Here is a 72,089-nt window from a genome sequence, read left to right on the forward strand (position 1 = left end):
ACCACACGGAAAAGTGAAGACAAGGGCTCCCATGGCATACACATAATCACGACCAAGGAGAAGACTGAAGTCTAAAGAACCTTGGCTAACTGAGACGTCTATATAGACAGTCTTGCCCCCCAAAGTAATAGGAAACTTTGGGAGGATCCCTAATGGCTGACTCGTTCCTCCGTCAAATGCGGTGAGATGCGGCGTGACAGGTACAAGCGATGGGGAACCCAAAGCTCGCCAAGTAGTAACGGGCATAAGACTAACCGATGCTCCTTCATCTAACACAGTGCCAGGCAGTGCCTTATTGCAAACATAGGCGGTGATCCAGAAAGGCACATGGGATGGAAGGGGAGGGCTAGTCAAACGACTCCAATCAAAGGAAATGACCGAACTACTTGGTGGGGGAACCATATGGTTGCCCCCCTACTCGGAAAGAACCGACTCTGAATCCTCTGGAGAGGTTGGGGTGGGAACACCATTATCAGGCTCCGGAGGATTTGACGAGACGAGAAGAACATGAGAATTTTGCTCTTCCGAAACAGAGTGCTCGAGAGGAGGTGAACTCGAGTCAACACCCTTTCCGACCAACGGCGGGTCTGGAATAGGCTGGGGAGAACTAGGTTCAGGAAGAGGGGCCTGGACAAGAGAGGAATCTGAAGCAATCTCTTTGCCAGCAGGGACACGATCTGCAGTTGTAGAAAGGTGTTGATAACCAGCGGGAAATTGGTTTAAAGGAGTTGTAAGACTTTCCAAAACAACGGAGGCTTCATCCATGAGTGGACAAAGGTGAAGGGGATGATTGCCTTCACAAAGTTTACAGGGGATTCGAATCTTCCCTTTCTCCTTACCATTCCCAGCTGATGAGGTAGCATCGCCATGATGTTCAGCGGGCAATGAGGGGCGGGCCGAATTGTGAGACTAGACTTCTAATACCCTGGGAATGCCAGGACAATCGTGAAGAAGATGGTCTTCCTTGAATAATCGACAAGGAAACTTAACCTTCCGCAGGGGAGCAGAAGGTGGCCCTACCTCAGGTGTAGTGGAGGGGATAGCTGGATTTGAGGGGGGGACAGTGCGTGTAAGCTCTCCCTTAGGGGACTTCATCTTCTTGGTCTTCCTCTTCTTCTTCTTAGCCACCTGGTTACTTGCATCGAGAGTTTCACCAGGCGAAGTACAAGAGGAAGACGTAGAAGTAGGCATCGAAGGGGAGAGATCCACCTTAGGATCAACATGACGTTGTTCAGGTGGAGGGACTGATGGACTAACAGCCGATACGGGAGGAACCAGAGAGGTTGAAAACAACCAAACAGGCAACCCAACAGTTAACCATGGAAGGGACAACGTTGCCATATACGGAGCACCAACATTCCCAAGAGGAGGGAAGTGACCTGGATTCCCATCAGGAGGGGAACCTTGGTTAGTGAACCCCGGAAAAGCTGCCATCGCAGACGAAAAGAAACCTACTCAAACTAATGCACACGAGATCTAACCAGGGAATGTTATCATAGCCAAATGAATTTTAAGACGCACAGACACAACTTGACCTTTTCATGTTTTAAGAGTCAAGAAAAGGACAAAAGATGACTCTAGCCTCCTTCGAATATTTAATGAGCACGAAGTGACAAGACGCTCACTGGAACCTTTTCATTTAGGGAGTCCGAAAAGGATCAAAAGTGACTAGTCTGGAGATTTCTAGGCAAAAGGTTTACCAAGCAACCCGTAAAACCGCTTATACACCTTGGCAATCATATGAGAACCAAGGACTTTACGTAATGCAGTCAATCTTCCCGAATGCTGTGTTCGGTGCATTACGGTTCACAAGGCGGCAGACTCGGCTTCCTATGGATCAAGGATAAAAGCCTAGTGGGGTCCCCCTATATACGCGACGGTACGTGGGAGCACAGTCCGTGTTAGACCACTATCGAGTCACAGAAGGAGGAATCACCCAACTGTAATGTGAAACAATAGTGACTATGTTTAAAGACGCCAGAACACGTCTCTAGCCTAGACCTCTAGATGTTTGCGTTATGTTCCAATGCATTTTTATGTTCATTCAGTTCATTTTATGGTTGATCTTGAGTTAAGTTTCGATTTCAAGTCCTACCGTATGATCTCTCACAATTACCTAAATGAAAACTACATGCCAAAGGACATCATTTCGTTCGATGAATTCTAACTATGAGAAGGTTAAGATTTTTCAATCAAACAAAACGAATACAATCAAACGAGCAACCTAATGCAGCTAATGGCAATGAAATAAAACTTTTTCTTTTGAGAACATAAATCAATGAAATGCTCTTTTTCCAATTAACTATTTGAACGCAAAAGATACTAGTTTGATTTCTTTTCCAATGGCACTATGCAATTTAAAATGAATTTTGAGAGACAGCAACACCGAGCAAACAAAAGTAAAATCACTCAATGCACATCACAAAACAAGCTGGTTGAACCCAAGCAATTGTGATCTATGTCTGGGTGGTGAGGAGTGACCGAAACAACCGAAGGACTGGTTCGAGGAAAACCACCTAAACAACCAAGCAAAGAAAGCAAAAAGGAAGGTTGCGCGTCGTAGCAAAGGCAAGCAGCAACGAACTTTTGCGGACAAGTGAACAAGTGAACAAGACAAGGTCGGTCCAGTGGAAACTGGGTGATGGCACTAGGTCACGGGTCACAAAAATGAAATCCGCTCGACAAGGCTTCGCAAGCAAGTGTGCAACAGTTCAAACAATGAATATCAAGCCACAAACCAAGTAGAAAGAGCTGGAGAAAGTCAAACCCACAGGCTCAGGAGGTAAAACTGAGACAATTTCAATTTTACAGGATCAGCGCGGGTAGCGTTCAGCAACTGTGCGCTGAAACTAGGTCACGCGTAGCAACTTGGCGCTGTCAGCGCGGAAGGACATGGATAAAGCGCGCTGGTTCGATTTCAGAACCGTCGCGACTGTTATACGTACAAGCGCGATGACAACAGGTTTAAAGAAACAAGTATGCGCTGTCAGCGCAACTGTTTTGATATAAACCGCGCTGAGGGTAAAAAAGAGGCAAAAACAAGCCAAAGACTCCCAAACCAAGGCCAGAACTCTTTAAACAATTCATACACCTCCCAGACTGAACCAGGAAGTCTAAAAAGCAGAGAACCAAACCCCAATCTCGAAAAGAGAGAACAACCAAATTCAAACACAAAAATGGACACAAGAGACAAAAGGCTGAACTCCCCAGCGGAGTCGCCAAATTGTTGGAGAGGTAAATCCCCTCTACGGATAGAGGCGATCCCTACTAGCCCAGAATGGGTCTAGCAACAATCAGTCAATGCTACTATGCAAGTTCCTAATTGCAATTAAAAGGGTAGGCAAAGGACACCTACTTGGATTCCAGCGCTGTTGTTTAATGAAGAGATGCCACCTTCGCTCCTTCGCTCTGGCTGGTCACGATCCTCCGCGATCTCCGCGAATAGATACCTGCACACACGAAGAGAAGACAAATACAAGCGTGAAATCTAATAAAAGCAACTATACATCAGTCAGAAAAGATGTAATTCACATTAACCATTGTAGAGACGAATGAGAATGGAACCATAATAGTAGTCATCTATTATTAAATCAATAACAGAGAAGATTACAACCAAGTGTTCTGACGTCGATATCCTTCTCAGGAGGGGCCAGTTAGCAAGTCTCTAAAGCATTTGCCTTTGGAAATGATTCTCCCAAGACAAGAAACTCTCTCTCTCACACAAGAAATAGAACACAACCTTCCCTAATCTATCAAACACTTCCACACTTATCACACCAACTACCTATAGTAGCAGCAATCAGAGCACTATAAGCTCCACACAATCCAAGCTATTCCAAACTATATCCAACTAGCTGCTCATGGTAATGGTAGAGGTTTATATAGGAGAAGGAGTCTCCTTGAATGGTGGAAGGATGAGCTTATCTCCAAAGGAAGTGGTTGCAAAGGGTCGAACAGACATGCCATAGAAGGGAGGCGACATTCACAAGGCCAACAACCAAGCCTGTAGTTATCTGGAAGGCTGGCTGTTGGAACAAATTCGCCCAAACTGGATCAGCGCGGGTGCATAACTGGGCTGGCGCGCTGACATCGCAAGGTAATAACGGTCAAGCTGTGGTCAGCGCGGGTTGATACAAACATAGGCTGCGCTGGTCATGAAATTCGATCAGCGCGGAAAAGCCGTGTGCTTCCGCGCTGGCAGCGCGCGCGGTTTGTTATGAAGCGCCAGTCAGCGCGGGTATTTTAGAAACAGATGCGCTGATGAGGAAAACTATGGAAAAAGTGGGTTTTTGACCAGTTCAGAAGGCATGAACTTGATTGTTGTGAGTTCTTGACACAGTAGGGTGACTGACAGGGAGACAGTGACAAATTACTGTGTAACAGATGCCCCCTAAAGCATGAAGACCGAGAGAGTGGGAGGGGTGAAATGCTTTACAAAACTCGCTGAACTGGAACACCACCGGGAAGGACCGAAGTTCTCTGATAATCAAGTACATGTAGTCTAGGCATGGGTGCAGCCATCCAAAAGACATGCGAAGAAGGTCTGTGGAATGGACGCAACCACCCAGCTAAAGAGACCAAAGTCATGATAAGGTATGGTCGCAGCCATCCATGAAGACTTAGGTATGGGCGCAGCCATCCATCAATGAGTCATGTAATGATCATCCACAAAATCGCAACTTGGACCATAACAGACAGAGATCCAGGGTCTTGCGCTCCGTCTCGACCCGAACAAAGTACAAGTCCAAGCATGTGAATACATGAGCTGAAGTCGAACATGCGTGAACATCGTCTGATTACCAGTCAATGATGAAAACTGTTAACAGACGCGAGAGGTACCACCAATAATGACAATGGCCCTCAAGGTACTATAGGTACAATCCGCGGCGTGTGAATCAATGAGCTGGTGTCGAACACCCACGGAATCATTCGATCGGAGGCCAATGATGTAAACCTCACGTCGAACACGAAGAACCTGCCATTAAGGCATGCAGGCTCCAAGGCACCTGAAGGGAGTCTCTAAGTCGCCTTCCTGGATAATGAGCAGAAGTCGACAGGAAGTGACCTTGATCGAAGGTGGGCCATAATGTTTCCCACATCATCGACACGAGACAGAGGTAAAATAATTTGTGTGAGATATAAGCGAAGGTTGTACAAATGCAGAGGTCAACTTCTCTTGAACATATCGGCAGCACGACAGTGGATTTGGCAGTATTTGACATCAAATGAGCAGAGGTCATGGTGACAGGGCAATGAGTAGATGAGAGGTCAAACAGGATAACCCGAACCCACTGAGGCTAATGTGAAACGAGATGAGATATCCCCACCCAGACACGAATGCAGACAAGTGCCATGTTCAAGAGCGACATACTGCCGACACGACAATTATTACGGTTCCATTTTCCCCACCATTTCTGGCAGGTACCCCGATTATTTTTGGATGACAAGCTTGACGGGGATAGCATATGCTTGGAGAGCATCACCTCGACAATGCCCGATGTCATTAAGTTTTAACGAGTCTGACAAAGGAAGAACTCGGCGCCTTTTCATGTTTACAGAGTTTGAAAAGACAGCGGAAAAGGAAACTCCAGGGGGGTCCTTTTTCGTAGAGTTGTGTCTCTCGAGCCCGAAAAAGTATAAAACAATACTCGAAAGAACCGCCCGACCATTACGATCGAGGAGTACTTTTCGTAAATAGTGACTTCGACCCGAAAAAGTAAAAAAGCGGTCAGAAGTACGTCGTATTGGAACCAATAACGAGTGCGAAACGACAAACACTCGGCAATCCTTTTAAGTTAAACAATCGGAAAAAGAGCTTTAAAAGTGACCGCCTTCCGTTCCTTTTAACTAGCGGGAAGGAGGCTCGGCTATCTTTTCGTCTTTAAACGGTCGGAAAAGAGCTGAAAGCAGACCTCCATTTTTATTCTCTTTAACGAGTCAAAAAGGGAAAAGTACTCGGCAATCTTTTCATATTTTACGAGTCAGAAAAGAGCTTAAAGGTGACTCGTCCTAGAGGAACGAGTGGTATAAAGGGTAGCAACTGGTTCCGACAATGGTCGAACTGCTCAAAACATGTAATGGTCAAGAGGCTGGCTAACAAAACCACTCATAAATGCGGTCCCTCAGGAAAGGTAAAACAACCAAGTGAAAGCATATGATCGGCCAAAGAGATGGTGGCGATGGAATGAAAACAACCAAGGCTCATCTAGCAGAATTTAGCAGATAAAGATAGCAATCACGAGATGTAAATTAGGTATGGGTTCATTTTTACACAAGCTTGAACCATGGAGAACTTTGCTTGGATTCAGTTTCATGTTTACACAAGCCTGAAACGAAAAACTATGCTTGTTATAAGTTTGCATGCCCCCTAGCATAATGACGCAAATCGAGGTACATGCCCCCCAAGCTTCATTGCATTCAACAAAGTGGATGGAATGAAGGTTCACTCTCGAGATCTATGAAAGACTCGACTTGGATTTTACGAGATCTTAATCAAAAGACTCGATTTGGAAAGGGAGGTGTTTCATTTTTTAATGAGGTTGACACAGTAAAAGAACTATCCTCTTAATTAAAAAAATGAAACACCTCCCTTTCCAAATCGAGTCTCTTGATTAAGATCTCGTAAAATCCGAGTCGAGTCTTTCATAGATCTCGAGAGTGAACCTTCATTCCATCCACTTTGTTGAATGCAATGAAGCTTGGGGGGCATGTACCTCGATTTGCGTCATTATGCAGAATTTAGCAGATAAAGATAGCAATTTAGCAGAATTTGGCTGATCATATGCTTTCACTTGGTTGTTTTACCTTTCCTGAGGGACCGCATTTATGAGTGGTTTTGTTAGCCATCCTCTTGACCATTACATGTTTTGAGCAGTTCCACCATTGCCGGAACCAGTTGCTACCCTTTATACCACTCGTTCCTCTAGGACGAGTCGCCTTTAAGCTCTTTTCTGACTTGTAAAATATGAAAAGATTGCCCAGTACTTTTCCCTTTTTGACTCGTTAAAGAGAATAAAAATGGAGGTCTGCTTTCAGCTCTTTTTCAACCGTTTAAAGACGAAAAGATAGCCGAGCCTCCTTCCCGCTCGTTAAAAGGAACGGAAGGCGGTCACTTTTAAAGGTAAAACAACCAAGTGAAAGCATATGATCGGCCAAAGAGATGGTGGCGATGGAATGAAAACAACCAAGGCTCATCTAGCAGAATTTAGCAGATAAAGATAGCAATCACGAGATGTAAATTAGGTATGGGTTCATTTTTACACAAGCTTGAACCATGGAGAACTTTGCTTGGATTCATTTTCATGTTTACACAAGCTTGAAACGAAAAACTATGCTTGTTATAAGTTCGCATGCCCCCTAGCATAATGACGCAAATCGAGGTACATGGGGGCCTCCACTTCCCGTTCATTATGATGAAGTCTGGATGGAGCATAGTTCCTTTCCGGTGTCAAGCTCCTTAAAAAATGAAACTAGGTCTGGATGGAGCATAGTTCCTTTCCGGTGTCAAGCTCCTTAAAAAATGAAACAAGGCATCTCGACGATAGTTCTGATCTTGTGTCAGCCTCGTTAAAAAACGAAACAAGGAGTCGGAGCATAGTTCCTGATCTTGTGTCAAGCTCATTCAAAAATGAAACAAGGGTTATGAGGATAGTTCTTTTACTGTGTCAACCTCATTAAAAAAATGAAACACCTCCCTTTCCAAATCGAGTCTTTTGATTAAGATCTTGTAAAATCCAAGTCGAGTCTTTCATAGATCTCGAGAGTGAACCTTCATTCCATCCACTTTGTTGAATGCAATGAAGCTTGGGGGGCATGTACCTCGATTTGCGTCATTATGCAGAATTTAGCAGATAAAGATAGCAATTTAGCAGAATTTGGCCGATCATATGCTTTCACTTGGTTGTTTTACCTTTCCTGAGGGACCGCATTTATGAGTGGTTTTGTTAGCCAGCCTCTTGACCATTACATGTTTTGAGCAGTTCCACCATTGCCGGAACCAGTTTCTACCCTTTATACCACTCGTTCCTCTAGGACGAGTCGCCTTTAAGCTCTTTTCTGACTCGTAAAATATGAAAAGATTGGCGAGTACTTTTCCCTTTTTGACTCGTTAAAGAGAATAAAAATGGAGGTCTGCTTTCAGCTCTTTTCCGACCGTTTAAAGACAAAAAGATAGCCGAGCCTCCTTCCCGCTCGTTAAAAGGAACGGAAGGCGGTCACTTTTAAAGGTAAAACAACCAAGTGAAAGCATATGATCGGCTAAAGAGATGGTGGCGATGGAATGAAAACAACCAAGGCTCATCTAGCAGAATTTAGCAGATAAAGATAGCAATCACAAGATGTAAATTAGGTATGGGTTCATTTTTACACAAGCTTGAACCATGGAGAACTTTGCTTGGATTCAGTTTCATGTTTACACAAGCTTGAAACGAAAAACTATGCTTGTTATAAGTTCGCATGCCCCCTAGCATAATGACGCAAATCGAGGTACATGCGGGCCTCCACTTCCCGTTCATTATCATGAAGTCTGGATGGAGCATAGTTCCTTTCCGGTGTCAAGCTCCTTAAAAAATGAAACTAGGTCTGGATGGAGCATAGTTCCTTTCCGGTGTCAAGCTCCTTAAAAAATGAAACAAGGCGTCTCGAGGATAGTTCTGATCTTGTGTCGGCCTCGTTAAAAAACGAAACAAGGAGTTGGAGCATAGTTCCTGATCTTGTGTCAAGCTCGTTCAAAAATGAAACAAGGGTTATGAGGATAGTTCTTTTACTGTGTCAACCTCATTAAAAAAATGAAACACCTCCCTTTCAAAATCGAGTCTTTTGATTAAGATCTCGTAAAATCCAAGTCGAGTCTTTCATAGATCTCGAGAGTGAACCTTCATTCCATCCACTTTGTTGAATGCAATGAAGCTTGGGGGGCATGTACCTCGATTTGCGTCATTATGCAAAATTTAGCAGAATTTAGCAGATAAAGATAGCAATCACGAGATGTAAATTAGGTATGGGTTCATTTTTACACAAGCTTGAACCATGGAGAACTTCGCTTGGATTCAGTTTCATGTTTACACAAGCTTGAAACGAAAAACTATGCTTGTTATAAGTTTGCATGCCCCCTAGCATAATGACGCAAATCGAGGTACATAGGGGCCTCCACTTCCCGTTCATTATGATGAAGTCTGGATGGAGCATAGTTCCTTTCCGGTGTCAAGCTCCTTAAAAAATGAAACTAGGTCTGGATGGAGCATAGTTCCTTTCCGGTGTCAAGCTCCTTAAAAAATGAAACAAGGAGTCTCGAGGATAGTTCTGATCTTGTGTCGGCCTCGTTAAAAAACGAAACAAGGAGTCGGAGCATAGTTCCTGATCTTGTGTCAAGCTCGTTCAAAAATGAAACAAGGGTTATGAGGATAGTTCTTTTACTATGTCAACCTCATTAAAAAAATGAAACACCTCCCTTTCCAAATCGAGTCTTTTGATTAAGATCTCGTAAAATCCAAGTCGAGTCTTTCATAGATCTCGAGAGTGAACCTTCATTCCATCCACTTTGTTGAATGCAATGAAGCTTGGGGGGCATGTACCTCGATTTGCGTCATTATGCTAGGGGGCATGCGAACTTATAACAAGCATAGTTTTTCGTTTCAGGCTTGTGTAAACATGAAACTGAATCCAAGCAAAGTTCTCCATGGTTCAAGCTTGTGTAAAAATGAACCCATACCTAATTTACATCTCGTGATTTCTATCTTTATCTGCTAAATTCTGCTAGATGAGCCTTGGTTGTTTTCATTCCATCGCCACCATCTCTTTGGCCGATCATATGCTTTCACTTGGTTGTTTTACCTTTCCTGAGGGACCGCATTTATGAGTGGTTTTGTTAGCCAGCCTCTTGACCATTACATGTTTTGAGCAGTTCCACCATTGCCGGAACCAGTTGCTACCCTTTATACCACTCGTTCCTCTAGGACGAGTCGCCTTTAAGCTCTTTTCTGACTCGTAAAATATGAAAAGATTGCCGAGTACTTTTCCCTTTTTGACTCGTTAAAGAGAATAAAAATGGAGGTCTGCTTTCAGCTCTTTTCCGACCGTTTAAAGACGAAAAGATAGCCGAGCCTCCTTCCCGCTCGTTAAAAGGAACGGAAGGCGGTCACTTTTAAAGCTCTTTTTCTGACCGTTTAACTTAAAACGATTGCCGAGTGTTTGTCGTTTCGCACTCGTTATTGGTTCCAAAACGACGTACTTCTGACCGCTTTTTTACTTTTTCGGGTCGAAGTCACTATTTACGAAAAGTACTCTTCGATCGTAATGGTCGGGCGGTTCTTTCGAGTATTGTTTTATACTTTTTCGGGCTCGAGAGACACAACTCTACGAAAAAGGACCCCCCTGGAGTTTCCTTTTCCGCTGTCTTTTCAAACTCTCTAAACATGAAAAGGCGCCGAGTTCTTCCTTTGTCAGACTCGTTAAAACTTAATGACATCGGGCATTGTCGAGGTGACGCTCTCCAAGCATATGCTATCCCCGTCAAGCTTGTCATCCAAAAATAATCGGGGTACCTGCCAGAAATGGTGGGGAAAATGGAACCGTAATAATTGTCGTGTCGGCAGTATGTCGCTCTTGAACATGGCACTTGTCTGCATTCGTGTCTGGGTGGGGATATCTCATCTCGTTTCACATTAGCCTCAGTGGGTTCGGGTTATCCTGTTTGACCTCTCATCTGCTCATTGCCCTGTCACCATGACCTCTGCTCATTTGATGTCAAATACTGCCAAATCCACTGTCGTGCCGCCGATATGTTCAAGAGAAGTTGACCTCTGCATTTGTACAACCTTCGCTTATATCTCACACAAATTATTTTACCTCTCTCTCGTGTCGATGATGTGGGAAACATTATGGCCCACCTTCGATCAAGGTCACTTCCTGTCGACTTCAGCTCATTATCCAGGAAGGCAACTTAGAGACTCCCTTCAGGTGCCTTGGAGCCTGCATGCCTTAATGGTAGGTTCTTCGTGTTCGACGCGAGGTTTACATCATTGGCCTCCGATCGAATGATTCCGTGGGTGTTCGACACCAGCTCATTGATTCACATGCCACGGATTGTACCTATAGTACCTTGAGGGCCATTGTCATTATTGGTGGTACCTCTCGCGTCTGTTAACAGTTTTCATCATTGACTGGTAATCAGATGATGTTCACGCATGTTCGACTTCAGCTCATGTATTCACATGCTTGGACTTGTACTTTGTTCGGGTCAGGACGGATTGCAAGACCCTGGATCTCTGTCTGTTATGGTCCAGGTTGCGATTTTGTGGATGATCATTACATGACTCATTGATGGATGGCTGCGCCCATACCTGAGTCTTCATGGATGGCTGCGACCATACCTTATCATGACTTTGGTCTCTTTAGCTGGGTGGCTGCGTCCATTCCACAGACCTTCTTCGCATGTCTTTTGGATGGCTGCGCCCATGCCTAGACTGCATGTACTTGATTATCAGAGAACTTCGGTCCTTCCCGGTGGTGTTCCAGTTTGGCGAGTTTTGTAAAGCATTTCACCCCTCCCACTCTCTCGGTCTTCATGCTTTAGGGGGCATCTGTTACACAGTAATTTGTCACTGTCTCCCTGTCAGTCACCCTACTATGTCAAGAACTCACAATAATCAAGTTCATGCCTTCTGAACTGGTCAAAAAACCACTTTTTCCATAGTTTTCCTCATCAGCGCATCTATTTCTAAAATACCCGCGCTGACTGGCGCTCCATAACAAACTGCGCGCGCTGCCAGCGCGGAAGCACACGGCTTTTCCGCACTGATCGAATTTCATGACCAGCGCAGCCTATGTTTGTATCAACCCGCACTGACCACAGCTTGACCGTTATTACCTTGCGATGTCAGCGCGCCAGCCCAGTTATGCACCCACGCTGATCCAGTTTGGGCGAATTTGTTCCAACAACCAGACTTCCAGATAACTATAGGCTTGGTTGTTGGCCTTGTGAATGTCGCCTCCCTTCTATGGCATGTCTGTTCGACCCTTTGCAACCACTTCCTTTGGAGATAAGCTCATCCTTCCACCATTCAAGGAGACTCCTTCTCCTATATAAACCTCTACCATTACCATGAGCAGCTAGTTGGATATAGTTTGGAATAGCTTGGATTGTGTGGAGCTTATAGTGCTCTGATTGCTGCTACTATAGGTAGTTGGTGTGATAAGTGTGGAAGTGCTTGATAGCTTAGGGAAGGTTGTGTTTTGTTGCTTGTGTGAGAGAGAGAGTTTCTTGTCTTGGGAGAATCATTTCCAAAGGTGAATGCTTAAGAGACTTGCTGACTGGCCCCTCCTGAGAAGGATATCGATGTCAGAACACTTGGTTGTAATCTTCTCTGTTATTGATTTAATAATAGATGACTACTATTATGGTTCCATTCTCATTCGTCTCTACAATGGTTAATGTGAATTACATCTTTTCTGACTGATGTATAGTTGCTTTTATTAGATTTCACGCTTGTGTTTGTCTTCTCTTCGTGTGTGCAGGTACCTATTCGCGAAGATCGCGGAGGATCGTGACCAGCCAGAGCGAAGGAGCGAAGGTGGCATCTCTTCATCAAACAACAACGCTGGAATCCAAGTAGGTGTCCTTTGCCTACCCTTTTAATTGCAATTAGGAACTTGCATAGTAGCATTGACTGATTGTTGCTAGACCCATTCTGGGCTAGTAGGGATCGCCTCTATCTGTAGAGGGGATTTACCTCTCCAACAAAGACCGAGGGCCGAACAGCGACCATTAAATGTTGATTTAACACACAGCACATCAGGGCAGCAGCCCAGTTTATTGTCAAAGAGTATCAGAGGAAGAAGAAGACGTCAAAGAGTACCAGTTAAGATTTTTAGGGGCTCGAAGCAGCTAAACATTGATGAGCCCCCTCAGCAAAGTCAAATCAATAAGTGTAAGCCCATCCCTGCCTTCAAATCAGAGCTAAAACATTTAAGGTAGCCGAACAGCAAAGAATAGAAACCCATGCACAGTTATTGCAGGGGCGACTGCACCAAGCCACTGAGGACAAGCACATTCACTTCATTTTGATACGGCAGCCCTCAGCGCAGCCAAAGATATTTTCATGCATTTATTTCAGATAGGATGAGGTCAGATTAAGTATTCTTTAGGACTTGTTTAGCTCAAGATGTAATAAACAAATTGTAGAGAGTTTTCCCTATATATACCGCCCTCAGCATTGTTTCAAGGGTTGGTAAATTGGTATTTTTCACTAGAGACTCGCATTGTATACTTGAAGATTGTTTCTGTAATCAAAGATTGTCGAAAGTTCTGAGAAGAGACTGTTTGATGTGTTGTTAATGTTTTTTTCTGGAGACTGAAGATGGAATTCTTGTGTTGCAATCTGATACAATAAGTGCTTCTTACCTCTGTTTACTGTTTACCATTATCTAAATAGCAGAAAGAAAGATTAGCTTAGAATTTGTTTAAATACACTCTATGCTCAATTTTTGTTGTTTCTTTATGTTTTCCTCTGAATGAATTGGTAATGAATATGAATTCCTTCTGGCTCATATTTACCCCGATTCACCTGTGTGTGCCGATTATCTAGGGATTCTTTACTGCCCCTAGGTAGAGCCCTGTTATCTTCCCCTGTTAAGCTGATTGAGGGATTCTTAACTGCCCCTCATTACTTAGCATTCATCCCATCCTTTAAACCTGAAACATTGTTTCATTTGCAGCTACCTTGCTCCATTTTCTCTCGTGGGACCAAGAAAACGGACCAGCAGTCCTCCTTTTCGACTCCACGCCCAATGGTTTGAAATCTTCAAACTATGCTCTGCCTCTCTACCTGAGAGCATCAATTTTCCCACCAAAATCAGAACAAAAACCCCTGAACTGAATAACTAGCCTAAGATCCTTTTCAACAAAGCTAAATCTGAAAGAGAGAGCCCTCTCTGATTGCAGGTGGGCTAGAACCTGCAATCCAAAGTTGGTCTGTGGTTACCTCGGCCGTATCCTTTTCCGGAGCTTAAGAACAACCTGAGTGATAACACAATGCAGACACCATCAATTGGTGGTAGTCACTATGTATTGACCTTCATAGATGACTACACAAGGAAGACATGGGTCCTTCTCCTAAAACAGAAAAGTGAAATGTTTGAGCGCTTTCGTTAATCCAAGGCTCTTTTTGAAAAGCAAAGTGCATACTACATCAAAGTCCTTAGGACTAACAGAGGTGACGAATATATCTCAAATGATTTCCTTCAATTTTGTAGGGAGCATGGAATTAACAAGCAATTTACAACAAGGTATACACCTCAGCAAAATGGTGTGGCAGAAAGGAAGAATATGACCATTATGGATATGGCAAGGAGTATGTTGAAGGCAAAGAATTTGCCAAATGACTATTGGGTTGAAGTTGTCGTTTGTGCAGCATATATCTTGAATAGATGTCCAACCAAAAGCATCTAGAACATTGTTCTTGAAGAGGCATGGAGTGGAAAATAGAAAAATGTCACTCACATTAGAGTTTTTGGATGCGTGGCGTATGCACATGTCCCAGATGATTTAAGGAAGAAGTTGGACAAAAAGGGGGAGAAATGTATATTTGTTGGATACAGTGATGAATCCAAGGCATACAAACTCTACAATCCATCAACCAAGAAGGTCATAATCCACAGAAATGTGCAGTTCATAAAAGGGGAAGCATGGGATGGAATTTTAGAGAAGACAGTCAATGTCAAAGCATATATATGACATGAGGACAGAGAGGAATTAACAGCATCAAGTAATTCCTCAACAGGACTCCCTCTACTCCTATTCAAGCGCAGCCAAGAAAGTGCTTCTCCAAGCACACCGCAAAGCACAATTGTTCAAAATAGCAACAAGAAATGCTAAATATAGAAGTGCTAAAAATAACATTGCTATAAATAGAATTTCGGGATACATTCCAATTTTAGTTATTCCCTGAACTAAAATTGAGAATTAAAATTCGAATTTGATCTAAGAAGTTGTTTGTAAAATAATTAATTCATTCATCTTGAGTTAATTAGTTGGAGAAAATAAAACATGAAGTCTATGTGAAGACATGCAACAGTTATCCCTTTGATTGAGGAAGTTATCCTTTAATTAAGGAGATCAGGATGAGTTGTACTTTGAGTTGTAATTAGTTAGCTCGATTAACTAAGTTAAGTCCAGTTAGATTAGTTCCAACAGTTTGTGAAATTGATTGTGAGTTCAATTAGTTAATACATGCATGCATGTAATTAGTTTACTTCAGATAACTAAATATTCTCTCATAAATAACTCATGCATGTCTGTTCAGTCAAAGACCCAGTTGAGATCAAAGGATGGGACAATATACTATTAGTTGCAGGAATATTCCATTGAAGCTATCTCTTGCATGCAGAAGGAATTCATTCCTTGAGGATTGCACTGCTATTTCTGAGTTTGGGAGTTGTGTTAGAGGTAAATTCACACAGGTGGTAGCCAGAGGACCCAGGAGAAACTACGCAAGGAAATAGGAGGCTTGGAGGACTGAAGGAAGGCATATGTTGTGTCCATTCTATCTATGAGCAACATTGAGGGATTCTACTAAGAGCTGGATAGCTTGTGAGCTAAAGCTTTGTGTAATCTGGAGATATTTCCACTTGTATGATAATACAAATAGCAAGGTTTTCAGCTGTGGCTTTCCCCAGAGTATTCTTATGTGTTCATGTGTGATTGATTTCTCATTCTCTGTTATGTGTTCTATTTGATCTTACTCAAAATCAATTAAGCTTCTGCAAGTTTATTAGTAGAAGTAGATCAAGTATTTTGCTTTAGTATATTGCATTATCAGGTGATCTACAATGAGAATTTCTACATGGTATTAGAGTAAAGGTGATCAAATCGGAGAACAATATACAAAGAAGGGAGAGGTTCGAAGTTTGAAGTTTCTGATTATAGAAATCAAATTCTTATCACATTTCAAATTTCACCAATGGCGTTCAACGGTTTGAGACTCAAGTATGCCCTGGATGGCAGCTAAATTTATATAGCCTGGAAGGATCGGATGGAAACGGTATTAGAGGACAATGGTTTGAAGGACTTCATTGATTAATAATTCCCCAAGCTGGCAGCGGCTAGTGCCCAAGAATTGGTGGAATGGAAGAAATGTGCGGCTAGAGAGAGGAGGATCCTTCTGGAGGGAGTTTGAGACCATATTGTCTCGAGTTTCCATGGGAAGGAGACACCATTTTCAATGTGGAAACGTTGAGGGATCTATATCAGAACAACAACGATCAAAGGAAGTTGGTGCTGAAAGACAAGCTTTGGAAAATCAAGTGTGAAAAGGGCGACACGGTCTCTACATATCTGAACATGCTCACCACCTACAAGGATGAGCTTGGAAGTGTAGGAATCACGACAGTCGATGATGACATGGTGAGTCTTGCTCTCCTTAGTCTTCCTAAGAGATGCATAGCTACCAAGAATCAGTAAATGGAAGAGAGAAACTGCCAAATTGGGAATGACTGTGGTTGGATCTGATGCAGGAAGAGATAAGGAGAAGTACCAGAGATGGTTCTTCATCAAAGCATGATGATGAAGAAAATCTAGCCTTAGCGAGTAAGGCGACGAAAGGGAAGGGGAAGGCTTCCCATTCCAAATCGAGTTCTTCCCATGGTGGGAAGAAGATTGAAAAATCAAAAGTGCGATGCTTTCATTGTCATGAGGTGGGCCATTATGCTACGAATTGTCCACAGAAGAAATCCATGAAGGGATCCTCGAAAGGATCAGATGGTGAGGCACTGGCCTCACAATTCGAATTGGATTTCACCCTCATCGCGTGCATGGTTTCATTGATGGTGGATTGTGTTTGGTACCTGGACAGTGGAGCCTCATTCCACATGACCGACGACAAGAGTTTATTAAATACCTTGGAGGAGAAGGACCTCCAAATGCGCATAGAGATGGGCGATGATGGAAAGTACTATGTTTCAAGTGGAGTTACGGTTGTGATTCAGAGGGAGCATGGAGCTCCTCTCACCTTGACTGATGTAAAGTATGTGCTTGGACTGAAGAAGAACCTGGTGTTCGTCACTATGTTGGAAGACAAAGGCTATAATGTAGTCTTTAGTAAAGGAGAGGCATTCCTGAGGCACATTGGCATAGGACAGACCAAGAGGATTGGGATTTGAGTAAAGAATCTCTACAAGCTGGAGGTAGATGATTGTGCTGCATTGAGTTCCAAAGTAGATTTGGTGCAAAGCCAAGATGTTGGCGAGCTATGGCATAGAAGATTGGGCCACTTGCACCATGGGGCCCTAAAGATCATGCAGCAGATTCTTACCGGACTTTCCAAGGGTAAACTGGAGCAAGCAGATACATGCAAAGGTTGTACCTAGGGTAAGTATACAAAATCTTCCTTTCAGGATCGAGACAGTCGACCTAGAGCAATCTTGGAGCAAGTTCATACAGATGTGTGTGGACCATTCTCGACAGCCTCCACCACTAAACAAAGGTACTATGTTATTTTCATTGATGATTTTTCTCGTAGATGTTGGATCTACTTCATGCAGAAGAAGGATCAAACCTTCTCAAGGTTTTGTGAGTTCAAAGCCTTGGTTGAGAAAGAATCTAGAAAGAAAATAAGGGCGTTGCGAAGCGACAATGGTGGAGAGTATGTCTCTCAATAGTTTAAAAACTTATATGCAGCAGAAGGAACTAAATGGGAGTTGATGGCACCCCATAACCCACAGCAGAATGGGGTGGCCGAAAGGAAGAATAGAACGATTGTGGGAGCAGCTCGGGCGATGCTGCATGGCCAAGGCCTACCACTTCATTTATGGGCTGAGGCATGCAATACAACAGTATACTTGTAGAAGAGAAGCCTAGATCGTATACTGGGAATGAAGACACCAGAGGAGGATTTTTCCGGGAAGAGACCAGATGTGAGTCACTTGAAGATTTTTGTCTCAACAGTGTTTTTCCATGTGACCAAAGATGTCTGGAAGAAGCTAGAGCCAACAACTGAGTTGGGGATACTTGTGGGGTACACTGATACACCCCACAACTATCAGGTGTTCTTTCCTACCAGTGAGAGGATAGTGGTATGCAGAGATCTGAAGTTCGACAAGCAGAAAGCCATGTGAGTTTCCCTTGAGAGGGAGCTCAAGTTGCATGCAGAGGAGGAACTTTTGGTTCCTCAAGAGGAGGAAACTCAGACTGATGCGGAGTAGCCACATGCAGAGAATCTAGGAGTGGAGACATCCATTCATGCAGAGTCTTCCAGAGATGGGTGGAAATGCTTAAGAGAAGCTGACAGATTGATGATGGATGTGAGAGAGAATGTGGGACAGCCATTTTCTTAGCGCAGACAGAGGAGGTCACTTGAGCGGTACATTGGTTACATGGCCCTGGTTGGGGAATGTATAGAGAACGAACCATCTTTCTTTGAGGAAGCAGTGCAACAGCCAGTCTGGGTTGATGCTATGGTGGTGGAGTATGAATCCATAGTTCGTAACAGTGTTTGGGATGTTGTTCCAAGACCAAAGGACAAGTCAGTGGTGACTTCTCGATGGCTTTACAAGGTAAAGCAAGCAGCTGATGGTAGTGTTGAGAAACATAAGGCAAGGTTTGTTGCCCGTGGTTTCTCACAGGTTGAGGGGATCAACTATGATGATACTTTTACTCCTATAGCAGGGTACTCATCTATTAGATCGATGTTGGCACTATCAGTACATATGGGTTGGAAGATCCATCAGATGGATGTGAAGATTGCATTCCTTAATGGCAAGATTGAGGAAGAGGTGTACATACAGCAGCCGGAAGGATTTGAGACCTTCGATCGTGAGTCGCATGTGTGCTAACTCAAGAGAGCTTTGTACGGGCTGAAGCAAGCACCTCGTGCTTGGTACACTAGGATCGACAACTATTTCATCGGGTTTGGCTTCACAAAGAGTGGAGCAGATGCGAACCTTTACCACATCATGGTAGAAGGTAAGCCATTGATCATTGTTCTTTATGTTGATGATCTGATATTGACAGGTGATGATCAATTGATCAAGTCTTGTAAGGAAGACCTTGCAAGAGAGTTCGAGATGAAATACATGGGTCTCATGCACTACTTTCTAGGCATGGAAGTGTGGTAGAAGGATGGGGAAGTGTTTGTGTCTCAAGGCAAGTATGCTAATGAGATACTCAGGAGATTCCACATGAAGTGCAAGCTCATGCAGACTCCTCTAGCAGGTAACTGAAGGAAGGAGGATGCTACTTCAGGTGAGGTAGTAGCTACTACTGTTTATCGACAACTTGTGGGTTCATTGATGTATTTAGTGAACACACGACCAGATATGTGCTTTGCAGTGAACCAACTGAGTCAAGCTATGGTTCAGCCTACCAAGCTATTTTGGAAGGCAGCAAAGCATGTGCTGAGATACCTCAGAGGCACATCTCAGTATGGATTATGGTACAGACGGACAGAGGGAGTGAAGCTTCAAGGCTTCACAAATGCATATTGGGCAGGGAGTCCATCAAGTTGGAATAGCACTTCAGGAAGAATTTTCAACCTTGGTTTAGTTACAGCTTCTTGGTACAACAGGAAATAGAGGTTAGTTGCACTTAGCTCAGCAGAGGCCGAATACATGGTTTCTATTCAGGCAGCATGCGAGGCCATTTAGATGTGGAGAATTCTAGTTGGATTGTTTGATTAGAGGTTGGATCCAACTGTGATCTATTACGATAATCAGAGTTGTATCAAACTCTCTGAGAATCCAGTATTTCATGACAGGTTCAAGCACATCGATATTCGGTATCATCATCTTCGAGACTGTGTGATGAAGAGGATCATGTTGTTGCAGTATGTTTCGACCGAGAAGCAGGATGTAGATATTTTGACTAAGGCATTGTCAAAATGAAAATTCGAGTTCCACAGAGATAGGATTTAGGTGACAGATAATCCCTTTCTTGTTGAGAGTGAGTGTTGAAAATAGCAACAATAAATGCTAAATATAGAAGTGTTAAAAATAGCATTGCTATAAATAGCATTTCGGGATACATTCCAATTTTAGTTAGTCCTTGAACTAAAATTGAGAATTAAAATTCAAATTTGATCTTAGCAGCTGTTTGTAAAATAATTAATTAATTCATCTTGAGTTAATTAGTTGGAGAAAATCAAACATGAAGTCTATGTGAATACATGCAACAATTATCCATTTGATTGAGGAAGTTATCCCTTAATTAAGGAGATCAGGATGAGTTGTACTTTGAGTTGTAATTAGTTAGCTTGGTTAACTAAGTTAAGTCCAGTTAGATTAGTTCCAACAGTTTGTGGAACTGATTGTGAATTCAGTTAGTTAATGCATGCATACATGTAACTAGTGTACTTCAGATAACTGAATATTCTCTCATAAATAACTCATGCATGTCAGTTTAGTCAGAGACCCAATTGAGATCAAAGGATGGGACAATATACTATCAGTTGCAGGAATATTCCATTGAGGATATTTCTTGCATGCAGAAGGAATTCATTCCTTGAGGATTGTGCAGTTATTTCTGAGTTTGGGAGTTGTGTGAGAGGTAAATTCACACAAGTGGCAGCCAGAGGACCCAGGAGAAACTGCGCAAGGAAATAGGAGGCTTGGAGGACTGAAGGAAGGCATATGTTGTGTCTATTTTGTCTATGAGAAACATTGAGGGATTGTATTGAGAGCTGGATAGCTTGTGAGCTAAAGCTTTGTGTAATCTGAAGATATTTCCACTTGTATGATAATACAGATAGCAGGGTTTTCAGCTGTGGCTTTCCTCAGAGTATTCTTCTGTGTTCATGTGTGATTGATTTCTCATTCTTTGTTATATGTGTTCTATTTGATCTTGCTCAAAATCGATTAAGCTTCCGCAAGTTTGTTTGTAGAAGTAGATCAAGTATTTTGCTTTAGTATATTGCATTATCAGGTGATCTACAGTGAGAATTTCTACAACACCAGCAAGTGACATGTCAAGGTCACAACTCCAAGTAATTATTTACTTTAACATTTAAAATATTTTCTTGCCTTCAACCTAATAAGTTCAGATAAGCACAAATACAAAAAAAAATTGGTTTATTTCTCTTCTAGATTTGTTTCTTCAATCAATCACAAGCACAAGCACATCTTAGTATGTTACATGTATCATATTAATGTTAACTATCCACATTTGTTTCTTCAATTAACCATAGAACTTAGCCCTGCAATTGGGTCTTTGACATGCTCTCTTCACATACAGAATTGAGCATTTCTCACTTGAAAATATTGAATAACGATATTCCCACATAGCCAAAGTTGAGGAAGGATATTTGTTTGACGTTATGCAAATATTCCCACGGAACCAAAGTCGAGGGGAAATAGTTATTTGACCTTACATATACTTCTAATTCTAGATTTCATCTAACTCCATTCCCTTAAAAAGTATAATATTGTTATTTAAACATAAGATTAATCTTTCTTCTCCTCATTAGAGGACCCTTAATTATTCCCATTGTTCTCTATGATTTAATTCTAATATGGAGCATTCAAGAGAATGATACCCATGACGATATGGCAGATGTGTCCAAAGGGAAGGAATTGTGCAGGAATTGTGCATCTAAAACATAGAAGAAAATGAGTAGGGCATAAAAATGTTTTTATTTTTTGGTTTAGCCTAGAGAAACCCTGGGTTGAAAACTACCTCCATGCTTGTTAGGACCCTGCATAGGCACCTACATTCTCCCTGTGGATTGGGAGGTCAAAAACCAATCCCTTATAAATATTTTAGTTATAATGGTATAATGACTTATGATTTCTTTAATAAAAATTTTGGTGCTTCAGGGAAATCTGAGTTAAAATGCCCCTGAAAGGATGCAACCAAACAACTCTAAGAAAAAGGTAGTAATCAAGTGATGAGGCTAGATTGGAGGCAGGGTTGATTTGTTGTTGAAAGAACATTTAGATGAAAGGTAATTGTTAGAAAATTTTTATGGGGCAAAGGAGAGGAGTCTCACTGAGAATTTGGTTGCGGCAAGGAAATCGCAACTAATCTTAGGTTGTGTTTTGGAAATCGCAACTACACATAGGCTTAATAAAACACATAATTAATAAAACAAAGTAAAACATAAAAGGTTGTGGTAAATCTACTTGTCAAAGATTAATACCATAACGTGACAAGCCACACTTTATATTATATGCCAAAACATAAGGAAATACATTAGTGACAAATGGAGGTTGCATCTCCAAGTGAAAAACACAACAAACTTAGTGCGATTTAGGTATCACTAGGTTGTGGAGTAAAAACGTCTGTAAAATTGGTTTTCACACACCCACCAATATTTCCTCCACGATTTTCTCCTCGCTACCTCAAATACTCTCTCGCTCTCTAACTTGCCCAACAATACAAATGACTTTTACATCCATATTTATCTCAACATACAAATTTGACATTAATACATGACATTAGGTTGTGGAGTAAAAACGTCTGTAAAACTGGTTTTCACACGCCCACCAATATTTCCTCCACGATTTTCTCCTCGCTACCTCAAATAGTCTCTCGCTCTCTAACTTTCCCAACAATACAAATGACTTTTACATCCATATTTATCTCAACATACAAATTTGACATTAATACATGACAGTGCAAATAATTAATACGTAGCATTGGAGATTTTACATAGTAATTCGTTTTGTGAACTTGCAGGTGTTGTGGAGTGTGAGCAATAGTCAAGGAATAAATGTTTGCCCATATCTATTTACCAAAATTTATTAAATGCCGTAACTCATGTGCAGTGGTTAACTAGGCAAAACATGGTGTTTGTCAATGTGTTTAAGACAATGGTTGGAATTAATATTTCCAACAATAATGACGTAAACATCTTACTAAGCATATTTTCAGTTAGGGTAACAAAGACCATAAAGGTTGTTGTTGATATTACCTCCATATTCGGGTGACGGGAGTTGGAGGGGATGCAATTTTGCAACTCCCGCCGGCAGTAGTAGCAAGGAGAGGCCACTGATGCCTTACTCAGATGTAAAATTTCAAACCTTCATTCAAATTTGAGTGCTAAAGTGTAATAACTGTGCTTAATGATTGAAGAGAAGGAACATGTTTAATAGCCATGCTTATAACATTTCTAAATATTCTATTAACAACACATTGACCTAGATTTTAAATATATTTAGCAATTTATAATATTGCATTTAAATATATTTAGCAATTTATAATATTGCAAATAATCATTAAAAATCGGATATTCATTACAAATTGATGAATTCATTGCAAATTGATGGATGTAGCTGATTAAGATATTGAAGGCATCTTTCTTTTCTATCAAATTCAGTTGGATTAATGCTAATTTTTTCTATATTAATGTATTTGGTTGTTTGTTGTTGTACTTTAGGATTGAAATCTTCTATTTAGGTGCAAGATCCTATTATTTAGAGAGTGGTTCAAACCACTAGACAATATATGATTTTATCTAGATAACCGGATTCGTCCTATAGGCCCCACGAATCCCTAATCCATCGTGTCCAACACGATTCTCTCGAGATTCGTGTCCAAAAACCATGACACATCGAATCCGACTGCGTGTCATGATTTTGGCAGCGTGTCCTGTTTTCCAGGACTCGTTAGGCGATAAAAGTGACCTGCACGGGTATGAAAAGGCCGCATTTGGTCATTACAGCCACGCATATTTTCATTTGGCAAGCATTTTGGCAGCTTAATGATCAAGTCTAGGCCCTAGTATTGATATGCTATTCATGGTAATGTTAAATTCTTAAAGCAAAAGTGAAATTCTCCTTAATATTCATTTTTATCCTTTTACTTAAATTTTTAGCATTACCATGAAATGACTCAGGATGTTTGAGAGTGGTTCTGACCTCATTGGATTTCATATGGAGAAAGTAGAATTTTAGATTTCATTCAAAATCTAGAAGACTTATCAGTTTTTCAGGATTTTAGGATTGGGGGATTGCAACGTTTCCATTGAATTTTTTCATGTATTAGGGTATGGAACTCGTTTTTAATCAAGAGCACCAATCCCTCTATGTACCTTGATGTTAGTGACATTGGTTGTCGAACTCCTGTATCATGACCCTCCTAAAAATATATGCATCACTCAAACAAAATCTTGACTTGACATGTTATGCTTTTTCTATCTTATGTTAATGCTTAAAGGGTGATATTAATGACAAAGATCCCTATACAGATACAGAGGTAGTGACAAAGATACTCTGGATATTAATGCTTAGAGGGTGATATTAATGACAAAGATCCTGATTTTCCAACAAGACTAAAAAATTAGACATTTCTTGTGGTGGCAAGAGAGCCAAGCATAAGAAAGAGATAATAGATTGACATGTATTTGAATTTTGTATGTACTATGCATGCTAATAGCCATGAAGATCTATATTTGAAATCAATAAATTTGTATCATTAATTAAAATTTGTGTAAGAAATATCTAAAATTTAATATATATATATATATATATATATATATATATATATATATATATATATATATATATATATATAATAAAATAATATATAACGAATCCTACGTGTCATGTTTCGGGGGTCAATGTGTCCGAATCCGTCACCACGAATCTCGAATCCCTGTGTCAGGTAACTTAGGATTTTATATATACGAAACTTCGATTGAATGAAGTGTGTTGAGGGCTTGAACATTCATTCTCTAGGTAAAAATTGAGTCACTTGAAAAACCTCTTCATTTTATCTCATACTTCGTCCCCTTAAATTTCGCTGTCCAAGTGAAAGATATTCTGCCACTCCTCGGCAAGCACATACACTATGAGCTCATCTACAATGGTTCAACCATATGTGTTGGATCCATCCTACATCAGGCTGTTGGAATGTAAGAAAGGCACTGGGACTAGACTTGCCTGGGCTTTTTCCGTGCCACTGTACCACTTTTTTCCATATTTCCACTTTGTTGTCTGTTATGATTTTTTTTTAGTCCCTACTGAGGACCCTGGTAGTTTTATTTTCGTTCTGGGCTCTCTCCAACAGTTGCTCTATGTTATCGGGTTATGGAATTTCTCTTTCAAAAGCTACAGTAACCTGCAAATTGAGTTATAATTTATATATAGCTATCACAATCTATAACTATTAACATTTAATATGAGTACATATCATTTTGATTTTTTATTTATATGAATCAATCATCTGCCATTTGTATTTTTCTCTTTTAGTCGCTAGGTTAGGGCTTATAATATTTTTTCTGAAACATTCCTGGTTTTCTCCATGTTGGAATTTCTCTTTCAAAAGCTAACATAGAGTCGGCGTCACTGCTTTTACTTTTTCAAATGTTAAAAGGCATGACTTTACCTTGGGACCCAAAACCTTCAGCAACTGTAGAAAACAAAGTTATTTTGACAATGTAACAAGTGTTGAAATTGTAATTTCAACTGCCGTGCAGTGCCAGCGACCATTAAAGGATGACCGTAAAACTGTTTTCAGAAAACCAACCAAACTTTATCGCACCACTTTTCACTAAGTGGTGGTTTTCCTTCGAAGGGCAGCGATACAATCAGCTACTGACACGTGCTCGGAGCCACTGTTCCGAAACAACTTTTTTCCCGGAGCGTAATATTCGTTTGGGTTGACCGAGCGATCACTGTCCGATTGAAAGGAAGGCTGACCATCATTGATTGAAACCAAAGTTTGTTGTACAGGTTTGCACCACATTGCGTGAAGTGAAATGGAATTTTTGTTTGACCTCCGTATGACTAACAAAACTGTATGCAAGGCTGACTGAATAAATTTACCGCCATGCTTAAGTAATTAAAGGATTTAATGAAATGTCCTGTGGTCAGTAAATGTTGGTAAAGTCTTCAATTTTCTTTAATGCATATGAGTTGTTCGTTTTAGGGTAAAAGTAAAACAAATTTTATTATTTTTTTTTTATGGAATGAAAATGGGCGCAGCACTGTGAACTGAAGCACGTAGCAGCGCGAGCTTATGAATGAAACTTTTATGCACAACAGTGCAGAGATTGAAATGTATTTTTTTTGTTCATGATATATGAAATGAGATACACACAACAGTGTGAATGTAAGTGTTGAGCAAACGAGGGGGAGCACGCAGCAGCGTGAAGCAGGGTGAATGTAATGTAATGTGCAAGCAATACGCAGCAGCGTGAGTATGTTTGTAGTTTGTTGGTGAGAAAACAAAAGGGAATGCGCAGCAGCGCGACGGTCATTTTTTGGTTGAGTATGTATGCAATGTAATGTAATACATGCAGCAGCGTGTATGTTTTGTTTTTGTTGTGAAAACAAAGGGGAGACGCAGCAGTGCGTATGAAAGGAAACAGAGACAGAGTTCCTTTTGGTGTAATGCACAGCAGTGCAGATACAATGCTCCATCTCCGTGGTGGCTTTTAGATTGGCTGTTGTGTGAGAATATAATCTGGTGATGTTCAGGGGTTTTCCTGCTTAATGCATTTTATGTATGCATGTGTTCATTGTTGTTGTTTTGTATGTAATGAGAGAGGCCAATATGCACCAGAAGTGTGCGAATGAAAAAGCTTGTTGTTTGTTGAAAAAGAAGAGCGCAATATGCAGTAGCAGTGCGAAAGGGAAAAACGCACAACAATGCGAATGTATGTTCATTTTGTTTAGAATGACCAGAAATTGTCAACAGTGGTATCAGAGCTTGTCCAGGCTCTTTGAAGGTGTCAAAGAAGCTGAAGGAAGGATTTCTTGTTGCAGTAGCTTCTCTAGTAGAGTGAAGACTCAGTCAAGGTATTTCTCAAGCTAGTTTCTGTGTTACTATCCTCACAGTTAGTTATTTCAATACACAGTCAAATGGCGAGGTCGAGGAAGAAAGTCTCCAATCCTCCTAAGGATGTGTCTCCCTCTACTACTAAAATAGAAGTCAACCAATTTGATGAGGCTCCAAGGTTTAATGGGAACTTTTATATATAGGAAGTAAAAATGAGGACTTTCTTACAGTCTCAAGGGATTGAAATTTGGGAATCAGTGATTGATGATAGCAGGATGGATAGAGAATCCAAGGAGTACAATGCAAAAGCAACAAAGACAATCTTGAATGGGCTACCTGATTCTGTAAAGAAGAATCTAGGAAAACATTCATCAGCAAAGGATATATGGGACAAACTTCATGACCTTCACTCAAAAGGAGCACTGACCATGACCATCAATCAAGAAGGAGATCCTGAACCCATCATAGAAGCTGAAAATGAGAATGATGACATCAAGGCTGAAGCAGACCTAGAAGATGAAAAGAATGAAAAGGACTTTGTAGAAGAACTCCTCGCTCAACTTATGACTGCCATGGAAGAGATTAACAATTTGAAAAAGGAAAATGAGGCACTTAAGAAGATAGCTCCAGTTGGTAACCAAGATCAAACAAGGAAGAAAGTTGACCTCATCAAGCTTCAAGTACAAGAAAGGGATGAAGAGCTTGCCAAACTTAAGAAGGAATTTCATCAAAGCAAAAGGAAGCATCATGAAGAAGTCATATCCATGACAAATCAATTGAATAAAGCAAAGAAGCAGGAAAATACCTTGTCAAGTCAACTTGAACAAAGGCACAAGAGCGTGAACAAACTTGAAGAAGAGATTGGTCAAAACAAGGTAGAGGTCTCCTCCCTTAAGTCTCAATTACAAGAAGCCAAGAAACAGGCACAAGGAGCTGAAAAGAGAATGGAAAGCAGTCAAGCAAAGAATGTAGAAATGTTCAAAATAAAGTCAGATATCATCTCCCTTAAAATAGTAGCAGCTAAAGCTACTCGTAGCAAGGAAGAAACTTAGGAACAACTTGCAAAGAAGAATAATGAGTGTGAAAGATTGGAAGAAGAGATTGTCCTCCTCAAAAAAAAGGTTGAAGGGATGAACAAAATCTTGAAGAGCTCTCAAGCCTTAGATGACATGGTCAGCTATCACAGATGTCCATCTGATAAATTAGGACTAGGGTATGCAGGTGAACCCTCAAACAAGAATGAAAATGCTTTAAGCAAAAGAGTTGTGAAGAAGCCAGAAAGAAATTGTGATGCTCCTAGTTCCAGCAAAGGCAAGGAGAAAAATCAAGGCTACAATAGAAGAAATCCTATTCCAAGAAGAAATCTTGCTCCAAGTAGAAAACCAGCTCCAAAAAGAAATGTAGATGGTATTAAAGAGGCAAGAGGCAATTGTTATCATCAAAGGATCTCAAGGCAGAAAGGCTTCAGAAGTACATCAAGGAAACCTCCATCTCCTAGGTACCAAAGTTCATTTTTTGGTTATTGTTATTCTTGTTCAAACTTTAGTCATATGGCAAAAGACTATAAAGCATCTCATAGAGATAGATGTTATAGTCTCGGACAACCTCCAAGAAACAATTTTACAGGAAGAAATCATGAAATATTATTCATGAACAATGTAGAATGCTTCAAGTGTCATAACATTGGTCATATGGCACGTGATTGTAACTTAATGTGGGCTCTTACACAAGCTAGAACCATGCAAAAGAAGAAAGTTACACAAGTATGGAGAAGGAAGGAAATACAGTCCGAAAGTCCCTTGAGCTCTCGAGCCAATCTAAGCTTATTTTGAGAAGACTCTGCCAAAAGGAGACGATGCATATAGTTAGGGGGAGCCTGTAATTCTTGATCATTATTGCTGAAGCTATTAGTGAACAGCTTCTTATGAAATCCTTGCTGAACTATATTAACAGTCATTCTTTGATGAAGATCTTCTTATAGGGGAGAGATATGGAATTAAATCTGCCATAAGAGCAGAGAAGAAAAGGTTGCAGGATAGCTTGCAGATGCAAAGGTTGGAAATCTTGTCTGAAGCAGAGGGAAAGAGGATATTACATAATGATCAGAATACTTTTGCAATTGCTATGGCATATGAAGGAACATCTAAGGAACTGAGAGCAAATGACCCACTGATTTTCCCAGAAAGCACAAGTGCAAATCATGCCCCAATGGATATAGCCAACTGCAAAGACAGTACTCTTATTCTCTAGAATAGTAACCAGGCATAGTTTTGTGGCTCTGGATTGATTGGAGTGCCTGGGCACAGCAGTAAGAGCGATGAAAGGAAAGCTCATACGAATAGGCAGAGAAGTTTTGAATTTTTTGAGGAAATGTCTGGGTATAACTTATAACCCAACAGTTGAAATTAAAAGGGAGTGTTGAAATTGTAATTTCAACTGCCGTGCAACGCCAACGACCATTAAACGGCGATCGTAAAACTGTTTCCGGAAAACCAGCCAAACTTTACCGCACCGCTTTTCACCAAGCGGTGGTTTTCCTCCGGAGGGCAGCGATACAATGAGCTGCTGACACGTGCTTGGAGCCACTGTTCCGAAACAGCTTTTTTCCCGGAGCATAATGTTTGTTTGGCTTTACCGAGCGATAACCGTCCGATAGAAAGGAAGGCTGACCACCGTTGATTGAAACCAAAGTTTGCTGTACAGGTCTGCACCACATTGCGTGAAGTGAAATGGAATTTTTGTTTGACCTCCGTATGACTGACAAAACTGTATGCAAGGCTGATTGAATCAATTTACCGCCATGGTGAAGTAATTAAAGGATTTAATGAAATGTCTTGTGGTCAGTAAATGTTGGTAAAGTCTTCAATTTTCTTTAATGCACGGGAGTTGTTTGTTTTAGGGTAAAAGTAAAACAAAGTTTATTATTGTTTTTTTAATGGAATGAAAATAGGTGATGGGAAGTGAAGCGTGCAACATGAGCTTATGAATGAAACTTTTATGCACAACAGTGCAGAGATTGAAGTGTATTTTTTTTGTTCATGATATATGAAATGAGATACACACAACAGTGTGAATGTAATGTAATGTGCAAGCAATACGCAGCAGCGTGAGTATGTTTGTAGTTTGTTGGTGAGAAAACAAAAGGGAATGCGCAGCAGCCCAACGGTCATTTTTTGGTTGAGTATGTATGCAATGTAATGTAATACATGCAACAACATGTATGTTTTGTTTTTGTTGTGAAAACAAGGGGAGACGCAGCAATGCGTATGAAAGGAAACAAAGACAGAGTTCCTTTTGGTGTAATGCACAGTAGTGTAGATACAGTGCTCCATCTCCGTGGTGGCTTTTAGATTGGCTGTTGTGTGACAATATAATCTGGTGATGTTCAGGGGTTTTCCTGCTTAATGCATTTTATGTATGCATGTGTTCATTGTTGTTGTTTTGTATGTAATGAGAGAGGCCAATACGCACCAGAAGTGTGCGAATGAAAAAGGTTGTTGTTTGTTGAAACAGAAGAGTGCAATATGCAGCCACAGCGCGAAAGGGAAAAACACACAGCAGTGCGAATGTATGCTCGTTTTGTTTGGAATTACCAGATGCAAACGTATGTTTGTTTTGTTTGGAATTACCAGAAATTCCCAACAACAAGGGCTGGAGCCTTTCCTTTCTATTCAACATACACTCTTCTTGGAATTTTACCCTTGGAAAGCAAATATTCCACTCCAAGTTACAAAATCTTAATTATTTTGACAATGTAACAAGGGCGGAAGCCTTTCATTTCCCATTCAACATACACTTTTCTTGGAATGTTACCCCTGGAAACCAAATATTTCACTCCAAATTACAAAATCTTCAGTTAATTGTTGAAGTTGAGTGGAAGTTCCATCAAACAGAAATAAATAAAATATAGTAGTGCAGGGTCACTTGGCAGGTATACCTTCTGCTTGCATACTTGTCTTCGATTTGATTCAAATTCCATGTATGGTTTTGATTTGCCACTCATTCCAGTTTGACACATTTGGCCTCACTTGAGTTATGATACATGAATGACTATTCAAATTTGCTTGGGTAAAATATAATTACTTCCCTCTTTCATGAAATCAAGATCACATCATCAAGATTCAAATCTTCATGTGATATTATTTAAAAAAATGTGTCATGTTAACAAAGGGGAACAAGAAACATATGTCATCTGAAGAACTTTGTAAATTCAATGTTTTAAAGTTACTCTTGAATCTTTACATGTTTGGCAACGACAACCTCCTTTAGCTTTACTTTCTCATACATGAAAGCCTCCTTCAGCTCTCCTACTACCTCACTCATGCTGGGCCTCCAAGATGATGTATGCTCAACACATCTGAGCGCTATTTTGGCAACCATAGTGATTGATTTCATTTCATATTTTCCATCCATCTCCTTGTCTATGATTTTCACCATTTTTTCAGGGGTTTCATCGATCTCCACGTAGTCTTTCAGCTGTGATGACGTGCAAATATAATTATTCGTACACGCACTTAAAATGAAAGCCTATGTATGGATGATTAATTACAAATAAATTCCTTACCCATGTCAAGAGATCCCTTTCTTCCTCAGGTAGAGTCACATCGATGGGATTTCTCCCACATATAATTTCTAATAAAACCACACCAAAACTGTATACATCGCTCTTTTGAGTGAAGCGCTCAGTCATAAAATACCTGTAAGAATATCCAACCATAAAAATGAAATTGCCGTTTCTCTTAATAATTAATCGAATTCCTGGGGCATCAAAAATAATATTTCGAAGAGAACTGCAAGGTATATGTGTCATTTACTCTGGATCCAGGTATCCCAAAGTTCCTTTCACTGTATCCTCGATAGGAGCCTTCCGATCCATTGTCATCTTCGACAAACTGAAATTGCCTAATTTTCCATTCAAATAGCTGTCGAGGAGGATGTTTGAAGTATTCACATCCCTGTGAATTATCATTGGAATACAACATACGTGCAGGTATTGCAGTGCTTCAATCGGAAACAGACGAGGAATATGGTTAATCACGATTTCTCTTATTTAGTTGTATTCAAATACATAAAATTAAACAGCGTTTACACTACAAAAGTGTAGTGTGAAAAACATTATTTATTTAAATTACCCTCAGCCACATCGATTGCTATTTTGAGCCTGCTTTTCCAATTTAGTTTGGAAAGTCCTCCTGAAAGACAAATTTAGTATTAAATGTATACTGTTTTTGTTGCAATATCAAACCAACCAAACAATATCCCTCCTTTAAAGACGTATTTACCATAAAGATGGTCCTTTAAAGGCCCTTGCGACGTGTACTCGTAGATAAGCATAGGCTGTTCGGATATAGCAAAACAGTAACCCAGTAGAGACACCAAGTTCTTATGATGGACTCTAGAAAGCAGATCCACCTGTTAACAAAGTGAATCTGTATACATCAATTTTACTATGTTCACATATATTTTCTTCTTAATTGCGAGATCAGAAGCGAAATGATTCGGAAATTGGAATTACCTCAGTCAAGAACTCCTGAAAGCTGTCTCTTGTATTCAGTGAAAACTTTTTTATTGCTATCTCTTTTGCGTCCGGCAGTTTACCAAGGAACAGCGTTCCAAAGACACCAGACCCAATCTGGTGACTAAAGTTTTGTGTGGCTTCCACAATCTGGTGTAGGGTAAAAACCATCGAGTCGTCTGTAAAATTGGCAAAGTATGAAAGCACCGTCTTACTTAGCTTCATATGGGGAATTCCCACTATATGTTCATAAAAAAATAAGTTCTTGACCTTCATTGTATAGTTTTTCCCCGTTTTTATTTTTTTCTTCTCCTCGTGTTTTTCCCCACATGGAACATTGAACATCTGAATTTAAATTCTAACCTTTATTGAGAAGCAGCTTTTCGCTGAATTTTTCCCGGGTACGCTGCTTTGCCCTGAATTTCTTCCAATATACGGTAATACCCGCCATCATCACTAAAGTCCTGAAAAACTACTTAAGTTAAACCCTTAACAACCCAAACGGTGGATTCTTTAATTCTTAGCCCGCTCAGGTTTTGCTCACGATCTTCTATTTACTTTCCTATAGTTCTGATACCAATGGGTTGAAAAGACATAAAGGAAAACACAAAAATTGACACACACAAATAATATGAGCTTGATCAACCAAAACTTGATTCTAACAATGAATTCGGTGAGGAATATTTATACTTAACTAACCCTCTTAAATTTAACCAACTTTAACATGCTGGAGTCATTACAATTTCTAACCATTCCCAAAATAACACCCACTTTGTTCTTCCCTAAATTATTTCTGGTTTCTTGAATACAATCCCCGCCCTTATACATACAGATAAGGATTTCCAGAGTATCTGCAACACACCAAATGAGGGATTTTCACTGTAATCGTGAACCTCCTGCAGTAAGATTTTATAAACTTTCAACCGTTTAGGTATTACTGTTGTACCGGGCATTCCTTGCTTTGCTGGTAACAAAAATACTAATTAAAAAACATAACTTGAACATTTGATAATGGAAATTTGTTGTGAATACAAATAAATGTTATATTGCTCAATTCAATGAAAGCTTGTCTAAAACGTATGCACGAATTATACAGGTGAAACAATTGTTCCATATAAACCTGCGATAATAGTAAAGAGATTGTAATATTATATTTAGTGATTAAAATTCCCTTCAGAGAATATAAATAGGATATAAACATGGAACTCTTTAGGGTTTCTGAGATCAATACCCAGTCTGGAAAATTAAGAAGAAACACTTGCAAATACAGAGAGCTTATCTCCAGAAGAAACGCTTATCTCCAGAATTTATCTAAAGAAGAAACACTTGCAAAGAGAGAGCTTATCTCCGGAAGAAATCCGGCAAAGGTCCGATCTGACCGACTAATTGCCACAATCAGGTATCACTAATCGCTGAAGCAAATCGACTAATTTTATGTCTTAGAGAAAAACTACATTCATTATATTATTGCACCTCACATGCTCAAGTATTCCTTATAATTGTTTTTTGTTTTGTTTTTTTTTTAAAGGTGGAAAAACCTATCAAACTCAGTTTGTCAAACCAACAGTGAGGACAGACATCTCTGGCTGCTATCCCAGTTGACACGAAAACCACGCCACCTGAAATAACCCTCTGGTGGTCCGTAAGGGGGCAGGCTTTCACTCCTGCGAGATGCCTCTGGGTCTTGGGCCGTTAACCTGTTTCCTTAGAATATAAAAGTAGATATTCTAATTTAATATTTATAATATTGAGGAACAATTATGAATCATATTTACAAATTTGAAATGCACAACATATTTATGTTAATTAGCATTCAAATAATTGCACACTTCACATTTAATTGTTATTCACAATTACTATTTATAATTATTTATTATATTTATAAGTTTCAAATATTTATTATATATATGAATTGTAGATGGGTAATTAATTGAGCGGAGAGGCTCATTTTTACAGCCCAGTATGGTATGTAACTCTGTCAGTCTATCATCAAAATTGAAATTTTGCTATATCTGCCTAAATTAAACTGGACCGCAAAAAACACTAACTATACAACCTTATTAAATTTATAATTTATTTATACAACCTTATTAAATTTATAATTTATTTTCTCAATTAACGAAAACAAATCATTTTGAAAAAATTAAAAATTAAAAATCAATAATCAAATCACCGACCATTAATTAACAAAATCAAATCATTTGAAAAAATTAAAAATTAAAAATTCAGTAATGAAATCACCGACTATTTCCCGTCAAATTTTATTCCTTTGTGCCAACTAACGTTCAACGGATCATTAAAAAAAAATCCAACAAATATGGGGCAATCGTTCCTTGTTCTTTTCCCATCGTGCCAACTAACATTCAACCGATGAAATATAATATTACGCATCGTTAAAAAAAAATCCCACAAATATGGGGCCATCGTTCCTTGCTCTCGGACTTTATGATTTCGATGAAGAAACCGTTCACTTTGATGTGACTTGAGCATTTGCCTATGAAATCGATCACTGCATGCTCGTGAGCTCGCTTTTATCCTGAAATATGGATTAATATAGTGTTGTTCAATTATTTTAATTGAATTATTTTGTTGCTGATTTGTACGACGATAGACTTTAAGTATTTCACTTTTATTAAATGTTATTAAGAGACTCGGTAGACTTATTACATGTCACCAAGGAGGTATGCGCACTACAACATAATGAAGCATGACCCGTGTTAAATCTGCAAGTACTCGCGGGTCTTGGCGAGTTCTATATCGAGCCGGGTCACTCTCATAGAACTCGTATTTAAGATCTAAATTTTGCGGGTATTTTATAGAACTCATTTACCCAGATAAGACCCGTGGTATTCTATAGGACCGGAATAGAACCTGTGGAGCCTCAACCAGCACAAAATGTTCAATTCTTTTATTTCTGTTTTTGTTTTTTTATTTTTATTTTTTATTTTTTTTGGAAATGAGCTGATGTATCTATGGCATTCCAATTAGACTTATACCATCTAGCTCTTTCAAATACTTACTTCCTTGAGGTAAACATCCCCCACTACCAATGGCTTCTTTGCAACTCTACCCTTGTGAATCAAGGTCTCCATGGCTTATTGACTGGGTGACTTTCCTGTGCATTTCTTCTAAAAGCATATAGTTATTCACCTTGTGTGTACCATCCATGTCCATAGTCCTTGAAACCCTCCTGAATTCTAACCAAAGATTTTCAATTTCTTTTCGTTATAATTCTTTTAATATTTGTATAGTAATGCACTTGTATCTACCAGCCAATGGGCTTTATTTCTTTGCACCACCACCTTCCTGGAAAGGAAATTACCTCTTTGGAAGAAAGTTACATGCTTGCTAAATGTCAGTTGTGCTCCAAAATAAAGTGAGGGATTAGGAATGATCCTTTGACTCAAATTAGTTTCAAAGGTGGGTGTACATGCTTTTCTATTATGGTGCAATTTTGACCATACCAGTCACTCAATTGAATGACCTTTAAGCTTGCATTATTGGGGTCACATGTCCTCTTTGCTAGCAAACTTTTACACATGAGTTTGATTTAGATTTAGAGTAGAGTTTTCCTTTATTGTGCTCTTTGTTGGTAGATGCATTATGCATTCCTGCATTCCTTTTATAGTTTTTGATGCATGTTAACTTATTTTGGTCATTTGTGGATTTTAATCAAATTTCAATTTTTGTACAGCTTGCATACATTTTTCTCAAAGTGCCTCCTAAATTTTGTAGAAAAGTGTCAATCTAACCTTCCTCCTTTGAACTAGGTTTAACGTCCCCTATCTAGTATCAACATCTTCTCTCTAAACTTCATCACTGCTTTATCTTTCTCCTGCTTGGTGAAGTTTGACAGCTTATGAACTTTATTCATTTCTTGTTGTGGTGGTTTTGGTGGCAGCCCCTCATCTTATTTTTGCTTCTACAGGCCCCCTTGTATGTGCTTATTTTGAAGAATGTAATCTCTAGTCCCTTCGACCTAGTTTCATCACTGTGAATGTAATATCTAGTCCATTTTATGCTTAAAATTTACCATATTTTAACCTTTTTTTGTATTTTGACTAGTCTTATAAGGGTCATTCCTGAGTTTTATACGAGTTTATGAGTCAATGACATGATGAGTCTTATACGAGTACGAGTCGTCCAACATTGCTACAACACATAGGGTATTTTACGACAATATTTGAGACAATTTTTGGATAAATTGTCTTAATTTGAGACAAAAATAAAAACTTCTATATTGTCTTAAATGTTGTCTTTAAGCCAGCATCTTAAATTATTGTCTTTATAGAGACAATAAAGAATTATATTTGAAGACAATATAATATCACTTTTGCTTCTTTAGAGACAATATAAAAAATGAATGCACAAAAATATCACACCATTGAAATAAATCAATATAAAAAAGTTTAATTAAAAATAAACTACAATATCATTGAATAATTCATGTTAGGGCAAAGTAGAATCGAACCACCAACCTCCTTCTTATAAGGCAAGTGTTCTGCCATTGAACTAACACCCTTTAAAGAATTATGTGATGATATAGGCATTGCTTTTAAAAAAATGCTTGATACATAATGACATAATATTTATAAAATCTATAATATCACAACCCCTATTTTTAACTTAATAAAAAATAATTCAATAGAGTTAGATCAACATCACACCCATGTGGCATGACCCGCACAAATTTAATTACAAACAAATTAATCTAGTAATACAAAAAAATTGTAACTAGAATTAGCACAAGCTGTTAAAATCTTGCCACAACTATTGAATGGTTTCTATTCAGTGTGTTTCCACTGTTGATCTCTTTCTCTAGTTCCTCTTTGTCCACACCATTGGTTAAAATATTATATTGAAAAAAGATAAGAAAGGAAATTTTCTGCAACTTGGTAAAGCAAGGAAAATCTTTAAATTGATTATCTTTGAAATCTGGTTAACAAAAGAAATCAACAACGACGTGTGTACACAATCTAGATTGCATATTTCATATAAAAAAAATTCACCTCAAACTCGAAATACCATTTTTAAGGGACATCCCCAGATGAAGCATTAGCATGTCAATTTGTAGGAAATTTGGAGAAGGTTTTAGCCATTTTAAATCATGTTCTATTGTTCATCTGCTTATATATAAATGAGGCAAATGTCCGAAGAGAAGAGAAGAACATCTTAGGATTCTATCACATGATTAAAGAAACTCTTAGATCAGCCCAAAAAAAACCAAAATAGAAGAAGGATCAATGGGGGAAAAGGGGGAACCGAATGAGGAGTGGACAGGTGGGTTGTTGGCACAAAAATGACAATAGGGAAGAGACATTGGGGTTCAGGCTTAAGGGGCCAACAAGGCTCTGTTGTAGTCTAGCACAACACCGACATTTTCACCTTACCCGGAGGGCAAGGAGTCTCAGCCGAGGCATGCCATGACTGAAGTTAGATGAAGCAGGAGGGGTATCGAGGAAATGTAAATAACATACAACAATAGCTCATCACACTCAATTCGTTATACTACCTAAGGTTGTCATTCTGCTCACGCCATCGCAATAAACTACCTAGTTATTGATCATTCATTTAAAATTTTAAATATCCCGTCAAGAACACAATAATACAATATGGAACCCAAAATGCTTCTTTCATTAACTAGAATATAAGAGAGTACATGACAGAATATAAAAGGCTCAAGGCCCGTTCATCAAATACTGAAAGAGTACTTTTCATAGAACAGAACTGACAAGAATGGACATAAGTAGAGTCGAAGACAGTCCTAGCTCTTCCGTAACCAATCTGACTTTCAGGATCCTACCCTTGCTCACCCACTTCATCACCAACCCCTTCCTCATGATCTCCTTTGCTTTTTATCCTTTGTTCTACATTCCCAGTGCCAATTTCGTTTGGTTGAAGCTGCCCTCGTCTGCCTTCTATTTCCCTTGCTCAGCTACTTCTGTACTCTTCCGCCACATTGTCACAACTTCCCGTTCACTCCCAGTTCCCATCCCTTTCCTTTGGTTGTCAGCTCTGCAACCCAAACAGTTGTTCCCCCCCCCCATGTTCTTGACCTTTCTTCCCACCAAAATCCAAAACGAAGGCCCTAACAGGCGCTGACTACAGTTCTTTGACTCAATCCCAAGTTAATCTATCTTCAATGTCGTTAGCTCTATTGTTGCTCCTGGCAGGGTCTGTCGTTATTATTTGTTGTTGCATTGGTTCCTCCTCTTGCGGCACTGTTGCTTCTTCCCTTGGGTGTGTTGGTCCCGCTTCGTGTGGGGCTGCTTCTGCTACATTTTGGCCCTTCTTTCCCAAACGAAGGCCCCAACTCAGTTACTACAACAATCGTTTCTTGGTGGAAGCAGTTATAATCTTCCAATGGCGTATGCGAGACACTTGTGAGGGTTTATGTCTGTTGGAGAGATTTAGTCGCTGATGTGTAGTTTGGTTGCTCGAGCCAGGCATTTTGCAAGGTGATCCACTTTTCTTCAACATCATCACATACCTCCCGCGGTGCTCTTACATGTTTACGGACCGGTGACCTCAGATCACGAATTTTATCTTTTGTTTCGGCCAATCCCTCCTCAATTTGTTGTACCCTGTCCTCAAGAGAGGAAATCTCATCATCGATTTGCTTCAGCTGGCCTTTGTCCCTATAGGTCTTTCTATCAGTGATGCATTGTTGGAGTTGTTGGCAAAGTGGATAGATTGGCTGGATTTTCATGGACAAGCTGCCTGACCAATCATTAACTTGCTCGAATAGCACATAACCATCTGTCAGGGCATCAGTTAGCAAGCTTTTAGTGCAGTAGAAGTGTTGAGTTTATGCTCAATCTCCATGATGTAGCTTGTAGTTGGATTGGGAAACACTGCTCTCGCCATATCTAAACTCTTCTTCAGCTCCTTGTTGGTGGCCAAAAGTTCTGTGCATGATGTCTGAATATGGTCACAATAGTTGGCCAAAATGATGGCCAAAAAATCATCAGGCGCTTCAATTACTAAATCAACCACAATTGGCCAAAGTGCTCTTAGCTTTGATGTCACCTACTCAACTTGCGATTGTAGTTGTTGATTGTTATGTCAGAGATGATCTCACTCAATCGTGATAGTGACAATTTTTTTCTTCTCCTGTTCATGCTCGGCAACCATGTCATTGTTTCTCTGTTTATCCCTCTGAGCTTCCCGTTGGATAAATTAGAATAGTGATGTAGATGACCAATGCCGAAGGTTCTTAGGTTTCATTGTCGACGGGTCCAGGAAGTTTCTTTACAGGGGTTGGCTGCTAGAAATGGATTTTTCTGAGTGCCCTTGTGGGGAAGTTGCAGGATGTGTGGTTTCAAGAAATTCGGAAGCAGGAGGGATAATTACTCACTCTTGAACCACCGGGAGATTTATAGGAAATGAGGCTTCAAACAGTTCGATCACAATGGAGTGTGGTTTTGATGTGATTGGTTGTTCACCCGGGAGTTGGCCCATTCCTAGTAGTAAGGATACTAGGGATGTTTGAACAACAGTATGGCCTTCACCTGGAGGGACTATGTTAGATAGGGTCATGAAGGTGGAAGTTGTATGGGGGGATGGATCCCGCAACCTAGGTGAGACAGTAGAGGTAGATTGTGGGTTTTCTTCAACAATTGGGGAGGTCGATGTTGACTGGAGTCCATCTCCGGTGAGGTGCACAATAGTCACAACAGGCATTGTCTTTTGCTTCTTGGCCGCTGCTACCTTAGTACCTTTGGGCTGCCTGGGTTTGGGGATGGTTGGATTTGTCTGAGAGTGAGGGCTATGATGGGGGATAGCCATAGCGAGGGGAGTAGTTATGATCAGATTGAAAAAAGTAAACCTTTGAAAAGCACTGGACTGGGGAGTCGTACATGTTGAACCGTGGAAGATGGAAATTGTCTACTGAATGGAGCTCATTTGTTGCTCCATTTGACAAACCATCGACTGTAATTCCTCCTCTGACCCCCTCTTCCTGTTAGTCCCAACCATGTCTCTTGTCATCCATTATGGTTGCATGCCCCTGAACAAATATTTGAACTGGCCATATGTAATCTCGCAGACGACCCCTGGCCATGATCCGACCTCCGTGTCGAATTCCCCTTCTGTCAATGTGAACCACTAGGGCCTCATTTGAAAAGTCTCTGGATGGACGCATTATGGCTTGATATAAGTCTGGCCATGTGTTACCCCAAACTAGATTTAGTGAAAGTAGTTATCGAGCAATCCCTTAGGGATTCTTTGCGTCGCCCTTATTGTGGCAACAATCTTTTGGTACCAGTCCTTAAATCATACTTCATTGATCTCTTTGCTGCTAAGGTCCTTAGACGTCCTCCATGGTGTGTATATGAGTGTCAATGGTTGCTCATCTGTGATTTCCACTAGGTTCCTCCCTGTTGGCACGCATCATTTCCACATCACCAAAGTCATAATCAAATACCCGAAAATAAAATTTTTGGTTCGTCTGTATAGATCCTCGCAAGCTTCAAATAACTCATTCAGTAGAAATGTTGATCGGTTGAGCGAAATTCCTTCACAACAGTGCTCGACAACTGATATGGTGTCCAATGTGCACTCATTTCTAGAGAAATGTCTCATTACTTTTCGTGCAATGATGTAGCAAGTGAATCTGATGTGGTCCTTATTGATCAAATCTATTTTAGTGCCCTTGCCACCGCGCTTGGTGTTATACTCACTGTAATATCATTGTCCCCCTCCTTCTTGGCTCGCTTCGACCTGGTCTTGAATGCGATCAAGATTTCATCTCCTGTTGGTGAGAGCCTGGTGAGGCATTGAATTTCCTCCACTTGAATTGGACATTATATGTCTAACCAGAGTGAGCCACCATGCATCTTGCTCACCAGAATGTTAATGGATTTCATTGCAGTGAAAGAAATTCCGAAAATCGACAAACTCCTCAAATTTATCAAAGTCAAACGCCGAAGTGACTGAGATGTTCCTTTGATATTCGTTGCCATTGTATCATCACCCTTCGGAACTTCTTCTGTATATAACTCTCACTTGAGCACTAGAAACTAGAAATAATTTGAAAGATCGTTGTCTACCAATGTTGCCTTATCATATTTCTCATACAATGATTCTATAACAGTATTCTGTCATCTAGCTTGTCTTCAGGAACTGAGATTATCTTCATCATACTTATGCATTGCTGATATATGATAGTTATAGGGGGCTGATAGCGAGTGCTTGAGTAATTTTTTTGAGTTTCGAGCCGAGACTCGAAGAATTTTGTCACCTAAATTGGAACTTCTGAAAATTCCTGTATAACCATGCAAATTAAGCAGACCAAATTCGACACGACATTTCTGACTAGACTCACTAACTAATTACTACGACAACTTTACCTATGCATACTTGATCATGTTAACTGGTCGCTGGCTGAGTTGTACCTAACTTGGATGATGCATGATGGGAAAAGTACAAAGTGGAGCAGATGGGTAATAATGTGACCGTAATGGCGAATTTATTGGTTAACTCTTTCCATAACAGGAAAAGATTCTATGGAAATTGACTGGACAGGGGTATTATTACCTAATTATTACGGAAAACACTCTGAATACGATGGATAAGACTTGTGAAATGTGTGACTGTCAGTTGTGGTGAGGTGGCATAGGTGTCACAACTGAGCTAACACGCAAGAATTATTATATGGAAAATAAAATAAAATAAAACTTAAACGGACTGACTGCTTGATTGTCTTATTCCTACTAACTCTAAACCTACCTATAGGCCCTTTTCAGAGATCTTATCAATTAGAATATTGGGTGTTGTACTGATGGAAAGGCTTCAAGCATGTGCTATTCGCCCATCCTGGTATCAATATTCCATCCAATTGCGCAAGTTTCAATGCTCCAGACTCCCTGATTTCCTCGACTATGAATGGACCAAGACAATGCATCTGCAACTTACCTGGGAACTTCTGAAACTTGATGTCTTATAATAAAAATTGTCCTCCAACTATGAACAATTTTGTCTTATTGTGCATGTCGTGCCATGCTTTTAGCCTTGTTTTCTCAATAGACTGGTGGAATTCAGCTAGAAATTTGGCTTCATCTAATTCCATCAATTCCTCCAACCACTTCTATAGCGATGCATCATCTTTCATCTTTGTATCTTGAGCAATGAATATGCTCAGTGTTGCAAATTCAGCAGGTACCATGGCTTCTCGTCCATATACCAACTGGAACGGTGTTTGCTTGTGTGATCGCTTGATTGTCATTCGCTACACCCATAACGTAGCTGGTACACGCTCATCCCAATTGTCTCGACTTGTCGAACATATCTTCGTTAGTCCCTTCTCCAGTATCTTGTTGGATGCTTCAACCATCCCATTAGCCTAAGGGTGGTATGGGTTGCTCTTATGATGTTGGACTAGGAAATTCTGCAGGAGGGATGCAACTATTTCATTTATAAAATGAGTCCCTTGTTCACTTGTTAGGATTTTTGGGCATCCAAACCTGGATATGACATTTTCAAAGATAAACCTTGTCGTTGTGTCTGTTGTACAATATTTAACCAGTGCCACCTCTGCCCATCGCATGAGATATTCGGCAGCTGTGATGATATATCGTGCATGATAATGACATCTTGGTGGGTAGATCGACCCAATGAAATCAAATTACCACTTTTTAAAGATCTACACTGTACATATTGGTTGTAGTGGTAATTCATCATGATGCAAAAGTTTCCCAACTCTTCGACACACATTGTTGAGCTCCAAAATTTCCCTTTCCTTAGCAACTTTTCTCATCCATTCTTCTTTGAAAAATGCATCCTCATCATCAATTACCATTATAAATTGCCTCAAGGAGAATATTTTAGTGATTTACATGTTATACTTTTATGTTTGTTGTTTGAATAAGTTTTTGTCTTTTAGCTACGGAACGCAGCCACATTCTGCAGCTAATCGGCTGTTCCACAGCTACCTCCACGCTTTTGCAGGTTCCAGGTGTCAAGAGGGGAAAATGACTACATGGGAAGCTTGGAAAACATCAGGGCATCGATCATGTCCTATTCACCTAGCCCAGGTCGACAAGGAAGACTCCGGTCAAAGGAAAGTCAAACATAGAAACCTAAGGCAAACAAGACTCTATTTTGTACACGTTTCTCAGTGATGGGATCCGAAGCAGTTTCTTGAGGCCACAGACTTCATCAACCACTTGTGCAAACTGAATCCAACAACCATTACCTTAGATTTATGTCTCCAACAAGGAAGAGAATTCCGTGGGCCTGTCTGCCTACGTGTTTTGTTGTAGCTCATTTTTCTCCATAAAATAGTTGTATAATTTCTCTATAAATACCTATGTGAAGAACACAGAACCAGTTCAAATTTGCTCATGTGTTAAGTTCAGATTACCGCTCTGTAGTTTTGAGAACTCATTCTCTGTTTTCAATATAAAGACTGTGTGTTTCATGGATACCTGAAAGCATTTGTTGGAGTGTTGATTAAGTGCATATAACCTGAGCAGTTGCAGAGGGCCCCTTTGCTGGTTAAGGTTACATTTTATTTTGTTTTGTCTTTTATAATTGAGTTGTAAATTCACTGTATTTTTCCATGATGTTTATAACCATTTGCTAACCTTGTTCATAATACAATTTTTACTATTTTCTTACTAATGCAGAACAACTTATTTCAGTACAGAATAGTCTTTTGGTTTAATTTCTTTTCAGTTTCTTACTAGTAGCTTAAAGTTGAGTTCATTAGTGTAGAGTAATTTATTTCATTTGCTGTTCATTAGTCTTTAGATTTTTAATTAAACTGATCAATGTCATTTTATTATTAGTTTAGTGACTCATGTTGTAGGTGACTATTTCTAAAAGCTCTTCTAGTTGATGGTTCATCTTAAACTAAGTGATGGAATATTTCACTTATGTAATGAGTCTTTTTCTGCATTTTTGTATTTATTTTCTCTTAGAACAATGAAGTATGGAATTCCTCAAAATGTTATCACAAGGAGGTTGTTCTCCCAAAATTTTGTAGAAGAGTTACAAAGCACACACTTCATTTAAGTTTTTATAGTAGAGTAGTTGCAATTTCATTTTCAATCTTAGTTTTTCGTTTAGTTTTGTTGCAATTTCATTTTAAGTTTTGATTCTGCAATAGACTAAACAGTAGTTGTAATCTCATTTTCAGTATTTCATTTTAGTTTTGTTTTCATCATAGATATCTGCAATTTCACTTTTAATATTTCATTAAACTGATTAGACAGTAGTTGAAACTTCACTCTTAAGTTCCTTTAGTTCATGTTTTGGAAACAATAATAAGAGCATAAATAGGAATTCTGTTTTCCTCATAGAAAATTTTAGGGGCGAATTTTCGCCCTTTGGTGAAATTAAGGGGTTTTAAATTTTTAGTGGGCAAATATTTTGTATCATAGTACATTTTTACAAATCGCCTCAACTAGCCCACCTTATTTTAAGGGAGAGTGTAAAAAGGGTAAATTTAGCCCTTGAAATTAGGAGTTACAACCTTCCATTCGCCCTAATTTTCAAGAATAGGTTTTATTTAAGTGAATCCTATATGCCAAATACCATATTTATAAAAGAGGTATGGTAAATAAATAAAAATATAAATAAATGAGAGGTATGGTAAATAAATAAAACATTTTTTATATTTACTCCATAAGTCACCTTATATACATGCAAGGGTGTAAACAAATAAAAATATAAATAAGGTGGAGGTATGGTAATACCATATTTATAAAAGAGGTATGGTAAATAAATAAAAATATAAATAAATGAGAGGTATGGTAAATAAATAAAACATTTTTTATATTTACTCCATAAGTCACCTTATATACATGCAAGGGTGTAAACAAATAAAAATATAAATAAGGTGGAGGTATGGTAAATAAATAAAACCTCTTTTTATACCTACTCAAAAGGTATAGTAAATAAATAAAAATATAAATAAATTAGACATATGGTAAATAAATAAAACCTCTTTTTATATTTAGTCTATAACCCTCTTTCTATTTATGAAGGCTCAAAAAAAAGGTTTTATTTAAGTGAATCCTATGAGCCAAATACCATATTTGTAAAAGAGGTGTGGTAAATTAATAAAAATATAAATAAACGAGAGGTATGGTAAACAAATAAAACATTTTTTATATTTACTCCATAAGTCACCTTATATTTACGAACACTCAAAAAATGAATTATATTTAGGGGAAACCTATGGGCAAAATATTCACCTATGGGCAAAATACTATGGGCCAAATACCATGGGCTAGATTATTATTAATACCACGCAAAAAGACATTATTAACCCTAATATTAGTATTAATACAAATAAAAATTGCACATGGCATTGACCCATGGTATTCACGTGGAATGTAGCCTATTTAAATGGGGGAATTAAACCAGCATACATCCATCTTTACTCTGGATCTACTAAGCCCTGAGAGGGATCAAATATCGTGATATGCAAACTAGCATAGAGTGAAAAAATATTTGATCCCTCTCAGGGCTTGGTGGATCAAGAGTAAAAATGGATGTTGTAATTTAATGTATGTTAAACATTTTAACTTGGGTAAAATAGAAAATAAAATAAAAATCAATTATTAATTTTATTAATTTTTATAAATTACTAATAGTAATTTTTAAGCTCCAGTTTTATGATAACCCATGGTATTGACCCATGGTAATACCATGGTATTCATGTGAGCATAGACTATTTAAAGGGAAAATTCTATCATCTTAGATCCATCTTAATTCTGGGTCTACCAAGTGCTGAGAGGGATAAATAGATTTCATCCCCCTAGAGTGGTAGATGTGGAGTTAAGATGGATATAGGTTGGTTTTTATGATAATGAAGATATTAAATAAACTTAGGAAATTATATTGTAAAAATATCTTAAGGTGAATGGTTAAAGCTACATTTAGTCACTTCACAAAATTTAGTAAAAAATACCAATATCTCCATTAATATTGATTTTTAACTTTTTCTAATTTAACAAAAAAATTTCAAAACAATGAAACCTTATCACTCTTTCCACATCACCCTCGCAGAAGTTTTCTCACCATTTTTCAAACATTCTCAATATGATATCTTCATGAAAAAGTTTAGGTACTGATGTTGGATTAGTTGTTTGAAAAATAATTTGGGTTGTATAACCTTTCATCTTTTGTGGTATTCTTAGTTTGTCCTAACGATCTGTAGGGTTTGGAGCCACTGCACCATATTTTCCTAAAAGGTGGCCAAAAAGGAAATTAATCTACATGTTACAAAGTTGTTAAAAAATGCGAGACCTATGAGGGTAGTGAACTATGCTAATAAGAAATTTAGATTGGGAGAGACGTAATTAAATTTTATTATTTAATTGAAGATTTCCAATTAAAATAATAATAAATCTACATTTATATATTCATATATTGATTGGAAGGATTCTCACAATGGTCACTTCTTTCAATTAGATCCCCTTCAAGCCTTTGGGATACCTAATACTTTCTTATATAATATAGTTGGGGCTTGCTATTTGTTGGCGTTTTGGGGTAAACAAACTTGATGTTTTTTTTTTATCTCGCAGTTGGAGTCTATGGAATAAGAAAGAAATTTGATAACTTGAAAAAAGTGGTAGCTTGACAAAAGTTGTAGAGAAAAGATTAATTTCTCCTACCTTGACAGAACTCATTGTCAATATCAACACCTACAAGAACTTTGTTGTGGAATATTATCAAAACTAATAGAAGGATATGAAAGAGTGTATTGTAAGAACCTTGACAAACATGGCCAGTAAAACTTGGAACATTGTTTGTAGGAAGAGAAAATTATGTTTCTTTTTTCCAAACATGTATGTTAGTATATTACAGTTTAAGGAATATGTTTTCTTATTATCATATATGGTTGCATACTTTAACAAAACATTCGCCAAGACTTCACAATATTTTATTATTCAGTAAAAGATTTGCCAAGATCTTACAAGATTTTATAATTCAGTGAAAGATTCTCCATCACTGTACAAGATAATATAATCTGGTGAGAGATTCGCCAATATATATATATATATATATATATATATACATATTATATTATTGATAAAATCCCGTCCCATTTTTCCTATGTATCATGTGGATTATCCTATTTATTATACATATAAATTTAGGGTGGTTCTTAAAATTTTCTTTCTTGACTAAACTTTACTTCCTAATCTGACTTTAAGCACTCTTAGTCCTCATTTCATTTCTTTAGCAGAAGGAGATTTAAGGTTTTTGTTAAATACATTGTACATCATTAGGGATTAAAGGATTAAAAACCCCAAAACAACTTAAAACTCAAAAACATTGAAGTAAGAAGGGCCATCTAGCACATATAGTGCACTACACTTCATCAGTTTACAATACCTGGATTGATAATATATGTAGAACAATTTAGGACACTAAATTGAGCAAACATTTTGGCACCGTTGTCGTGGAAGTGTAACTAGGTAGCCTTATCTCTTACATTCATAAAAAGAAAAAAACAAAAACAACAAAACAAAACAATGACATGCATAGAGAAAGAGATTCTAGGGGTAGATTTATAGCTAGGGGCAGAAGTTCGATTCCTACAACTCCACCTACTCCACCAAGAGTTAGAAAGGACACACCTCCATCCCAGACTCATACTCCCAGCCATAGGATTCCTGGAATTCAAGGGGAAGAAACTCAATCAGAAGATTCTCCTACATCATCTACCAAAACAGTCCTAGGAGAGAAAAATTTTGAAACTCCAACAACAGGGATAACCTTTTTCACCTCCACATGAGAGCCTATTGTAGTTGAAGAACTAGGAATACCTAGTGAGGAAGAAAAAGTAGAAACTCCCTCTCATAGTCCATTAATAGAAGAACCAGAGGAAGAGAGAATAACCTTACAGGTTGAGCCCTATACTGACTCTGAAGAAACTACAATGGAAGAAGAATAACAGGATGGAGAATTCTCACTGTTTAGAGGAGGGGGTAGAGGGAGAGGTAGAGGAAATAATGGAGGAGGTAGAGGTAATAATGGAGGAGGCAGAGGAAATAGGGAAGTAGATAACTCTTTTGGATTCCCTATAGTGGATGAGGAAACACATACCACAATGAAAAACATCTCACCATCTGTCCTCCCAAACTTTTATGGGTTGAGAAGTGAGGACCCTGAAACATTTTTGTTTGAGTTTGAAGTCTTGTGCAGAACTTATGACTATTTAGAAGACTCTCAAAAACTCAAATTGTTCCCTTCAACACTAAAAGGGGCTCCTTTGAAATGCTTCATGGGGTTAGTCACTAGATCCATTAGAACATGGAATGACATGAAAAAGGCATTTTTGGATAGATACTTGGATTATTGTATGCCTACCAATCATAAAGATGAGGTGTTCAAAATGATGCAAAAAGAGGATTTGCTTGAGAGATTCAACTATAATTTGAAAAGAGCAAAAATGAACAATTTAGATGAAGAAAATTTGAAAGCTCTTTTGTTAAAGGCCATTAGAGATGAGTGGATAGATATCCTTAACATGATGGGGAAGGGAGATATCTCTCAACTTCCATTGAGCGACATAGCAGAACTATGTGTTCATCTCTCAAGAGGGAAATCTAAAACTGGGAAAGGGCTGAGAGATCCTTCTCTTGTTAAAGCAAACAAATCTGCAACTGGATCTGTAAGTAGGGCAGAAATTGGCTATATGCTTGATGAGTTCAAAACTGACATTTTAGGGAGCCGTAGTGAGCAGCTAGACACCCTTAAGATTCAAAACAAGCAGAAAATAGAGCCTGATGCTTTAGCCATATTTTGTCCAAAACGCAGAAAGAAACACGCTCTAAGGGAATGCCCTTTAGATGCCAAAATTGTAGAAACTTGTGTGATTTGTTCAGAAAGTCATGAGACCAAGGGTTTTCCCTCAATCCCAGGTCTTAAGTCTATCTTTCAAGAAGAAACAATCCCAAATTCTGCAGAACCTCTTTGTTTTGTTACAAGAAGACCTTGGTAGGGGCCACAAAATCAAGGATTTAACAATCCAATGTATCTTCAACCCCGACCAAATTGGAATTCTTGGCAGCAACCTTGGCCTCAACCACAATCTCAGTATCAATCTCAACCATGGGTGCAAGGGATACAAAATCCTTATTGAAGATTTGCTCAATATTATCAATATCCTCCATCCTATCAGAGTTATCCTCCCCCACAAAATCAACAGCAAAATCAGCAACCACAACTTCAAAATCAGAACCGTCAACTTTCATTACCCTTTCCACAACAACCTCCACAACAAAGTCAAATTCTTCAACTCTTGCTTCCATTTCAACAAAAACCAAATTAGCTACTTGCCCAACCATTTCCAAACCCCAATAATAAAAACCCTTAGAATGCTTACATGGTAGAAGGACAACATTTTCCAACCTACATGATTACTCCTCCAGATCTTAATGATGTTCAACTTAGATCTGGTAGGATATTAGAAAAGGAAAAACCTTCTATAGTCATTCCAGAACAAGATATCTCTGAGAAAGACTCTCTAAAAGTCAATAAACGTTTTGACGGAACATCCCTCCAAAACCAAAACATTGAAAAAGAAAAACAAAAAGAATCAATAAACACAACTCCTATCATTAAGCAACCAGTATTTACTTCTACACCTCCTTTTCCTGAGAGATTACAAGTTGATAGAGGGGTATAGAAATAGATCTTGTTGCCCAATTATGATTTTCTAGATGAATTGAAGAATGTATGTATCAAAATTCCTTTGTTACAAGCCATTAGAGAAATTCCTATTCTAGCCAAGACAATAAAGGAGTTGAGCATTAAAAGACCAGGAAGGAAACCTAGAGAAACAAAAAGAATTCACCAGGTAGGAAAGATAGCAGACATCATGATGGGAAAGATTGCCATGCAGAAATATGTGGATCCAAGAAGTCCAATTGTCAAAACACATATAAATGGAATTGAAATTCCAAACACATTGATTAAATTAGGGGCAGCAGTAAGCATTATAGTAGACAAACTATGGAACAGCTTAAACTTCCTAATCTTCTTTACACACCTACCTTGCTACAACTTGCAGATAGATCAGTAATCAAACCAGATGGTGTGCTAGAAGGCATTTCAGTATCGTTAGATGCTTGGGAATATCCTGTTGATTTCATGATTTTAACTCCCAAGAATAATCTAGGAGGACACCCACTCATATTAGGAAGACCTTGGCTGGCCACAGCTGATGCTTTTATTAGTTGTAGATCTAGTGACATGTATATTTTTGATGGTAATTCAACAAAGAAATTTACTTTGTATCCTTCAGCAAAATCAATCACAGAAATACATGACAAGGAATGGATTGATAATGAAGATGATATTCAACCTCTCTTTACTATGTCAAAAATTAGTGAAGATAGTCAAATTTTGAACACATTCAAAAATTTTGAAACATCTTCAAAATATGATCATGCACAATTCCAAGAAAAATCTAATGTTGAATACTTGTCATCTAGGAAGATGTCTCTTTATTCTATGGAAGAGTTTGGTAGCTCTACAATTAAAATTTTTCCAGGTAGGACATTGAAGATAAACAAAAACTTGGAGAAACTACAACAAGAAGAGCTAACCAAAACATTACAAAAACATTCTACTACATTTGCATGGGAGTACACCGACATGAAAGGTATTGATCCTAAGACTTGTATTCATCGTATCTATATTGAAGAAAACAGTAGACCAATCAGATAATCTCAGAGAAGAATGAATCCAAATCTTAGGGAATTTGTGAAAGACGAGCTCCAAAAATTACTCAATGTAAACTTCATTTACCCAATTTCAGATAGCCAATGGGTTTCTCCTTTAGTAATTGCGCCTAAAAAGAATGGTAAATGGAGGGTGTGCATTGATTACTGAGAATTGAATAAAGAAACCTTGAAAGATCACTTTCCTTTGCCCTTTATAGATAAGGGATTAGATACATTAGTAGGTAAGAAGTATTTCTCATTCTTGGATGGTTTTAGTGGTTATAATCAAATTCAGGTAGCACTTGAGGATCAGGATAAAATCAAATTTGCTTGTCCATGGGGAACTTTTGCCTACCGAGTACTTCCTTTTGGGTTATGTAATGCACCTGCAACATTCCAAAGAGAAGTACTAGGAATTTTTTCTGATCTAATAGATGATTGTGTAGAGGTGTATATGGATGATTTTACAGTCTATGGTAACACATTTGAAGAAGCTTTGGAAAATTTGGAAAATGTCCTTAAAAGATGTAAAGAAACAAATCTTTCACTAAGCCATGAAAAATGCTTTATGATGTTTACAGAAGGTATTGTTTTAGGACATCACATTTCAGGAGATGGGATTAAAGTTGACAAATCTAAAGTTGAAGTCATCTCTAAGTTATCAATTCCAAGTTGCCAAAGGGATGTTAGAAGCTTTCTAGGATTTACAGGATACTATAGAAGATTTATAGAATACTTCACTAAGTAGCATCTCCACTCTTCAAGTTGCTTACAAAAGATTGTGAATTCAAGTGTGATCCGAATCGGATCCATAAACGACTGTCAAAGAATAGTGACCGAACCGGGATGAACAAATCCTTGAAATCCAAAACAGCAATCGAAAACACCTTGAACCAGTGGCCATGGCAGCCGGTGTGGAACGACGAGAACCTCAGTCAAAGTGCACTGACCGAGGCCCATGGAGACTGCACAGGAGGTCAAAATAGCCCTTGGGAGCCCCGGAATGGGAAAAGGAGCTGATTTTCGATGCGCGTTAGCGCTTAGCGCTAACGCGCATCGCTGGGCAAACAGGGCTGAAATGGTAGAGCTTAAGCACTCGGTCACATTGGGAGCCAGAGGACCGTGGGAGGAAAAAGGTAAAGTGCCATCATACGAAGGTGGGACCCACAACTTGGAAACCGGCGGGTTTATCGGGCCGCCCTTGAACGATAAGCGGTTTTGGAGAAAACGGAGCGAGCTCCCTCAGCGATCGACGCGTGGCAGCAGACGTGAGAGAAAAACCACCGCGATCGCGCGTTATCGGTCGATCAAGTCAACCGCGCTCGACGTGCAAATGACGTTGGATCTGGAGGAGCCCAAATCGGATGGCTGAGATTGCGTCTGATAGACAGAGCGGAATTGACAGGGAATTAAGCCGCAATATAAGGGGATTTGAGATCCGTTGACCGCCACGATGGAGGAAGAAACGAATCGATGAACAGGCTGGCGCTATTCCAATGTGGACGCGTGGCTACTTCTCGAGCGTTCATGCTGACGCCGAACAAGGAATACCAAACACGTAGGTGACAGGCGAATCGATGCAGGCAGGAGAGGAAATGAATAGGCATGGAGGTCAAATGGCTAAAGCCATGAATAGAGATAGTGAACAGGATTAGAAGAGAGATTCAAATCGAAGAGTCCAAGCGACTAAGAGAGACAGTGAACAGTGAACCCTGAGAGGAGGATTGAGCACAGAGAGCAGTAAAGCCAAGCAGAGGAGACAGAGGGCCGAGCTAACCATAAGCAGCATCGAGCACCAGAGAGCTTGAAGAATCAAGCCTTCCCATAGAGGAATCTATCCGGATTGAGCATCACAGTTGGCTCTTTCCACTATAGACTAAGGGTCACAGAGCTGGTAGGAAGAACAAGAGTCTGTGTACTCCAAGTGGCTTGTGGAATCCAAGAACCACCCTGCCAAGCAAAATCTGCTTCAGGAGAACTCATATTGAGTCCTTGCATTGTAATTTCTTTGCTGAAAGACATAATAAACAAGGCCACCACTGAAGCTAGACTGAAGACGTAGCCCTGGAGAATAGGGTGAACTCCTTATTAAAAAGTGTTTGTGTCTTTGTGTTGCTTATTGTATTTCTTTGCTGGCTTTCCCTTTATTTTCTGTGTATTGGCAATTTGATTCATCCATTGCTTCAATAACACAGAACACACACACACTAGCACATGGGTCTGTAATACCTTTTGTTTAATAAATCTTCACTGAGGTCACTCATAGGGTGATTATAAGATCAAGTGGTATCAGAGCTTTAGGCTGTAAGGTTAGACAAGCTTGTGTTGATTTAGCTGTGAATGCTCACTAGATCAAAGCTCAAATTAGGAGAAGGAGAATTGGTGGAAACTAATCCTGAAATTGGGAGAGTCTATTCTCGAAAGACAATGTCAGAAGAAGGTTCTGTAGTGCCAGACTCTCAATTCCTAGAAAGTTTCTTAGCTATAAAGTCCATGGTGGAAGAAATGTATAGGGACTTTAGAAAGCATAAGGGTGAAGATTCATCAGGCTCTAAGCAAGATAAAGAAGAAGATGAATCTCATTCCCATGACCACTCAAAAGGAAAGGGGAAAGAAGAAAGCTTCCCTACACCTCCTAGTATCCCTGTGCATAATACGAAAGCGTCTTTGATTAAGTTAGATGTTAAATTTGATTTTTCTATATATGATGGAGAGTTAAATACTGAAAAGTTGGACAATTGGATAAGACAAATTGATGTGTATTGCAGAGTACAAAATATAGACTCAGACAAGAGCAAGATTCAGCTGGCAAGCCTTCGCCTAGGAGGCACTACCTTGGTATGGTGGGAAGGCAGAACCCAAGCTGATATGAGGAAGCATGGTAAGACCATATTTGTCTGGAGTGACTTTGTTACTGCAATCAAAAAGCAATTCTATCCATTGGCCTACATGCAACAAGCCATGATGAGCTGGCAAACTCTTCAGCAGTTGAAAGGGAAAAGTGTACAAGGGTATACTCAAGAGTTCAGAAAGAGAGCATTGATGTTGGGTATTTCATTAGACTCACCAAAAACTCTTTTGAAGTATATTGGTGGTCTACACAGCTACATGAGGCACACTATCCTCATGTTTAATCCCACTAGTATAGATGAGTATCTGTACAAGCTACTCATCTAGAAGCTAGAGGAAAGAATGGAAATCCAAAATTTGGGGGATCGTCCCAACCCACTGTAAACAAAAGCAAGGAGAAAAGAAAGCAGAAGTGGAAAGCAAGGAAGGCTAACACTACACAGAAAGGAAAAGCCTCATGCACCCATTGTAAAAAGGAGGGTCATGATGATGAGCACTGTTGGATTCTGCATCCAGAGCTGAGACCTAAGAAGTCTGAGGGCAAGAAGAAGAAGATTGTTGTAGCTATTTAGAAGGATTTTGGATTAGACTCGGGAGATGAAAGAATCATAGCAACCACAGGTATAAAAGGTAATAATTATGAAGCATCTACTAGTAATTCTACTTAATCTGTCATTGATGAAGAACATGAGAGAAAAAGGAATGAGCTTTTCCATATTCGAGTTGTTTCCAAATATCAAAAGATTGATACTTTGTTTGATAGTGGATCAAAAGTAAATCTGATTTATGAAGAAATTGTAAAGAAATTGGGATTAGCAACTACACCTCATAAGAAACCATACCCATTAGGATGGTTGAATGATAAAGCACAACTACAAGTGACTAGACAGTGCAAACTCAAGTTTTCTTTTGGGTGAGCATTTGTAGATGAGGTTGAGTTAGATGTAATTCCTTTGGATATATGTGGAATTGTTTTAGGAAGTCCTTACTGGTATGATAGAAATGCTATTTTCTATAGAGCCGAGAACAAGTATCTACTTGTTAAAGATGGAATCGAATACTTTGTAAGAGCTCATAAGCTCAAGAAAAATTATACTCTCATAAACTCAGGACAGATGAAAAGAATGATAAATTCATGCAAACAGTTTTTACTAATGGTTGTAAAGGAAAAAAAACTGATAAAACCAATGTATTTGAGGGCTGTAATTCTGATCAGCAAGCTGATATAGAAAATATTGTTTCAAAGTATGATGTCTTGTTTCAAGAACCTCAAGGTCTGCCACCCAAAAAGGGAATAGAACATGATATTATTTTGTAGCAAGATGTTCCTTTGCCTAACATTGGGATGTACAGGTTATCTGCTTTAGAGAATGCTGAAATCAAGAAGCACGTGCAGGAGTTGCTCGAGAAAGGATTCATCAGGCCTAGCACATCACCATGTGGGTCGCCAATCGTTTTGGTGAGAAAGAAAGATGGCTCGTGGAGAATGTGCATTGATTATCGAGCACTAAATAAAATAACAGTAAAAAATCGTTATCCCCTTCATCGCATAGATGATCTCTTAGATCAATTAAAGGAAGTTGTTTATTTTACCAAGCTAGATTTGCACAGTAGATACCATCAGGTCAGAGTTGTAGAGCAATATGCATGGAAGACTGCTTTCAAAACAAAGTAGGGATTGTATGAATGGATGGTTATGCCTTTTGGCTTGACCAATTCCCCTGCTACTTTCATGAGATTAATGAATGATGTACTCAGACCTTTTCTTGATGATTTTGTTATTGTGTATCTGGATGAAATTCTGATTTTTAGTAAAACGTGGGAAGAACATTTAAAGCATGTTAAGCAGACATTAGATTGTTTGAAAAGAGAAAAACTTCATGTTAAACTCTCCAAATGTGAATTTGGAAAAACCTCTCTAAATTATTTGGGTCATATTGTAGGGGGAGGTGACTTGAAAATAGATCCCTCTAAAGTGGTAGTCATTGTAAACTGGCCTAAACCTAAGTTTGCTATAGAAGTGAGAAGCTTCTTAGGAGCAGCACAGTATTGTAGGAAGTTCATTTCAAATTTTTCCTCAATTGCAGCTCCCTTACATGCTTTGATAGGATTGAACGAGGTGTTTCAGTGGGGAGGCAAAGAGAAAAAAGCCTTCGACACCTTGAAAGAAAAAATTAGTACAGCACACGTACTAGCACTGCCAGATCTACAAAGACCATTTGAGATCCAAACTGATGCCAGTGACTATGCCATGGGAGCAGTGTTGACACAGCATGGTAAACCCATATGTTATCATTCTGAGACTTTTAATCCTGCAGTAGTTAACTATCCTACATATGATAAAGAATTTTATGCATTAGTTCAGAGTGTGAAAAAGTGGAAACATTACTTAATGGGAAAAGAAACAGTAATACATATTGATCATCAGCCACTTCAATATCTACACTCCGAAACTAAGTTGCAACAATCAAGACATTACAGATGGATGGGTTTTCTACAACAATTTCATTTAGTCATCATATATAAAAAGGGCATACATAACAAGGTTGCAGACATGTTATCTAGACCCATTATAAATGCATCTACCATACTTAAGCATCATTCTGTGCTACATGAAAGCTACATAGAACAGTATGCTCAGGATATGGACTTTAAAGATCTATATGCAACTTTGAGTCAAGGCAAAAGAGTAGAAGAATTGGACTATCATGTAAAGGACCGACTCTTATATCATTGTGGGAAACTCTACATTCCACAAACTGAGAGAGTAGAGATAATTAGGGAAGCACACACTTCTCTGATATCTGGTCACTTTGGGGTAAGTAAAACAGTTGCACAGCTGCAAAGGTTCTGTTATTGGCCAAGAATGAGTGAGACAATTTCTAGATATGTAAAGGGGTGTGCTATGTGTGCTAAAAGCAAGCCCAGCAACAGAAAACTAGGCTTGTACACTCCATTTCCAGTTCCTTCTCACCCTTGGGAGAGCATTTCCATGGATTTTGTTGGAGGACTGCCTAAATCTAGGAAAATTCATGATTATCTATATGTTGTTGTGGATAGGTTCAGCAAAATGTGTATTTTGATACCCTGTAGTAAACATATTACAGATGAACAAACTGCAAAACTATTCTTTGAAAATGTATGGGTTCATTTTGGATTACCCACTTCCATTATATCTGATCAAGACACTCGATTTGTGGGAAAGTTTTGGTCCAGTCTGTGGGAACTAGTGGACACCAAATTAAAGAAAAGCACAACTTTTCATCCACAAACAGATGGCCAGACAAAAGTAGTTAACAGGACAGTGATCCAGTTACTGAGAGGATATTGCAGCAAACACCCTAAGCTTTGGGATGAACACTTATGTTATGTGTAGCATGCTTACAACAGAGCCAAAAACTCTTCTACCCATAGATCTCCTTTTGAGACCTACTTTGGTTTCATACCAAGGTCTCCCTTGGATTTTTTCTTTGGTAAAGATACCATGGTTGATGGACACAGTGATGTGGACAAAGCGACTAGGTTCATTGAACAGATCCAGGAGATCCATCAGGTAGTACAGGAACAGCTAGAAAAGTGCCAGGCCAAGTACAAGGCTAGGCATGATAAGCATCGGATGGAGAATAGTTTTCAAGTTGGAGACCAAGTTTGGCTGTATATCAGTAAGGACAGGATCCAAGGTGAAGGTAAGAAGCTAAAACCTATCAGGTATGGACCCTTCAGGATACTTGAGAAGATTGGTGAAAATGATTTTCGCCTTGATCTACCAGCTTACATGCACATCTACTCAGTCGTAAACGCAGATTGCTTGAGGTTGTTTGAACCTTCAATGATTGAGGACCCTGAAGAGCAGAATCAATTGCCTTCTATTGATGACCTACTACCTGAATATCTTAATGAGTTGCAGGAAGATACAGTGCTAGACAAGAAGGTAAGGATGACACGTAGTGGACAAGTGGAATACCTCAGAATTGGGCTTAAAGGTTCGAAGCCGAGCAATGCGAAGTGGATTGAGATTGGACAAGTGAGATAGCAGTTTCCTCACTTAGTCGATGCTTGAGGAAAACCAACTTTTGGAGGTCCAAAAGCTTTTCAGTTGGGAGGCCGTGATCCGAATCAGATCCATAAACGACTGTCAAAGAACCGTGACCGAATCGGGATGAACAAATCCTTGAAATCCAAAACAGCAATCGAAAACAGCCTGAACCAGTGGCCATGGCAGCCGACATGGAACAATAAGGACCTCGGTCAAATCGGGCTGACGGAGGACCATGGAGACTGCGCAGGAGGTCAAAATAGTCCCTGGGAGCCCTGAAATGGGAAAAGGAGCTGATTTTCGATGCGTGTTAGCGCTTAGCGCTAACGCGCATCGCTAGGCAAACAGGGCTGAAATGGTAAAGCTTAAGCACTCGGTCACGTTGGGACCTAGAGGACCGTGGGCGGAAAAAGGTAAAGCGCCATCGTACGAAGGTGGGACCCACAACCTGGAAACTAGCAGGTTGATTGGGGCACCCTTGAACGGTAAGTGGTTTTGGAGAAAATGGAGCGAGCACCCTCACCGATCGACGCGTGGCAGCGGAGGTGAGAGAAAAACCACTGCGATCGTTCATTATCGGTCGAGCAAGTCAACCATGCTTGATGTGCGAATGACATTGGATCTGGAGAAGCCCAGATCGGATGGCTGAGATGGCGTTCGATAGATAGAGTGGAATTGACAGGGAATTAAGCCACGATCTAAGGGGATTTGAGATCCGTTGACTTCCATGATGGAGGAAGAAACGAATCGACGAACAAGCTGGCGCTGTTCTGATGGGGACGCATGGCTACTTCTCGAGCATTCATGTTGACGCCGAACAGGGAATCCCAAGCACGCAGGCGACAGGCGAATCGACGCAGGTGGGATAGGAAAAGAATAGGCATGGAGGTCGAATGGCTAAAGCCATGAATAGAGATAGTGAACGGGATCGGAAGAGAGATTCAGATCGAAGAGTCCAAGCGACCAAGAGAGACAATGAACAGTGAACCCTGAGAGGAGGACTGAGCACAGAGAGTAGTAAAGCCAAGCAGAGGAGACAGAGGGCCGAGCTAACCATAGGCAGCATCAAGCACCAGAGAGCTTGAAGAATCAAGCCTTCCCACAGAGGAATCTTTCTGGATTGAGCATCACAGTTGGCTCTTTCCACTGTAGACCAAGGGTCACAGAGCTGGTAGGAAGAACAAGAGTCTGTGTACTCCAAGTGGCTTGGGGAATCTAAGAACCACCCTGCCAAGCAAAATCTGCTTCAGGAGAACTCATATTGAGTCCCTCCATTGTAATTTCTCTACTGAAAGACATAATAAAACAAGGCCACCACTAATGCTGGACCAAAGACGTAGCCCTGGAGAATAGGGTGAACTCCTTATTAAAAAGTGTTTGTGTCTTTGTGTTTCTTACTATATTTCTCCGTTGTCTTTCCCTTTATTTTCTATGTATTGGCAATCTTATCGATCCGTTGCTTCAATAACACAGAGCACACACACTAGCACATGGGTCTGTAATACCTTTTGTTTAATAAATCTTCACTGACATCACTCATAGGGTGATTATCAGATCAAAGTGGAATCTTGATTTCCAACTAGCATTTGAAACCTTGAAAACAAAAATATCTGAAGCACCTATTTTAAGACGACCAAATTGGAAACTTCCTTTCCATATTTCTACAGATGCTTCAGATACAGCTCTGGGAGTTGTATTGGGACAAAAATATTTGATACCTTATGCCATTTACTATACAAGTAAGAATTTGACTCCCACTGAGTTGAATTATACTGTGACTGAAAAAGAATTCTTAGCTGTTGTTCATGCAATTAACAAGTTCAGACACTATATAACAGGCTATGAAACCTTTGTTCATACAGATCACTCTGCAATTAGATATTTGATGAATAAACCTATTACTAATCATAGAGTTACAAGATGGCTTTTACTTTTGCAAAAATTCAATATTGCTGTGCTAGATAGACCTGGAAAACAAAACATAGTTGCTGATTTCTTGTCCAGGATTCAGAATATCAAAGAAGACTCTCCAGTTGAAGATAAGTTTCCTGATGAATATCTCTTTGCAGTAACTACTCAAACTCCTTGGTTTGCAGATGTTGCTAATTACTTGGTTACAGGGAAGTTACCTTCACATTTATTTCCTAGAGAGAAAAGAAATATTATTCAAGAAAGTGCAAGATATTCATGGATCACTAACGAATTGTATAAAACAGGGCCAGATCTTATGATCAGAAGGTGTGTCAGGGAAGATGAAATGCCTGATATTCTCAAAGCATGTCATGATGAGCCGTGTGGTGGACACTTTGCTAACAAGAGGACAGCCTATAAAATCCTTTCTTTAGGATATTATTGGCCATCCATCTTCAAAAATGCTAAAGAATATGTTAGGAAGTTCGACAGCTGCCAAAGGGTAGGGAAACCTACTCCGTTAAATGAAATGCCATTACAAACTTAGGTACTTATCGAACCCTTTGAAAAATGGGCTTTAGACTTTATTGGACCTATTAATCCTCCATCCAAGAAGAAAAAATATATATTGGTATGCACTGACTATGTCACCAAATGAGTAGAGGCCAAAACATTACTTTTTGCTAACGAAAAATCTCTAGTTAGTTTTCTTTGTGAGGATATATTTACTCGCTTTGGTGTTCCAAGAGAAATTGTGATAGATCAGGGATCTCAATTCACATCCAACATGATGGAAAGGCTTATGGAGGAGTACAAGATCAAGCATAGGAAATCTACTCCATATCATCCACAAGCAAATGATTAAGTGGAGTCTACAAATAAAGTGATTGAAGGAATCCTCACCAAGACTGGGCATCTACATAGAAGAGATTGGGAAGAAAGGCTTCCTAAAGCCTTATGGGCCTATAGAACTACATGGAGGAACACAACTGGACATGCACCCTATGAACTTGTTTATGGGAAGCAAGTCCTATTCCCTATAGAGTTCCAAGTCAAAACTTTCAAGATGGAAATTCAGTTGGGAATGGATTTATCAGAAGCTCAAAGACATATATTGTTGCAATTAAATGAACTTGATGAAATCAGACAAGAAGTTTCTCAAATGACTGGTCTAGTCCAACAACAAAGGGCTAAGTGGCATGACAAATACATCAAGGACGAGGTTTCAAGAGGGAGATTGGGCACTGTTATTTGATTCAAAGTTTAAATATTTTCAAGGGAAGTTTCAAACTCATTGGCTTGGGCCATATGAGATTGAAATTTTTTCAATAATGGAGCAGTAAGGATCAGAACAATAGATGAAATTCAAACTCCTCTCCTTGTGAATGGTCATAGATTGAAAATTTATCAAAAACCAATCTCAAAGGAGGAGTTCATCAAGAACTTTCAGAACAATTCTGAAATGAAGTTGATGAAGAAGAATACTTCTTGTCCACCAACTTAGTCTTTGTTTTTCGTATAGAAAAGAAAAAGAATTTGTATAAGGTTGAAAACCAATCACTGATTGGCATGCTTATATAGAAAATACAGGGTGAAAATCAGAAGACTCTAACACCCTATATTTTCCATTTCTTTTCTGAAAAAAATGGTGACTCATTATGCATTCTGCAAAATGCATTTTCATATCTCATTTCACTCTGTTTTACTTTTGCATGTTTCCCTTCACTCCATTACCATATTCCACCAATAAATTTTTTCTCCAGCATTTCTTTCATCTCCATTTATCATATTGTCATATTTTCACTCACACAGTTGTTTCCATTCCATTCATTCATAAGCCATATTTTATTCTTTGTTTTACATTCTGCAACTGTTTCCATGTTCTGCAGTTGTTCCCGTTCTATAGCTGATCCTGTTCTGCAGCTAATCTGATTCTGTAGCAACAATTTGATTATCAGTCCAAGCACAAAGAGGCCAGTTCATAATAAAATCTCATATGCAGGTAATTGAAGAGAAAATAACTTTGAAGACCAATCACACCTAAAGCACCTATGGAAGCAAACATCAAGATATTAGCAAGCGGAAGGTAAGGTTCCAAAGGTAAAAACAAAAACTTATTTAAAAAAGCAATACAAAAACATAAGTTTGTATAACTTGTATGATCACATGTCTCCTTGATTAATCACTATGTGGTTTGACTGCCACGATGACTCCACCACACCTTCCATCTTCAATGCCAAATGGTCCAATGATGCCTTCATAACTAATCTCCGTTTTAAACTCCATGACTCGTACTTAACTGGACTTGTACAACCACACCTGTTAACGGTTAGATTAACGACATGACCTATCTGTATACGACTCTTCAAAACCATGATTGTTCATTTATTACACCAAGTTTTTCTCTCATACTTCCGTAGCCTTTTTGTGCATACAGTCACTCTGTTTTCATATACTTTATGCATACAGTCATTCTGTTTTTCACACAGTTTACATGTATAGCTACTCTGTTTCCATATATTTTGTATATACAGTGATTTTATTCACAGTCATCCTGCTTCCATATACATTGTCATTCCGTTTCCATATCCATAATAATTCTATTTTTATCCACCCAGTTACCCCATTTTCGTATACACAATCCTCTTTACGCAGTCACTCCATTTCTTAGACAGTGAAGGGAATTTTGAAAAGTAGCTGAGAATAGAGGTAATGGGGCTCATTGTTAGAACTAAACCCATAGGGGTGAAGTACATGGAGGGTTATCCGCAGCTGAAAGGAATGTTACAGAAGGCTGGTTGGTTGAGTTTTATGGAAAATTTCAACGGTTATCATAAGGAAATCACCAAATCCTTTGCCAGGTCATTTGATGGAATGGACGTGGAAATAGGTCACATCAAATTTGCAGTTACCGAGTCCTTTATAGCTAAAGAAACAGAACTCCCAAGGCTAGGAGAAAGGTGGTTTAAGAAAAAAAAGTTTCCTGATGAATCCTGGAAGGTCATTCTTAAATATACAGGTATGGACACTTGAGTTTTTAGAAAAGAGATTCCAATCTCTGCACTTAAAAACAAATGGAGTGGCATGTTGTTAATTTTGCAAGAGTTTATTACATGCGAAGGGAGGTTTGGTTCTATGTATGTATATCATATACGACTGTTAATGAACTTTCTAGAAGATGGAACCCTCAATATACCCCTTTTCCTATTGAATAGTCTGAGAAGAATGACAACTAATGTTCAAAATAAAGTTGAGTCAATAGAAACCACTCTATATCACAATGGAAAAGTGAAGATTTTAGTTGAATTTCATTTGAGAAGTGTAGGGGACACATGGGAGGACTTTTTGGTAAGGAACTTCTTCCAAGATGCTCAAGAATTGCCTGAGGGAAGTCCTGTAAAAAGAAGTAGGAGAAGGAAGACCAGTCTCACCATTCAAAACATCCCTGAAACTTCAACACAGAAAAATGATGAAGAAGAGCCAATCTCTGAGAAATTAACAGAGATCAGAAAGCGGACTAAGCAAAGTATAAAAATGAAAGAAAAGGTTGAAGAAATCCACAAGGATATTCCTGAATCTTCATCACCTAAGGAGGATGAACAACTGCTTTCTGAGTGACTAATCAAAATCAGGGAACAGATCAAGAAAGATAAGGAAAAAGGAAAAAGGAAACAGGTTACAGAGGAAGAGATCATAGGCTCCCAAAACATGAGGATGAGTTCTAGACTCCGGGGAAAAGTGAAGAAAATGAAATCAAAAGAGACCCAGTTTATAGGTTTAGAGAGAGAAATTCCAACTCAGTCCCTTGACAATATTCCATATGAGAAAATCCCACAGAACTCTCCTCCACAAAACTTTGAGAGCAGCGCAAGAAGAGCCTCTCCTAGTATTGATCCAATCCAATAGCAAATTTATGACTACATAGAGTCATTAGAGAAAAATAGTACATCAGCAGACCCAGGGACTTCAGCTAATCCAGAGTAGCCTGCCACCTCACAAGAAACTTTAACTAGCTCCCTTAAACAGGAGATCTATGAGCTAGAAGTTCTAAATAGGCACATCCAAAGAGAAAATGAAGCCTTAAAAGAACAGAACAAGTTGGATAAGATTATCCATGATAACACTATGCTTCACTTGGGTTTATGGCACAAGAAGAACATAAAACTAAAAAGGAAGAATAAGAAGCTAAACAGGGCACTTATTAACCTCAAGTACAGATTTCTCATGAGGAAGCCAAGGATGGCAGTTGGTGCAAAGAAAAGCAAGAAGAGGTTGGATGTTTTGGCTGAAGTCTCAGAACAAATGTAGTAGGAGGAGGAAGTTCACAATTTTGATTGCATGGGGACATGCAATAGTCTTGCAGTGGGGGTATGTTGAGCTCCAAAACTGCCCTTTCCTTAGCAACTTTTCTCATCCATTCTTCTTTGAAAAATGTATCCTCATCATCAATTACCATTATACATTGCCTCAAGGAGAACATTTTATTAATTTACATGTTATACTTTTATGTTTTCTGTTTGAATAAGTTTTTGTCTTTTAGCTACGTAACGCAACCACATTCTACAGCTAATCGGCTATTCCGCAACTACCTCCATGCTTTTGCAGGTTCCAAGTGTCAAAAGGGGAAAATGACTACATGGGTAGCTTGGAAAACATCGGGGCATGGATCGTGTCCTATTCACCTGGCCCAAGTCAACAAGGAAGACTCCGGTCAAAGGGAAGTCAAACATAGAAACCTAAGGCAAATAGGACTCTGTTTTGTACACGTTTCTCAGTGATGGGATCCGAAGCAGTTTCTTGAGGCCACATACTTCATCAGCCACTTGTGCAAATTGAATCCAACAGCCATTACCTTAGATTTATGTCTCCAGCAACTAAGGAAGAGAATTCCATGGGCCTGTCTACCTACGTGTTTTGCTATAGCTCATTTTTCTCCATAAAACAGTTTTATAATTTCTCTATAAATACCTGTGTGAAGAACGCAGAACCAGTTCGAATTTACTCATGTGTTAAGTTGAGATTACCACTCTATAGTTTTGAGAACTCATTCTCTGTTTTCAATATAAATACTGTGTGTTTCATGGATACCTGAAAGCGTTTGTTGGAGTGTTGATTAAGTGCATATAACCTGAGCAGTTGCAGAGGGCCCCTGCACTGGTTAAGGTTACATTTTATTTTGTTTTGTCTTTTATAATTGAGTTGTAAATTCACTGTATTTTTCCATGATGTTTATAACCATTTGCTAACCTTGTTCATAATACAGTTTTTACTATTTTCTTACTAACGCAAAACAGCTTACCTCAGTACAGAATAGTCTTTTGGTTTAATTTCTTTTTAGTTTCTTGTCAGTAGCTTAAAGTTGAGTTCAGTGGTGTAGAGTAATTTATTTCATTTCTTGTTCATTAGTCTTCAGATTTTTAATTAAACTGATCAATGTCATTTTATTATTAGTTTAGTGACTCATGTTGTAGGTGAATGTTTCTAAAAGCCCTTCTAGTTGATGGTTCATCTTAAACTAAGTGGTGGAATATTTCACTTATGTAATGAGTCTTTTTCTGCATTTTTGTATTTATTTTCTCTTAGAACAATGAAGTATGGAGTTCGTCAAAATGTTATCACAAGGAGGTTTTTCTCCCAAAATTGTTTAGCAGAGTGAAAAAGCACTTCATTTAAGTTTTTATAGTAGACTAGTTGCAATTTCATTTTCAATCTTAGTTTTTCATTTAGTTTTGTTGCAATTTCATTTTCAGTTTTTCATTAAGTTTTGATTGTGCAATAGACTAAATAGTAGTTGTAATCTCATTTTCAATATTTCATTTTAGTTTTGTTTTTATCATAGATAGCTGCAATTTCACTTTTAATATTTCATTTAACTGATTAGACAGTAGTTGCAACTTCACTCTTAAGTTGCTTTAGTTCATGTTTTGGAAACAATAATAAGAACAAAAATAGGAACTCTGTTTTCCTTTTCTTTACTAAACTTTACTTCAAAATTTGACTTTAAGCACTCTTAGTCCTCATTTCATTTCTTTAGTAGAAGTAGATTTAAGTTTTTCATTAAATACAATGTACATCATTAGGGATTAAAGGATTAAAAACCCCAAAACAACTTAAAACTCAAAAACACTGAAGTAAGAAGGGCCATCTAGCACATATAATGCACTACACTTCATTAGTTTACGATACCCAGATTGATAATTTATGTAGAGCAATTTAGGACACTAAATTGACCAAACAAACATCATAGCCTTTCACATATTATTTGGCGTCCTTATAGAGTGTAGGCCACAATAACCCTGCTTGCAAGACCTTCCTCGCCATTGCTTTTCCCCCGACATTCCCTCCCGCAACTCTAGAGTGGCACTCCCATAGTACATCTTGCATTTCATGTTGGAGGAGAGATTGTCACAAGACTTGACTGAGGCCTAGCTTATAAATATGTCCTTCAATCAGCTGATAGTCAACTTCTCACACCACCATGTGTCACTTTTGCATTGATGTATGTCCCTTTGGACATTGCCCTGTGGATAGAAAAGCTGCAGTTTCCTCCAAGTAGTCAGGTATTGCTTCTATGCGGAATAAATCAACATCCGATAGTTGACCATCTAGGGAGCCCCCACTTTCCCTTGATTCTAGTCTGAAGAGGTGATTTGGTCCCACATTCAACCGACCTGGTTTAATGATAACCTCGAATGTAAACTCCTGGAACAACAGTAGCCACTTGCAGATTCTTCCCTCTAAGACTAGCTTGTTGACCAAGTATTTTAATGCCGAGCGATCTGTAAACAATTTGAACGGGGCTCCAAGTAAATAGTGCTGAAAATTTTGCAAGGAGTATACCATTGCTAGTTCTTCTCTCTTGGTCATGGTATAGTTCTTTTTTGCAGTTGAAAACTTCCTACTTGAAACGAATATTGAATGATCCAAGTTCCCTTCCCCTGGTTGCACCAACACTACCCCTAGCACAATTCCTGATGTATTGATATGTGTGTGGAATTTTTTTTCCAGTCTGGGTATACTAAGATGGGAAAACTTACCAAGTTTTCCTTTAGGATGTTCAATGCCACTTGAAAAGTCTTTGTCCAATTGAATGTTTCTGTATTCATGAGTAGCTTCTCCATGAGGGCAGTTATGGACACATAATTTTGGATGAATCAATGATAATACCCTGTGTGGCCTAGCGTCGATCGCAACTACTTCATATTAGCCGACGATTCCATATTTAAATTTGTCACAACCTTTGGAGTGTCCACACAAACACCGTCTTTGCAATCGATGTGGTGCAGCAACGTACCAAATGGAACTGCAAAGATACACTTCTTTAGGTTTAAGGAGATTTGTAGCTATCTACACCAGTCAAAAATTACTCTAAGTAAGTTGGCATGCTTCTTCGACAGGTCATAAACTGTCCAATCGTCCATGTATACCTCCAAGAACCGGTGATGTAGTCTCTGAAGGCGGCAATGAAAATTTAGGAGAACATACAGTCACATTCTTTAGGCCACAAGGCATGACATGGTATGTGTACGAGCCCCATTATGTGGTGAACATTGTTTTCTTCTTGTCCTCCTCTTCTATTCGGACCCGATGGTACCCTGAGAACCTATTGTAGCGGCTACAACCATCCTCCCAAAATTTTCCTCTACTTCATTTTGGAGCCTCCCTACCAACCATCCTTGGCAGCATGTCTTTCACTGCCCAAGTACTTATGCTTTCAGTTGAGTTTCTTCAGCTTATCAGCTTGTGTTTGCTAACTTTTTTACCTTTCACCCACAAGTTGGCCTCCCGTGACTTAGTCTTCAATTGGTTCTTGTGATGACTTGGAGAATTGTGCAGAACTTGAGGGTAGTCAACCTTTCTCTCCAGAATTGCACAGTGCATATTGACAGCCAGAACCGCTCTCGAAAATTGCGCAGAGTATGTAGGATGCCTTCCCCAAGAAAATTGCACGGAGAAACCCATCACTGGGCTTTCTCTCAGAATTTGCGTAGTTTTGACTAGAAACCTTGGCTTCTGTCCAGAAATTACGTAGAGCTTGAGGGGTAGCGAGAGCCACTCAGCCCAAAAACAATGCAAAAGTCATCCCAAGGCTTGTTTTCTGTTACATGTGCTCATAGGTTGACCGGTTCCCTCCATGACTGTGCAATATTTCCTTGCATGCATGGGCAACTTTTTACCGAAAATGAAAAAAGAAAAAAAGAAAAATCATCCCTAGATTTTAGGGATCTATTTTTAGAAGTTGGGGGTTACATGAAAAAGCCATTTTAGAAACCTCCGCAAAGTGTCACCTTTTCCTAGAATTATGAAATGCACGTCATAATCCTCAATTGCGATATTACGATAATGAGATTATCATAATCGCACATCTCTCATACTTAATAAACCGATACGATGATATCGCTATTTCATATTGGTCGGGTACTTGAATATAAGTTTTATTTACCATTTGAAAAGGTTTTACGATGTGCTATATTAATGAATAATAAATAACCACGTGAAGCCATGATTTCAGTTATTAAAGGATTCTAACAGTATTTATGATTTCAAATCCCAAGGAGATTTGATGGCCTGTTTAGATTGATTCACATTTAAAATTCCCTTTCCTTCATTTCAAAAGCCTTGTGTGTTGTTATTCTTCTGTTTTTAACTCCTATTGCTCTTCATTCCTTTGTATTCTCAATTTGCAGGTTTCACCCAAGAAAGAATTGTGTAACAAGGTGACTAAGTCGAAGAAAGGAAAGAAACCCAATGAAGCTACACAATCCTCTACTTCTGATGTAATAGAAATTTCCCCATTATTCTCAGACACAGCATGCACTATCGATAGTGGTACTTCCTCATGGGAAACCATGTACAAGTTGTTGGAGAGCGGGGGTCCAAGGATAATTCAAAGTAAAGCAACAACAGATGCCACTACCTCTTCTGAAGCCTCCCACTTTGAAGCTATAAGTTCTTTCCTTCACAAAATTGTTGCTGGACCTAAGATTTTACAATACACTGATATGGTAAAATGGATAATAGACAATATTAACATTGCCGACCAAGCATTCGAGACCTCAAGGAAAACGATTATTGGATCCTTCACAGTGGAAGACTTGAAAAGCATGTATCATATACTAGACCCAAAGAAGATGTATGATAAAGCCTTCCTCGAGCATTTCGTAGCCGATAATGAGGAACCATCAGACCCAATTAAGCAATGGAGGTCCAATTCAAACAAGCACAAATATGAGAAATCGAGTATGTATTCTATATCATCTCTTGATGCTCCCTACTCTTATATTGTAGATATGATGTGTAGATTGTTTGAATATGCCAATACCACTGAATTCGCTGTTGAGTGGGTTCCCCTAATTGATGCAGTAGTAAATTATTTTATAATGGATTGGGGAACTATCTTGTCTAACAACCTTTCCTTACAAATTTGGGAATATAGACAACATTGATATGTCACCTCTAGAAAAGTCCCACCATTTTTTATGAGTGCCTACATTATGGACACAGTCAGTTTCACTACCAGTTTCCCAACTATGGGGTGGAAATGGACTATTCAAGATCCTACCCCCATTCATATAGATCACAAAATCCTATGGGAATCCAATTTTCAAACCCATTTCTACAAAATCGACCAAGGAATTATGCTACCCATCCACCAAGTTGTTTTTGAGAAGAGGGCCCCAAGGTTATCTGATGAGGCCAAGATTGATATTTTACCAATAGGTAGGTGGTTTGGGGAAGAACTATTTACCTATGTCCGAGTCTTTGGAAGTATAGCACCTCCCCATGTTCTCCCATAGTATGTACCAGATAAACTACTTGCCAAATAAATTTCTTACCAAACTGTAGGGGATGGGATAACCAAGACCCTAAAAGAATCTAAAAAGTCACCTTGGCCTTCCTTTCCCATCCAATGCGGTGTTTATGCATTACACGATTTCAAGCATGCTATTCTTGAAGTCGATCACATTACATATTTAAAGCTTACCAACATTCATTGCATACAGTTTGACCCCAATAAGGTTGAATAAAACTTCACTGCTTCAGTAATATAAGACAGTTCAACCATGAGGATGTTGATTTCGATGACTTGTTTGAGTCAACTGAGATGTTTTCACAAGTGAAACATTTGGCTACTTTAAGATTGGACCCACAAGAGTTAGCTCGTTTCCACCAGTATAGAAAGAAAAGGTTACAAAAGGTCCCTTTGGATCTATTAGAAATCCTTTGGAGCATGTACTTAAATATATATTTAGAAGTTTTTTGGATTAATATTTTTTAATCAAATAAGAATGGTTGATATTAATGATTGGGTGATTTCATTTAATTTTAATTAATACTATTTTTAATAATATAATTATATTAATTCATAATATAATTATTATAATTATTTATTAAATAAATGTATTATTTAGGTGATTAATATATATGATTAAAATATTTTATCGATGATGAAGATGATTCACTAAGACTGATATGGTTTATTGGACTTTAAGAAAGTACTAGTCTACATTCCCATTCTATCATGTGCCGAGAGGAATTAAACCCTTGCGGTGCAAACCTTTTTTTGGAATGTAGAATTTGAAGAATTTGACTTGCAATAAGCTTATAAAGTAAATCATAAGTTGTTTTTTTTCACTATATTGAATTTTGATTGAGATAATTGCTTGCAATGTTGAATAGAAAATAAATCATTTATTTAATGTTCTCACTAATATTATGCAACTCTTGATTTAGCCAAATATATTTTATTTTGTTAAATCCTCAACTCTTTGTTAAAATTTAAACAACTTAATACACATTTAAATTTTATAATTTATAATTTAACTATTATAAAAACACATAGCATTAGAAAATTACATACTAGTTTCATCTCATATGTTTTCGATTAAGAAACTATGGCTCACCTAAAGTTCATACTTACTATTCAGACTGGTATCGTTCATAACTACCAGTCAGACTAGTATCATTCATAGGCACTATTAGCACTCCAGGAAGCTCTCTTAGGTTGTAGCTTAGAGATGCCTGGAACATATAAATCTTCAATATCGTTCTCTGAACTATTGGAATGGATTGGGGTTTGGATCAATTCATATGATTGTTTCAACTCTATTTTCACTCAAAACATGCATGAACACCCTCAGCTTGACAACTCTTTCAACCACTAATGCTCAATAGTTTATAGATTCAATGAATAGATGGAGAATCCTGACTGTACCAACAGATACATACATAAACACATATGAATGGCTAGCTACAGAAAGTAAATGAAGCTTACGAATCTAATTTATCAACGTAGAGATAAGATGACAGTTATCTGGCATTCGACCTAGAATAAAACATGAATAACCCATTCAATTGCAAGCTTAGAATAGAGGGAAAGATGGTGATTGAACATATAACAACAAAAGAAGCTTGTATTATTGGAATGAAAAGAGACACTGAGAGGAGCAGAGCTTCCATAGTCTCCAAAAGTTGAACCCCTGATACTTCTAACTTTCAGCCATTTGTAGGCTTTTTACAATTATCTCAAGCTCTCTGAGGCTCGAGGTGTCTTAATCTATCCCCTCTAGCTTCTAACTGCTTGATGTCATGATTAGATAGACATGAGCTAGAGGTCTCTTTTTCTAACAACCCAGTAACCAAATTCTGGTAATTTTGTCACGTTGTCAGGTAGCTCCCTCGTGCCAACGATTCTCCATGATCACTTTTGTTGGTTCGGCTGCATCGTGCTGTGGATTTTTCCCCTTCCGGCCATCTGTCTCCATGCCTCTATCTCCCGGCCTTTGTACTGTAACGGAATGGGTCTTCGGGCCTTTGAAATCCTTTCGAATACCGAAAACGACTGTTTTCTGTTGTACACAGAGAAATGTTGCAACACTTTGAAACTCCGCCAAATCTATGTTCATTTCGGACTTCAAAAGTCCTTAAATACGGTCTATTCCTCTATCAGGTCCGTCCTCATCGCTATCACAATTCGCTTCGGCCTTTCTCGTTTGTATTTTGTTAAATAACAAAATATGTGAAAATACATTAAAAAACAACTTTTGGCGGATCTCAAAATCTATGCAATAATGTTTATATAGCCATCGGATCTAGCTAATCGCATCGCATACATGTATGGGTATAGGCCCCACTTCATAATGTTTCTCCGATTGCGATATCGCGATGTGATTAGTCACAATCACATATCGCGATAGCCCCAGGCCATTGTAAGCGCTCTGTTTTGGTTGCCGATTGCGATTTTCCGATCAGATCTAGACAGTTGATTGGCCAAATCTGACGGGTATTGTGCCTTCACTTGTTGATGCCTCTGATACTTTGTTTTTCATTGTTTTTACATGTTTTTGGCCTCCCGATAGTGTTTCTTCATCATTCTAAGGGCTCTTC

The 72,089-nt window shown here is 38.9% G+C and overlaps 1 protein-coding gene across 3 annotated transcripts; it reads right to left on the minus strand.

The window, feature by feature from the left end:
- Window positions 1-30,891: 30,891 nt before the first annotated feature.
- Window positions 30,892-33,671, minus strand: LOC149211154 (putative LRR receptor-like serine/threonine-protein kinase At5g48740). Of its 3 annotated transcripts, none has more exons than XM_089396940.1 (8): window positions 33,451-33,671; window positions 32,583-32,683; window positions 32,220-32,398; window positions 31,987-32,116; window positions 31,837-31,896; window positions 31,519-31,705; window positions 31,269-31,401; window positions 30,892-31,180 (listed from the first exon to the last, which is right to left on the minus strand). In XM_089396940.1, exons 2-8 carry the CDS (start codon window positions 32,671-32,673, stop codon window positions 30,929-30,931), a joined length of 1,032 nt encoding a protein of 343 aa, XP_089253066.1. In that variant the 5' UTR covers window positions 32,674-32,683; window positions 33,451-33,671; the 3' UTR covers window positions 30,892-30,928. The 3 variants fall into 3 exon arrangements, with proteins under 3 accessions (XP_089253066.1, XP_089253065.1, XP_089253067.1); XM_089396939.1 differs by lacking the exon at window positions 33,451-33,671 and adding an exon at window positions 32,938-33,420; XM_089396941.1 differs by lacking the exon at window positions 33,451-33,671 and adding an exon at window positions 33,050-33,418.
- Window positions 33,672-72,089: the final 38,418 nt, after the last annotated feature.

Source organism: Pinus tabuliformis, chromosome 1_2 (genome assembly GCF_031772625.1).
Source record: "Pinus tabuliformis cultivar Carrire ecotype Pingquan chromosome 1_2, CPIR1, whole genome shotgun sequence".
Taxonomy (NCBI): Eukaryota; Viridiplantae; Streptophyta; class Pinopsida; order Pinales; family Pinaceae; genus Pinus; species Pinus tabuliformis.

Coding starts and splice junctions, on each gene's coding strand:
- LOC149211154 (XM_089396939.1), bottom strand. CDS start 33,047: ATGTATAAGGGCGGGGATTGTATTCAAGAAACCAGAAATAATTTAGGG. Junction 32,399..32,582: donor AAAGCTGCTTCTCAATAAAG/GTTAGAATTTAA, acceptor CCAATTTTACAG/ACGACTCGATGGTTTTTACC. Junction 31,897..31,986: donor TTTAAAGGACCATCTTTATG/GTAAATACGTCT, acceptor TTTGTCTTTCAG/GAGGACTTTCCAAACTAAAT.